This window comes from Melospiza melodia, chromosome 19 (assembly GCF_035770615.1).
Source record: "Melospiza melodia melodia isolate bMelMel2 chromosome 19, bMelMel2.pri, whole genome shotgun sequence".
In the NCBI taxonomy this organism is placed as follows: Eukaryota; Metazoa; Chordata; class Aves; order Passeriformes; family Passerellidae; genus Melospiza; species Melospiza melodia.
In genome coordinates, this window is record NC_086212.1 from 6,890,461 (window position 1) to 6,951,408 (window position 60,948).

The following is a 60,948-nucleotide window of genomic DNA, read 5'->3' on the forward strand; positions in this document are numbered from 1 at the left end:
TGGGGAGGCTCCTCTCTCACAGCCACACTCCTGGTGAGCACCCCAAGGCAGAAAGCAAAGAGCAAATCCCACCTCTTGGCACCCACCCTGCTCTTGCTGTTCATTTATGAAGTGCCTTTCCTTCTGCCTCTGGCCAAATCTGCTGCAGAAGCAAGGGGCATCAGTGGGGCAGCTGAGGCTTCACCCCTAAGCTGTCCCAGCCCACACCAGCCAGGGCAGGAGGTTTGGTTTTGCAGGGCGTGGGGCAGGGGGTTCTTGCAGGCAGCACCACCACGCAGCTGGGTGCCAGTGTGCTCCATGCATGGCTGTCACAGACATCTTCTATGGAAAATCCTTTCCTTGGGATTTTTCCTCCTGAGAAGCTGGGAGGCCTCAGGAACAAAATGTAAACAATGGTTATCTGCTGCTGTGGGATGCAACAGGTGCATCTGGGATTGGCCCATGTCGGATGTTTGTAATTAATGGCCAATCACAGTGAGCACAGAGAGTCCAAGCCACAAACCTTTGTTATCATTCCTTCCTATTCTATTCTTAGCTAGCCTTCTGGTGAAATCCTTTCTTCTATTCTTTTAGTATAGTTTTAATGTAATATATATAATAAAATAATAAATCAGCCTTCTGAAACATGGAGTCAGATCCTCGTCTCTTCCCTCATTCTGGGACCCCTGTGAACACGGTCACACATGGCACTGCACGGTCCTGCCTGCTCCTCACAGTGCTCTGGGCAAAGCCATGGGTCCTGCCAAGCCCCACAGCCTTGGGGCTGTGCATGGGCACCCAGGGGTGCTGCTCAGCCCCTCCATTGGCAGCTCCACTGGTGCCTAATCCCCCCTGGCCTCACGGGGAGGGAGCTGAGTCCAGTCCTTTCCTCCTCAGTGCTGATCTGTGACTGCCTGCCTGCTCTGCACCCCAACTCCTGCAGCAGTGCATGGAAATCAGGGCTGTGCTTTCAAGCCCAGTTGTTTATTTAAGCTGTTTAAAAAGCAACTTTCCTTCCCTAGTGAATCCTAAGAAAACTATGCGTGTGTTTCTTTTGAGAGCAGGATGAAAGGAGACTGCCAGTGCTCTGCCCCCCTCACTGGATCCCCAAAGCCCCCAGCAGTGCTGCAGCGTGGGGCTGACCACAGGGAGCTGTGCCAGCACTGACCCCACCCTAAAGAGGCCATCAAACCCCGGCTCCAGCCTTGGGGACACTGATGGCTCCTGGGACACTGCTGGCCCCTGGGCTTGGTCCTTCCCTGAGTTGCAGGGAGCCCAGAGCTTGACAGGAATTAGCTTGTTTTCAGCTTGCTTTTAGGCAAAATACCCAAAACCACTGACAAAAAGCAAGCCTAATTTTCCACAGGCTTTTTGGCTGCATGGGCAGGGCTGAGTGCCCAGGGCTCTGGGCACAGAAGTGTGGCAGTCTCAGGACTAATAACACCCACTCCTGGCACTGCTGGTGCCACAGGCACCCACGGGTGTCTAACTCTGTCCTTGCTGCTGTTTGGGTTTATTTCAGAGCCTGGCCAGCAGGGCCACACGCCTGAGCAGTTCCTGATGTGCTTGAAGCCTCTTGAGCAGGTAATTGTAATTCCTCAGCAACCCAGCTTGGCTTATTTTGGCCCCAGCATAGTTTTGCATCCTGAGGCCCAGCTGGGTAATTTATAGCTCTGTCATGAAAAAGGATAAAATCAGCACAGGGTTTCTGGGCACTGTGCAGATCTATGGCCCTGTGTGCTGGGGCAGGGAGTGCCCTTGGAGGGATGCTCAGGGACCCCACTGGGGTGTGTGGGCAGTGCTGGGACCAGCCTAGTTAGGAGAGGGATTTTATGCCTTGTGGGGCAGTGACTGGCCCTGTGGGAGGATAGAATGTGAGAAAATAAAGATAGTGCAGAAGGTAATCTCACCCCTGAGGAGCTGCAGCTGTACTGATCACCAAAGATTAGGAACAGGCCTGCCCTTGATAGGCCACAGCTGAGACTAGTAAGGAAGAGTGCTACAAAAGAGTGGGTTAGCTGGTCCAGGAGAGAGTTGGAGTTTTTGGCTGTGAAGAGAGATGGAGTTTGTTGCTTGTGCTGTGAAGAGATTTGGTGTTCGTTGGCTGGATTGTGCAGAAGAAGAAGTCAGTGCTGCAAGGAGATGCCTGTGAGAAATCACTGAGAATGTATGGAACTTTTGAAATACGATGACAACATGGCCCCTTGGTTCAGTCTGGCTGGCTGAGTCCCTTTTGTGCCCTGGGCACCAACACCTGGGGGGCAGCTTTCAATAAGAGGTTTCTCCCTGCTCCCTTCCCCTGGCTGATGGGCAGAGCAGCATTCCCACATCCCCTGCTCCTGAGGGCCAGGAACGCAGATATTTACACTGAGCAGGGTGGGCTGTGGGCCCCTGGCCCTCCTGGAGGCTGTGCCTGGGCTGTGGGGGCTCAGAGCAGGGGAGGCAGGCTGCTCTCAGTGAGTGTCTGCTGCTCATCCTGGTGCACATTCCCTGCTGATGCTGGCCTACACCCTGTGCTTCTCACAGGGGATGGACAGAACCTGGAGAACTGCCACGTTCCTGTCAGGGAGGTGACCAAGTCACGGCACAGCAGAGGGACCTGCCCTGGGGCTGTCCTTGCTGAGGCAAACACCCCTGGTACAGAACAGCCCCACTTTTTACAGCTCCCCCTTCACCCACCCCTTGCACTCAGGGGTTGTAAATCCCCTGCTTTAACAGAGTTTTTCTGGTTTTCCTGCAGGTGTGGTTACAAATTGCCCTACAGGCAATCCAGCCCAGCTGCCACCTCAGTGCCAGGAGCGGTGCCACCAGCTGGGCTGAGTGAGCAGGGAAGGGACAGTGCCCACCCTCCACTGTCCCACAGAGGTGTCCTCACTCATTCCCCTTTCTGAAAAACACCTAACCAACCCATAGGAAAACCTGCTGGGTGATGTGGGGCAAAACGCAGCGCAGGGGCTGTTCAGAAAGCAGCCAAACCCTTTGATTTGGACAGAAGGTGTGCCCCGGAGGTGCCCAGCGTGTGTCCCGGGCTGCCCCGAGCCCCGGGCACGATGGGCAGTCACTGTGATCACCGGGCTGGCTTCACTAGATGGCAGCAGCTTCTTCCAAACAGCTCAGTGACACAGCCCGGGCAGGGAGGGAGGCACCAACACGGGCTGAGCGCTCCTCTGGGATGCTGTGTCACGGCGGGAAAGCCAGGATTTCATTTTCTTCTTGATGTTTTTAAAGGGAATGCTCTGCTCTGGGACCTGAAGTGACTGCTCGATGTGGTGGGGCTGGTGAGAGGAGGGGATCCCCATCGCCTTCGAGCCTCACCATCACTGGAGGTGCTAATGCTACACCACATCCTACAGATGAATTATCCCCTGCATCCCTAAAACATTCGATGCTTTTCCTAAATCCAGCTCTTGGAGCCATATAACGGTGTTTTCATGCCCGATTTTATGTCCAGCCGTGTTTCTGCTGCCTGGCAGAAGCTGCAGATCCCCATCGCCTTCCAGCCTCACCATCACCTGGAGATGCTGGTGCCACACCACATCCTACACATGAATTATCCCGTGCATCCTTCAAGCATTCGATGCTTTTCCTAAACCCAGCTCTTGGAGCCATGTAAAGGTGTTTTCATGCCCGATTTTATGCCCAGCCGTGTTCCTGGCTGCCTGGCAGAGCTCAGAGCAGCGCTGTCAGACGGGCAGCACAGAGCCAGGGCCGGCGGACGGGCCGCGCTCCCTGCTCGGACACACGCTGCGTTATTGTGGGATCCGGCAGAGACATTCCCGAGCGAGAACACGCAACTGCCTGCCTGGCTCCTGTCCTAGACATTTGTGTTAATCAGCGATTATGCAAATAAACAGCTCTGCCACGCTCCCGGCTCCCGGCGCGATGCGAGCATCTGTTCCTGTGGCAGGCGAGTGTCCCCTGCAGGAGCTCCCGGCTCCTCGTCCCCAGCGTGGGACCCGCTGTGAAAAGCAGATTGAAGGCAGGCAGAGGCCGGTGGGGAAGGCAGGAGCCCCGGCAGGCTCCCCCAGCCCGCCCTGCCACCTCTCCCCTTTCCCCATGTGGCTTGAATTACTGCGGCTGTTTGCTCAATCCATCAGGCTGCAAGAATGAGCCACTCAGAGCTTTCTTGGCCTCTCCATCCTGCAAAGTGCTGTAAACATAACAAGGCAGGCTTGTTCCAAGCCCCTGAAGTCAAGAAGCAGCGTTCCTCTTGCCCTTTGGTGCTAAATATAACCCAGGATGCTTTCCATTCATAAAATGTGAATTATGCCCTGGCCTGTGAGGGTGGAGAATGGGCTGAGGAGCTGAGGGCTCTGGATACTCCTGATGCAGGCAACAACCAAAGGCTTCAGCCTATCCTTTCACAGCCCTCCAGCCCTCCACTGAGCAGATGGGGGAGGAAATGCTGTTGGGGGAAATGTGGGGGATCCTCTGGGTTGATTGAAAATACTTGATTAAAGTATTTTCTTGCATTTCACCCTCGGTGCATTAGGGCTGGGGTGGATTTGCTGCGGAGGTGAGTGCAGGGCATGGTAAGTGTGGGCTGATGGGGTGGCCCAGCAGCAGCACAGGCCAGAGCTGTGTAAGATATTTGAGCATTTTTCAGAAATGGGAGCAGTAGAGTCCTGTACCACTGCTCCCAACATCAAATGAGCACATTAGGACTTTGCCTGCTGCTGGAGGAACTTGCTTTTGGATCCCTTGTGGATCTCCATGTGATCACCCTTCTGCTGTCCTCCAGCCTCTTCCTCCACCAGCCCTTGGCTGTTGGCACAGGCTGTAACATTCTCAGTTTTCCACAGCAGCTCCAGATGCAGAGATGTGTCTGCTACAGCTTTTTACCCTCAGTGAGGTTCCTGCTTTGAGGAGGAAGGAATCCCGTCTCCTGGTGGAGTTTAGGAAGGTGCTGCTCCCTGGGTGAGGATGATGGGACCCAAGCTCTTGTGTTCCCATGGGAGCACAGGTACAAGCTGCAGGGGGGGGGAGGCCAAGATCCAGGCATGGCTGAGCATCTCCTGCTGGCTGGTGTGAGGCTGTGAGCCCTCTGCAGCCCCAAACTCAGCACCTGGGGCCACAGTGAGGCATGGGGGGCACACAGCAAGGCTGAGCACGGACTGCACACAGGGCAGTGCTGCATCTGAGACATTCCAGATCACAGAGAACACACAGGTAACCCAGGTGCTGCTCCAGGTGCTGCCCATGTGTGCGTGCTGGGGTGCTGCAGGCCATGGGGGCTGTGCTTCCCCTGCTCCCCTGCCCCCAGGTCAGGGTGGGTTGGCTGCCACTGTAGTCTGGCTGCCGGGCTGTTTCAAACCCCAGCTCAGGACTGCCAAACCAGAAGGTTTCCAGGTACACCATGGGCCTTTGGATGCCACAGAGATCTAAATAAAGCCTTTAACGCCCACTCTGCAAAATGCTCATGTCCAGCTCCAGGAAAGCTGGCTGCTTTTTATGGCATCCAAATCAGCAGTTTGCTGCTGATGCCAGCAGTGTGTCTAATTGTATAAAACAACAGAGCTTGGCAGAGCCACGCCAGCTAGGGAGGAGCTGGGTTTCACACTGAAGTTTTTTCTCTCTTTTTCCCTTTTCCTTCTTAAATAACCCCATTTGGGCCTCCAATAAAAAACCAAAACATCTGGTGCTGGGTATTTGGCTGCTGGGAAGCAGCTCCTGCTGAGCTGAAAAGCACAGCAGCGATGCAGGGATTCCTGGTATGGATCAGTAACACTTAAGGTTGCATTTGGGCATTATCCCTGTCCCTCCTGGACTTTGAATATATGGCCTGGGGACACTGAGGGAGCTGTGGTGCTCGATGCCAGCATGCAGGTAAATCATGCAAGTCAGTAAAAAGGCAATTGAAGCAGTGCAGAGTCCTTCAAGCCTGATTTATTGATGCTCTCATGTGAGATCTTCGCAGCGTGAGATGCTGCTGTGAGAAAGAGATAAATCAGTAAATCACAGGAGCACGGTGTGGGTTCAGTGAGTGGGGAGAGCCCTTTGGCAGGGCCACCCCAAGCCCTGGATGAGCCCCCCAGCATGGCTCAGGGCTGCTCCCCTTCCCTAGGCCAGCAGGGAGGCCAAGACTGTTCCAGCCCAGCCTGCTAGGTCTGCATGAAGAGGTGGAAGTTGGTCCTGGTGAACTCCTGGTGGATGCTGTCCAGTAATTTGTCTGAGTCCTGGGGAACATCAGAGAGGACCTGCTGCCCTGGGATGCAGCTCTGCTCCGGGGTGTAGGTGAATGTGAAGGAGCTGGAGTAGATGAGGCCGTCGTCCCTGATGAGCAGGAGCGGCACTGTGATGGGATAGCGCAGCCACCTCCAGTCGCTGCCGAAGGCAGAGACATCAGGGACCACACACACCAGGGACTTGGGGCTCCTGTCAGGGCAGGAGAGGAAAACGTGCATTAACCAGGGAAGGTCCCCTGCAGGAGCAGCCAGCAGTGGGTGACTGCTCTTCTCCTCCATCCTGGAGCTCAGTGTGAGTCTCCACCCAGCTCCCTCTCTCCTCCCAGTCTTGCATTCCTCTCTGCCAGGGCTGCTTGGTTGTTTGCAGTTCCCTGAAATCCCTGTTGTTCCCCACCCATGGCTATGCCCAGACTGCAGCCAGGGCAGAGAGCAGGCACCAGACTCATTCCTGCCTTTCCTTGCTCCTGCAAGTGTCCTTGTCCCCAGTGTCTGCAGCCACATCCTTCCCAGACCTGCCCCGCACAGCCCACACCTGGCTGCTGTTCCCTGCCTTCAGCTCCCCTATCCACCTTACCTGTACATGGTCTCTGCTTCCACATCTCCGAACCAGACCTTGAGGTGTGCATGGAAATACTCCCCCTGCACCTCCAGCATGGCCACGTCCCCACCACCTGTGAGCTGTGACAGGCAGAGTGTGGCGGGGCTGGGTGGGTTATGAAGCCAGACTGCTTCTCCCACAGGCTGTTCTGCCTCTGCACCTCATTCCCACTCGAGAATGGGAGGTGCCACAGGGGGAGAAGGGCTCAGGAGGAGGAGGCACGAGGCAGGCAGGTGACAGGGAGGGGCAGCCCGGGGCTGTGCCCACCTGCAGGGCAGCGATGAGGGGCACGGGGCTGACGGGCTCGCGGATGCACGCCAGGCTCTCGCTGAAGGTGTACTCCACTGTCTCCGTGCTGATGATGGTCCAGCACGAGCCGTCGTTCAGCAGCTCCCTGTTGGCTTCCTTCGGGCAGGGAGATGCCTGTGGAGAGTGTCAGAGCTCCAAATATGTCAGGTGGTATAGGAGGGCCTTAACTATGAAGGCTAGTAGAAGAGCTAGGCTTGCAGCCAGGCCCAATCAAAGAAGAGTTTAATGTAGGATGTGAGAGTTCGAGTGTTGGGAATTGTAGTGCACTAATTTGATTGTGCAGGTGGAGGATAGCAATTAGTAGTGAGAGTGAACTGGCGAGTGTATAAAATAGGAGGTAAATGCCAGCGTTCAGGTGTTCTGGTTGGTTTCCTCATTATGTGATGAGGATGAGAGTGGGGATGAGGGTGCCTTCGAATGCGATGTAAAAGAGTATTAGTTCTGAGGCTGAGAAGGCTAGGGGGATGAATAGTTGAGCTAGGATTACTGTTGCAGAGGAGGTGGTGGGGAATGGGGATGGGATGCCTGGCTTCTACCCTCAGCATCTTGGTTCCAGCAAGTGACTGCTTTGCTCACGGGGAAATGGGGATTGTGATTCCTTTCCAAGACCTCAGTTCCAGCGTCCCCACTCAAGCTTTGCCATGATTCTGCCCTGAGTTTGGATGCAAGACTCCTCCCAGTGCCATGCTCCCCAGCCTGAAGCAACACAGGAGCTTGGAGAGACGGCAGCAAGCACCCTGCTGCTGCACTGCCATACCTGGAACTGGATCACCTTGTCTGTGGAGAGGCACAGGTACATGCGGTCACTGCCCTGCAGCTGGAAGGCACACTTGTGCAGCTGGGAGATGGGCTCATCCACGTCCAGCATGGCGTACTGCTTCATCACCTTCCGGATGATCTGTGGGCAGCAGCATCGCCGGCATGGATCCATGGTGTGGATCCTGGCATGGATCTCCAGCATGGATCCCTGGTGTGGATCCTGGCATGGATCTCCAGCATGGATCCATGGTGTGGATCCTGGCACGGATCCCTAGTGTGGATCCATGGTGTGGATCCTGGCACGGATCCCTAGTGTGGATCCATGGTGTGGATCCTGGCACGGATCCCTAGTGTGGATCCATGGTGTGGATCCTGGCATGGATCCCTGGTGTGGATCCTGGCACGGATCCCTAGTGTGGATCCATGGTGTGGATCCTGGCATGGATCCCCAGCATGGATCCCTGGTGTGGATCCTGGCATGGATCCCTGGTGTGGATCCATGGTGTGGATCCTAGCACAGATCTCCAGTATGGATCCCTGGTGTGGATCCCAGCACAGATCCCCGGCATGGATTCCTGGTGGGGATCCCTAGCATGGATCCTCAGCGTGGATCCCTGGTGTGGATCTTGGCATGGATCCCCAGCACGGATTCTCAGCATCGATCCTGGCATGGATCCCCAGCATGGATCCCCGGCATGGATCCCTGGTGTGGATCCCCAGCACAGCACAGGCACGGAGCTTACCAGGGGCTCACCAGGGTGTGAGGGGCTCACCAGGGGCTCACCAGGGTGTGAGGGGCTCACCAGGGGCTCACCAAGGTGTGAGGGGCTCACCAGGGTGTGAGGGGCTCACCAGGGGTGGCAGGGTGTGAGGGGCTCACCAGGGGCACCAGAGTGAGGAGTTTACCAGGGGCAGCAGCGTGTGAGGGGCTCACCAGGGGCTCACCAGGGTGTGAGGGGCTCACCAGGGGCTCACCAGGGTGTGAGGGGCTCACCAGGGGCTCACCAGGGGTGGCAGGGTGTGAGGGGCTCACCAGGGGTGGCAGGGTGACGCCGGTGGCCGTGCAGACCAGCTGGACCACGGAGCCGTAGCGGATGTACCCTTCCCGCAGGGGGAACTCGCTGCGGCTGCAGCGCTCGTCGGCTGCCCGGGAGGGAGAGGGAGAGGCAGAGTCAGCCTGGGGAGCTGGTTAACCCAGCCGGGCACAGGTCTGGCCCTGCTCCTGCTGCTGTCTTACCTGGGCTCATAGGGAATGATGCTTGGAGAGAGCATAATTTCCTGGGAGCCCAGCCCGGGAGAGCAGTTGGGCTCTGGCCCATTCCTTGCAAGGCAGGAATATTGTTGGGCTCTGGCCTCTTCCAGGCAATTTCTTGCTTGGATTTGTAAACCTCCAGACCAGTACAGCCCTAGTCACAGCCCCTGTGCCCTCAAAGCCAGTGGGAAATGTCCAGAGACGCACCAGGAATGCCGGGCAGAGGTGAGACTGAGCTGGATTCCTGCATCCCCTGGCTAATTCCCATGCTTTCTGCCCCCAGGAACTGGCTTTGCAGGACCGGAGGGCCAGGGCTGGAGGCATGGTGGCATCATTGTCCCCGAGGGTCCTTACCCAGGTGGAGGGTGAAGGCTGCCCACTGCCGGGCGCTGGCGATGAAGGCTCCTCCCTCCACGGACAGGTACCGGGTGCTGACGGTCTGCGAGCGCAGGCGGTTGAAGAGGGACACTTTGGAGCCTGAGGAGATGCACACTGAGGGCAGAGGTGCCCAGGTTAGTGCTTGCCAGGACTGAATGATGGCTCTGTCAAGCCCTGGTTCCTGGGTATCCAGAAGCCAAAACTCTCCCCTGTTTGTGAGTGGGGTGAGGCCCATGGTGTGGGGACCACGTTGGCATCACGGCATTACACCCCGTGCTGGGTGAACCACTTGGAAATGAGACATCACTGTGCCAGATAAATCCTCTTTTGGGAGTTCTACATCCTCTTTTGGGAGTTCCCATGGGCTGTGGATGTAGCCACGTTTCCCTTCACAGAGAAAAGCAAGGCACAATTCTTCCCAATAATATTTCTGGGATTCACATTCCCTGAACCTCAGAGAAAGAAAACACAATTCTTACCATTTGCTGTGCCTGCGTTTATGCAAAAGTAGAATGCAATATGGAGATTGTTTACCCAAAGTGATGGTGTTTTGTTTCCTTGGCCTGTCAGGGCCAAGTGTGTGTGTGTGTGTGAGGACTGTCAGGTGACAGTCACGAGATTCAGTGCAGTGTGAGCAGTGTTGAGTGCTTGGCAGGTTCAGTTTTAGATGTATAGAACAATATAGTATAATAAAATAATTAATTAGCCTTCTGATATCCATGGAGTCAGCTGCAGCATTCTCTCTCCTCATTGGGACCCTCACAGCACTGCAACATTTGGGTCCAGCCTGGGTCCCTCCAGAGCCAAGCTGTGAGCAGAGAGCATCCCACGCTGGGCTGGCACCCACCATCCTCCCCAGAGAGCCACTCACGGTCTGTGTTCTTCAGGGACTGCTTCTTCTGCGAGGGTTTGGAGATGACCTTGATGAGTTTGCTGTGGAAGGTGCCGATCTCCTGCCCGTTGCTGAAGAAGAGCTTCAGGACCAGGCGGAAATGCTTGCGCTTGTCCGTGTCCGAGATGTACAGGGCCTTGGCACAGCTGAACCCCTGCCAGGGGCACACAGGGGCTGCCAGCAGCTCCAGCCAGCCCCACCAGCCCTCCTCACCCTCCTCACCACCCCACAAGGACATAATAGCTCCCTTCAATGAGCCCCGGGTTCATTTAAAGGGAGAAACGACCAGAGATGTTATTACAGGTGGAATGAAGAGCTGGGGATCAGCAGAGGCTTTATTTACACTGGGGGCAGAGTATTCCTTATGGAAATGAATGTTCATGTGTGATTTATCCCACATAACATGAGAAATCACCCTGGGTTTATGGTTTCCCTCAGCCTGGCCGATATGCTGTGCTTTAGCAGCAAGGCAAGCACTGTGGACAAAGGCTCTTTCTGTGAGCTCCTGGCCTGCCTCAGACCCCGTGCTCTTCAGGGACCCCAGATAATGCTTTTTCTCCTTTTTTCCCCCTCCAATCAAAAGATGCCAGAGCTCTGCTGAAGGATTTGAACTTTGGGATCAACTGGGGCATTTTTAAAAGCTGTTTATCTGCAAATGAAGGACCAGGCTTTCATTTTGTGACAAGCAGGAGAAGGAACCAGGGCTGAGGGAGCTGTGCAGATTTTGACAGCTACAGTCCTGTTGACCTGAAAATATGGTTCCAGAGAAAGACAGGGATCTTTGGGCTGCCTGGATTGCTGCACCTGCACAAGCAGTCTTTCCTGTGTCTTATTGGGTTTTCACAGTCTTTGCACTTGTGTGAATGGTGTGGGGAGTGGGAGTGGGGAGTTATGGCTAGGAAGAAAGAGCTGTGACATCCTGAGGATGGGGAGGGTGTGACATCCCAGGGTGTGGGGTGCTGCTGGTGACAGCCCAGCCCCTGCATGAGGGGGATCCCCACAGCCCCAGGGAGTCACAGGCTTTACCTTTGCATCTGGCTGCTCCTCAAAGCTCAGCTTCTGCGTCTCCATCAGGCTGCTGCCCATGCTGTCCAGCCCCATGTACCCACACACCCGAAATCCAGCCTCTCCCAGGTCCCTGGCTGGAACAGACAAGGAGCAGCACCTTCCATCCCCCTGCACAGGCTCAGCTTCTCCAGGAGCACAGCATCACCAAGCCCCAGCTCTCCCTGGGTCTGGATTTTGGGGGGCTCAGGCTTGAGCAAGAAAGGAGTTTGGAGGGCCAAAACCAACATAAACAGACTCACTGTCCCCTTTGCAGAGGCATGGTGGGGGAAGAGAGGGAGGAGAGGTCCAGGGCTTTGCTCACCTTTTATCTGCTCCTGCTTTAGCTTCCATCCCGGCCCGCTCAGGTAAACACAAGGTGGGGGGCAGAAAAACCTGCAGAGACAAGAGGGCATTTTCTCACTGCCCTCCAGCACCCTGAGAAGGTGCTCAGGAGAGGCTGCATGGCTGTGCTGAGAGCAGAGACCTTCACTGGGGACACTCCTGCACCTGGGAGGCACAGGGAGCTCAGCCAGGGGCTGGGGACCCTCTGACCTGTGCCTGGTTCCAGCCTCAGCAGCTGCCACATCTGGTGCTGCCACTGTGGCCACAATCCCAGCAGTGACAGATGGCCCTGGCATGGGAGGACAGGGAGCCTGGCACCCCCAGCTCCCCCAGAGACAGGGAGCCATCAGCCCCTGCCTGCCTGCCTGCCATGTGGGAGTTTCAGCAGGCTGGGAACAGAGTTTGCATTCACAATCACTTCTGCAGCCCAGTGCAAATAAACCCATAGCCAGGAGTTTGCAAGCCCATTTTCCTGTGTTTTATTTGGGTTTCCACTGTCTTTGCACTTGTGTGAATGGTGTAAATTCATCCTCTATGGACACTGAGTAAAGCACTAGCAGAGAAAACACCAGTGCAGGGGGTTGGATATCTTGGAGCCCTGGAGGTCCAAGTTTATTTCAACAACTCATCCACAGCGCAGGCCCCTGACTCTCATTATTAAGGAAAATGGCAGCAGCACCTTCAAACTCAAACCTGGGAGCTCTGTGCAGGTTTTTCTCTCCCTTTTCAGACCTGGCATGTGATTTTCACCCCTTGCACAGGGTCAGGAGCAGAGGCTGTGATGAGAGGGCTCCCTCCTGGCTGGAAGAGTCAGTCCTGAAATAACTTTTTTACCTGTGGACCAGCAGCCCCTGGCAGGAGAGTGGATGTGGTGAGAGCTTTGTAGGCACAGCCAGCCCATCCCAGAGCTGTCTCCTGGGGTCTGGGTGGTTGCACCTTGGAGGCTGAGCTGGTTCCCTCCCAGCTGCTCCATGCTGGGTAATAACGGAGCAGTATTTATATCCCAAGGATTAATGGAGGATTAATTACATTGCAGTGCTGCAGTCTGACGTCACTGCCAGCGAGTGGCAATTTTGGAGATTCAAGCCAGAACCTCAAGGTGTTCAGTGTGGGGAGGATTTTCAAAAATAGCAGCTTTGGAGACCACTGGCATGGATGGAAACAGCCCAGTCCCTGCTGTGGCCATGCTGATTTTAATGCAAGAGTTAGAGGGCAGTTAAAACATCAGCCTTTCCTTCTTGGGGGCTGAGATTTGAACAGAATCTTGATTCCTTTTACTTTGTCTTTCTTTACTGCTGCATGGAAAGAACCTATCCACTGGGAATGTCTAACTGGGATGGATACAGGTTGGAGCTAATTCTTTCTTGTGTAATTAAATTAATGGAGAATAAATGATGGCTTTGGATGAAAAGATGAGTGAATAGGGGGGTTAAATTTCACCAGCTTAGATCAGTGAAATCCAGCAAGGCCGGAATGAAGCTTTAAGTAGCTGGGTTTAGAAGTGGCTATCAGGGCAGCTGGGACTGTCTCCTGTAGCAGCAGCTCTCTGGCCACAGAGAGGAACACACAAGTTTACAGCTTCATTCTGGGAAAGGCTGTGAGAGGATCAGAGAAAAGAATGAGAAACAATTCTTATCTTCACTTGCTGCACCTGGCATTGTGAACATGTGGAATGAGTTATCTCCATAACAAATTATGGAGAATTGTTCACCAAAGGGTGTTTTTTAATTAGCCCGTGGTGATGGTGTTTTGATTGGAGGACCAGTTAGGTCAACCTGTAGTGCACTAGGATATAAAAGCATGGGTTTGTTAATAAATAACAATCAGCCTTGTGTGATAGATGGAGATTATGTAACTTATTGCCTGGCCCTGACAATCTCCCACCTTTTCTCGTTGCCATAGGACTTCTGAGCCACCTTGGCATGCAGGATGAGCACTGTCTGGTCTGCTGGCAGCTGCAGGTACCTCCTCACGCTGTCCTGGAGCAGGCTGCCTTGGCACGGCTTGGGTCTGCAAGACACAATTTCCCTGTGTGGGGAAAATGGGGGCACCAGAGCAGCTCCTGCCCAGCCCTGCAGGCAGCAAGGAGCTCCCTCCATGCCCAGCCTGATGGGGTGGGGAAGGTGGAAAGGCTTCAGAAGGAACTGCAGAATGGGGCTGGCATTGAAAACCAGAAAGTTTGGATGATGGAGTAACTGCTTCACCAGTTTGCCACCAAACACACAGAGAGCATTTCTAAGACTTCCAGCCCCCCATGCAACCCTAACCGATTATTAATTTGTTTTTCAGCCTGCTGTGCTTGTTGCTGTATGGCTTTTGGGTGAGCTGGGCAGTGATGCTGCTGAGCTGTGAGTGCAGCTGGGAGCTGCATTGCAAGATTGAGCCACTCACTGGCTTCTGCAAGGGATGTTGGGTGAAAACAGCTGCGTTTTTCTCTGAGACCTAAGGAGTAGGTGGTTCTGCTGATTGTTTCTGCTCTATTAACTAGAAGGAGTTTCCATACACCTGGCATTTAACTCTGCTAACTCGGTAGGTTGGGTGTTAACCAGCTGGAGAGAGAGGAGGTGGGTCTGAGATGCCCTGCTCTGCCACCTGGGACTCCTGTGCAAGGGGGGGAGAGCTCTGGGATGGCAGCTGTGGAGGCTTCTGTGGTGCACCACTCACTGAACAGCACAGCTGCTGCCCTGCTGAAAGCCCCTAAACCCCCTGAGTCTGGGACAGGAGCATTCCCTGAGTTTGGGATATTTGGCTGGATAAGATGAAACCAGAGGAGATGCCTGTCTAGGGGTCCCTCCTTGGCACATCTGTCAATGTGGTCACTGGGAACACACAGCTCCTGCTGAGGGGACCCAGCCTGGTCAATGACTCTCCTATCAGAGGCAAAGCAGTGCCCAGAGGAGGCTGTGAAGCTCCAGCCACAGTGGAAAACACAGGGCAGAGTAACTCTGAGAGAGCATCTGGGGGCTGAGGGCACCATTGGGGAAAAGGGGTGACACTAGGGGCATCAGCCATGGCCACCCAAGGAGGAGCTTGCAAGAGATGTGCAGGGGAGCATTCCCTTTAAACACAAGTCTCTCTCTTAAGTGGGCTAGAAGGGGAGAAAGTTGAGAGCATAAATGATCAGATGTGTGAGGAGAGGTAAGTCTGGTCCTGCCATCACCCCAAGGCAGGCTCCTTGTGCTGAGTTCCTCTGGGCTCAGAGGGCAGAGCAGGCTCCAGGGGGAGAAGCTGCACACAGTCACCCCAAGCATCCTGCTAGCAGGGTTTGCCTGCCAGCTCTATTCTCCACAGTGCAGTGCTTTAAAAAGGCTTTGCCCCTTACAGCTTTTAGCACCATGTTGCAATTCACTTTCAACACATTTCAGTTCCAGCTTTCCCACCTTTGGATGGAGCTGATGCTCTGCTGTTGTTGAGGAAGAAAACCACATGTCCCATATAAACAAATCCATGCCCAGTGTCTTCTCTGAGCAGTGCCACGGGGACCTGACACTTTGCACTGCACAGATGTGCTCTGTTAGGTTACCAGAGGGGCAATATAATCTCCTAATCTCCTGCCCTCCTTGTTCCCAGCTCCTTATCCTAGATGTGTTAGCTAGTAAATATAAATCACCAGAGCCCTGCCAGAATCAGATTTACAGCCAGGGCCAGTGTCAGTGTCACCCACGGCATTAACTCTGCTCTGTGCCTGGAAAATGAATGTTTTATGGCCATTGCTGAGTGCAGAGCACAGGCTGCCACCAGGCTCTGCTCCTGTGGCAGCCCCAGAGCTGCTGCCAGCTCAGGGCTCTGGGCTCAGCCCACAGCACTCATGGGACCCCAGATAATGATTTTTCTCCTTTTCTTCCCCTCCAATCAAAAAATGCCAGAGCTCTGCTGAAGGATTTGAACTTTGGGATCAACTGGGGCATTTTTAAAAGCTGTTTATCTGCCAATGAAGGACGAGGCTTTCATTTTGTGACAAGCAGCTCCTTTGCCAAGGCTGTACCTGTTCCCTCCATCCAGGTGCTGGGAGACTCCTGCTCCAGCACTGCAGCACACTGAAACAGAGCTTTATATTTACCAGCATCCCACCAGTGGCTCACTTAGGGTGGGTCACTTAGGCTTGCTGGAGTTTCACTCCTCTTCCTAGCCAATGAATAGTTTATATCTTTGTGCAGCCAAAGAGATCCCATAAGAAAGTCATTTAATCTTTTTCCATAGTGGCAATCTGCAGCTGTTTCACTCCTCTGCTGCCAAGCAATGGTGTGATTTCAGCTTTGATCTGCCTTTGCTATTTTTCCTTTCCTTCATATAAAAGCACTATTTGGGAATCTCTCAGCAAAACTCTGAGTTTGGTTTTGGGTCTTTCTTCTTTTTTTTTTTTTTTTTTTTTTTTTTCCGGTTGGTTGGTTTAGTTGTTGTTTTCTTTTTTCTTTTTTTTTTTTTTCTCAGAACAACTTATTATGATTGGGATAAATATGGAAATGTATCAAGGAAATTGGCCTGACCCTGGATACCCTCTTACACTAATGCAGTGTTAAATTAACTAACAGAGTGTTAAATGAGTACTGAACCTGGCTGGCTCTGTTCAGTAGCATTTCACCCTCAGTTTGTCAGAGACAACAGGCACACAGCAGGGAAGAACCAGGCTGGGTGTGTGAATTTTTTCCTGGTGAGTCTCATGGTTCAGTGTGCTGTGTAAAATTAGGAACACAGCTCTGGGTGCTTGTGTCTCAGCTGCAGAGCCACATGCTCCATCCCTGTTAGTGTCACCAATGCAGTCACCACTGCCCATCCACGCAGCTTGATGTCTCCCTGTGGGGCTCCTCTGCTATTAACCCCTTGGCAAAGTGTGGAACAGCCTGGCACAGAGACCAGGGAGTGTTCAGGAGTGAATTGCCAAAAGCTGTGGATTGAGACGTGTGCTGGCAGCGTGGGCAGCAGCAATGCCTGCTCTGCAGAGCCTCCCACAGCCCTGGCTCAGGGCAGGGCCAGGCTTGTGCAGGTATCACTGCTCCCTGCCATCCCTGCAGAATTCCAGAGGCACGTGGGTCACTGCCTGGAGATGATTAAAGAACCTTCTGGAACAATTATCCTCGTGCTACTCACTGCTTGAAGGGGGAATGTGCATGCCAAAGGCAGGTAAACAGATGGGAACTCTTCAGATTTGATGTCCAGCTGGAGGAACAGCTACCTAGAAACTTGGCTTTCTTTTCTTTGTCCATTTTCTGCAGCTCTTGCCTTCCAAATTTTGGGGCTAAATTGTGTGAGTGACGCACTCCTGAGCAGTGTTTGCCATTCTGCCCACAGAGGCGACCACCCAGCATCCATCATCTGCTATAAATTTCTCTTCAGAGAGTCAAAGGGCTCTTGCTAAAGCAGCTCAGTATGCCCACTTGGCTCCTTCTGGCACCTCCAGCCTCCTCAGGGTTACAGAGAATTATTCACTCCTTCTGACATTTATTATATTAAATTATTAAAATGCTTAGGCTGTAGTGCAGTGTTAGTTCAGTGTCATGTTAGCAGCCCCACACGGGCTGGGCTCTCACAGCTCTCACTAAAAGCTGCCTTTTCAGAGCCTGAGGTCTTGGCTGGGGCTCTGCTGCTCTCCACACAGTTGGGCATTATGTAGAAAAAGGAGGGGGAGCAAGGGGGGATCCACCACCTTTCTCCTACACTGATTTCTGTAAGCCTTTCCCCTTCCCTGCTCAGCCTGGCACCACTCACCAAGGCTTTTCCCTTGCTTTAGGTCAGGCTGTGCCTCAGGAGAGGGTGTGAGAGCATTTGTGGTGCATCTCCAGGGTGGCTCTGCCCTGCTGCTTGAGCTGGGGGACACCCAGGGTACCCCGGGGGATTTGTAAACCCTGTCTGGGTTCCTGTGCCCTCTCCCATGGGAAATGAGGCAGAAAAGGAGGAGTGCTCTGTGTGCTTTCCACAGGAGACACACAGCTGGACCACCTCGCACGGGGCTGTTTCATGTGGGCACACCGAGGCGCCGGGAGGCTTTGGGAGGGCTGGACCCCACAGCCCCGTGGCTGATTTTAGGAGAGGTGATGTTTAACACCACAGCTGAAAATTATCCCTCTCCCTCCCTGCATCAAGTGCTCAGGGGCATCACTCAGTGCTTTGTGCTGCCTGCAGCTGGGGAATGCTGCTCCCTGTGTGGGACATGCCCTGCTCCACACATCACCTCTGTGTGATGCCCACATCCTGGGGCAACCGCAGCAGAAGGAAAAAGCGCTTTACAGGCACTGGGAGAAGCAAACTGCCCTCTGCCCTGCTGCTTTTCAGTTCAGTGAGCTCCACCAGCTCAGTTCAGTGAGCTCCACCAGCTCAGGAAGGGATCTGATGTATTTGGTCCCCTGGGAATGAAAGTACACAACTCTGGAGACCAAAATGCAATCCCAGCAGCTATTGTTTAAAAACCGGGTCTTCAAATCACCTCTTTAGACAAGAACTGTTACTCACAGTAACAGTGTCCCCAAGTGCAGTTAGCACTCTGAATTGAAGTGCAGAGACATAATTTTCTGCTTTTCTCCCCCCCAAAAAAGGAGCTGTGGTTGCCTTGCTCAGGACACAGCTGCCCTGAAGCTTGGTGGGGATTTGCTGCCACAGAGGGCAACTGTTCTTCCCTCAGTTTGGGGAAACCAAACATCCTAATAAAAAATATCCATTTTAGAGGTCTGGGTTATATTTTGTGCAGATCAGGGGAGAAAACGCCTGCAGTGCTCTTGGGTATGGAGTCAAGGCAATGTTTATGCAAAAGGAAAAGCCATTAGAAATCACAGAAATGAGAAGCCTGCAGTTTCTGGCTTCCCTCATTTTTCAATACCTCCTTTAATCCAGACCAACCCAACCCACAGCCCTTGTATATGCATGGGTATTTATAAATCCTGTATTTTCCTCACTGCACACACAAGTGAAATTCAGCCTTTTCTAGGCCTGGGGGATTTATTGACCACACCAAGGGCAAGCAGCGGCTGAGAGCAGGAAAAGCCTGTGGCAGTGAGCTCTGCAGGGAGCAGGGGCCAGCTGGGCTGGGCACCCCAGCAGCACCAACACCCCCAAAATGCCCAAGTTTGATAAAACAGCACTGGTACATCTGCTAGAAAATTCAGACAGTGGAGGTGATTTACTGGAGTCCCCTTTCTCTGTTCCTCGTGTGCAAAGAGGAAGGGAAATGCTGTTAAAGCACCACAACACAGTCCTGAAAAGCACTAAAGGTGGTTCCTGCCACCACCAGACTGATCTAGGAGAGGTGGGAGAACTGGGAAGAGGTGGGAGAGGTGGGGAACTGGGAAGATCTATTCCAGAGTTTTCAAGAAGCCTCTGCTGAAGATCTCCAATGCACATCAGTTGACCTTCTTGATGGAAAATTAACCTGAGGCTCTACAGCCATCCAAGCTCTGCTCTGCAGTCTCCTGGCTCAAACCCACCTCCCCACACTGCACCACTACCTGCTGATGCTCCTAAACTCCAAGGACACTGCAGGTCAAATGGGTATTAAGCTTAGACTCTCCTTTTCCCATGAACTTTTGAGTTTATGGGGCTACCACATGCATTACCCCAGTAGGGGAAGAGACGACAAAAGGGTAAAAAAAACCCAAAAAACCAGGGAGAAAAGGAGAAAATAATAAAAATATATATAAAAAGAAAAAAGCGAAAGGAGAAGAAATAGATAAAATAAAGAAAAATAAAGCAAGATAAAAAAGAACAATAAATAAATTAGAGAAAACAATAAATAAATAAATAAAATAGAGAAAATAAAGAAAAAATTTTAAAAAATTAAGAAAGTGAAATAAAGGGATAAAAAAGTAAAAACAGAGAAAAATAAAGAAAAAATGAAGCTAAACCGCTAAAAGCAGCGGGGCCCTCCCCGCCGGTGAGCCCCGGCCGTCCCGTCCCGGCGCCCTCCGGTGCCGGCTCCACCTGCGCGCAGCTCCCGCGGGGCCGCGCTCGGCGGGGCGGGGGCACGGGGAGCCCCGGTTCCCCCCGGTTCCCCCCGGTTCCCCCCGGATCCCCCCGGTTCCCCCCGGTTCCCCCCGTTCCCCCCCGCTCCCGGCGCAGCCCCGGGGCCGGGCCGTGCCCGCCCCAATGCCGCCCCCCCGCCCGCTCCCCCGCCCCGTTAAAGCCGGCGGGCCCCGGCGCTGCCGCACCGCCCGCAGCGCGTACCTGAGCCAGCAGCGCGGCGGGGAGCGGCTCCGAGCCCGGCACGGCTGAGGCGGCGGCTCCGCGGGCACCGCCGCTCCTGCGGGGAGCACAGCACACGAGCAGGGTCAGGAGGGCGCGGGTGAGTCCGGTCCCGGTCCGGGTCCCGGTCCCCATCCCGATCTCGATCCGTGTCCCGCTCCCGGAACCGATCCCCATTCCCATCTCGATCCCCATCCCGGTCCCGGTCCGGGTCCCGGTCCCCATCCCGATCTCGATCCGTGTCCCGCTCCCGGAACCGATCCCCATTCCCATCTCGATCCCCATCCCGGTCCCGGTCCCTGTCCCGATCCGTGTCCCTGTCCCGGTCCCGGTCTCGATCCTCATGCAGATCCTGATCCCAGTCCCCGTCCCGATCCCTATCCCGATCCCGATTTCTGTCCCGATTCCGATCCCGGTCCCGGTGCCGGTCCCAGCCCGGTCCAGCGGGGCTGTGCGCCGTGCCGAGCGGACATTGGCACCCTCCGAGGGGGCTTTTCCTCGGAGCGGGGCTGGCAGGAAGGGGAGCGGCGATCCTGGGCGCCAGGAGCAGAAAGCAAAGCCGGGAGGAGGGGAAGAGCGCATCCTTCGCCCCAAAGGGTTTTTCCTCCCGTCTGGGGGCTGGAGCCCTCCCGGTCCCCGCCGCACGGTGCCGGGGCACGGAACCCGTGCTCGGTTCCTCGGTGCTGTGGCAGCGATGTGAGCGAGCTCTTCCCGCTGCCTGCCCTGCTCGCCTTTTGCCTACCTGTCGGGCAGGTCCCTGCTTATACAGCCGAGGATCTCATAGCAGAGAATAATAATGTCTGGTACACCTGGGCAAGGCGTGCTGAGCAGCAGGAAATGGAGATCCTGCAGAAAGATAAGCTCAGAAGTGTACCCTAAGTTTGTTTCTGCACGACTGGAAAATTGGGTCTGTGCATACTCGTTTGCACAAGCAATCACCCACCTTCGGCTTATCATTCCAACTGTTTCACAGGATAAAATGAGCTTTGGGCATTTCTGTTCCAAGCAATTGCATGGGAAAACTTGTTTGGAAAATCAGATTATTCTGCACTCATGGTGTTTGTGTGGACATGCACTCGAGTGAGCTGAGCAGATCCATGCTGTGGTGGTGGTATGTGCTCTGCTGGGGTTCTGCAGGGACAGCCTTTGCTGTGGAGCAGAGAGCTGCTGAATCCTTCAGCAGGCAGGCTGCAGAGTGAGTAAGGAGGCTGGCAGGGAAACGGGACAGTTCTGTGTCGATAGAAGCCACCATGGGTGCAGTGGGACTGAGGGGAGCAGGGGTCCAAGAGAGGGGCCTGTTCTCAGTCCAACTCTGAGACAAAGCATGGGGCTTTGCCTCTTTTGCTTAATCACACTGGATTTTTGCTTCACTTAAACCTGGATTATTTATAAAGTTATTATGAAGTTCTCCCTGTGGGACCTCTCCCTGTGGGACACTCTGTAGCATCTCTTGATAGTAAAGATTTTTATTTTTTCAAGGACAGGAGCAGTTAATCCCAGGCAGTGAGTGTGCAGGCTCTCAATAACAAGTAGAAACTGCATTTCACAAGCAGATTCTTGCAATCTCTGCAGGAATTCATTAGATTGCTGTTGATATCAGCAAAAAGCTGTGTGTGAGGAAATCTCTCAGATCTCAGCCCTGATCTTGGCCACCAGGATATGGATAAATTCAGCCTCATCCAAAATGCAAACTTCCCTCTGGAAACCAGGCGACAGATCTTGGTGTCTGCAGTAAAACAGCACTTTTCATCAAAGCAGGCAGGGCATTGCTGCATCCAATGGGAAAGAGCTGTTGTTGATTTTTGTGGAAGTTGTAACTTTCATTTTTTGTTGAAGAATTAAAGAAACTGTATGTGCTCAGAACAAGATGGGCTCGGGGGCTGCCCTGGCTGGTGGCTGGAGCAAACAGAGGAGCTGTGGCCAACAAGGCAGCCTGTTGTAGAAAATCTGTGGTCACAGAAGATGTTTGTGCTCCCATTGCTCATAACATAGCGTTTCCCTTGAGGTTGGCATGAGGGGTTAAAGGTTTTCAAGAGAAGTCTTTGTTTAAACATCTTTAAAGTTTCCAATAGGGGCCCCTTTGTTCGCTCTGGAGCAGCGTGCCTGCCCTGTTAAAAACTCAGCACTCATAAAATGCCATTTACAAATGCCTGATGAATAGGGCTGAAACATGGAGGGGAGATAAATAGAGTTTGTACCTACACACACACACAGGACTTACAGACAGGCCCTACTGTGAGTGAATAAGTGGGATCTAGAAAAAACACAGAAAAAAAAAAATAAAATAGATGGGAGTGGTGCTTATAAAGAAACTTATAAAAGTCAGCTACTCCCCCTGCACCACTTGGGCCCTTTCATGCCAGATGTCTCCTCCAGCCAAGCCAGGAGGCTGAGTGGCTCCTGACACTTGTCATTAGCTCTCGGTAATTCTGTTTGTGGGCTCACACAGTAGCAAATTGAGCACTTGGGCACCTTCAGCAGCTCATGCAGCTGCCACAAGGGCTGCACTGATCTGCTGGCCCTGGGGACCCTGACCCAGTGCTCTCCATTACTGCTGAGGCTGGTGAGCATCACCCCCTGTCGGCACTCACAGCACAGATGTACCTTTGGGTGCCAGGTAATGTTTTCAAGTCTTAGAAGGCTTTGGTTTTCTCCTGCCTTGGCTAAATAGAAAGGGTTTTAAACCAGCTCTGTTAAAGCAGGAGAGGGTAGAGGTGTGTGCCCAGTAGACTCCAGAGGCTGGTTCACAGCAATGGCAGCATTTCCATGTGGGATGCTTCAGACTGAGTCTTATCCTGTGCCTGAATCTTTCTTGGTTCTCACACAGCTTGTCCTTCCTGGCGTTTTTTACTGGAGTCAGAATCCATCTTCCCCACCAATATTCTGTTTTTGCCTGTCTATCTGCAAACTTCTGATCCTCTCACCTTGAAGGCTCTGCTTGCCCACGAGTCCATCCCCAGCCTGGTCCCTCTGGTGCCCCTCAGGGACATCCACAGGGCTCAGCTGCTGTCCCTTGCAGAGAGGTGGCAGTACCTTGCTTTCTCTCCAGACTTCAGCTTTCCTGTCTCTGGGCTGTGTTGTGCTTTGCCAGTGTGTAAGTTCAGGAATCTTTGCAGTCTGTGGATCCATATGAGGGCAGGCTCTGTGGCAGCAGCCAGTGGGAGCAGATCTGTTGGCAGCAGAGATAACCCCCTGTACAAGAGTCTCTGTCTGGGCTGCAAAATCAGGCAAGCTCCACATGTGGAAAAACGCTGCCTTTGGGAGTTCATACAGCTCAAACACTGCCTTTGGGCATTCACAGCTCACACACCTGCAGCTGGGCTTGGATGGCTTTCCCAGAATGTCACCTGCTCTCCAGTGTGGGCAGAAGGGAGGCCACAGCCACTGTGCTGCTGGTGAAGCTCTCCTTTGATGCATCTCCTAAGGGGTGACAGCATCCCAGTCCCAGGACAGATCTCCTGATGCCAGAGGGATGATGTGGAAGCTGTGAATTTGGGTGTGAGACATTTCCTGTGCTACCTTTGAGGTTCTCCCTGTGAAAAGTATCTACACAAATTTGCTTTTCTGTTCTGAGGAGGGACAAAAAGTCCCCGCGTGCCTTTCCGCAGCAGCCAGACGTTCCTCACTTTCTGCTATTTCAATTAAACACATAGCAGGATGGGTAGGATAAAGGGGAGGGGCACAAGAATAATTCTCCTGGCGTGTTTTCTTATGCCAACACATTGAGTCACATCTCTAGAGTGAGAAATATGATATAAAGGCTTTGAGAAGGAGGTCAGGCAATGAATCTGTGATTGCTGGGCTGGAATAGCAGGCGGGCTCTGTGGTTGTCTGTGCCATGCAAACTTCCTGAGGTCAGCTGGGGATTGTGGTCCTAGCAGATCTGGGAGGCAGCTGTCCTGCTGGGAACTCTCAATCTCATACCAGCACTGCTGCATCAGGAGCTTAGCTGACAAACTCTGCACCAGCCCAGTGGCTGGTCTGGGCCATGACTTTTCCTTTGTGGTTGAACATGCATATTTCTGGGGGAAAAAAAATGCTAACACCTTCCTCCCAAAACAAAAACTTGGGCAATGGATTGCTGCGTCAGCTTCTGGATGGCCAGGGCATCCTTCTCTCCAAGGTTTGAAGTCTCTTGGCCCAGCTCAGCTGTCCTCCAAGGACCTGTTTGCAGAAGAGCATTTTCTTTTTAAACAGAGTGGATCTGTCCCCTGTTGATCACTCTTCATCAAGATCAGAGTACTCCGGTTTTGTTGAAAATAGCAGTTAGGAGGTGGGCTGAGTTGTGCAGCTCAGGGAACAAGTGTGGCCTAAAGGTCTTGGGTGGGACAGAGAGAACAGAGCAATGGCACCAGCAGTCCTGAAACAGGAGCCATCTCTGACACGATTAGCTGAACAAGGAGATTTGGCAGATGTGTTTTCCTCTTGGCTAGATCTTTAACATTTTAATTTGCAAGTGAATGTGGCTTTTATCTGTGGCAGCTGTTGCTGAAGCAGCCCAGGTACAGCTTGTTTCAGTGCAGGGCTGTCTGGGCAGGAGGCTTTCCTGCCAGGTGAGTGGCAGAGCCCTGGGAGGTCTTTTAGAGAGAGATTGAGGCAGAGAAAAACCCCGTGTGCTGTTGTGGAGAACATCTAGGAGGGGATGCTCTGTCCATTGCTACACCCACCATTTCCTTCCCAAGGGGATTTCAAATGTCATGTCACACTATAAACCTGCCAGGACTTGAGCCCGTGAGCTGTGAGTCAAAGACATCTCTTACTGCTAAAGGACCTGGTCAAGAAATATATTCCTCTTGTGAATAAACAGGAGTGAGTCCCATAAAATGGGGAAAAGGCTTTTGTGGGGAGCAAGCAGAGCAAAAGAGGAGTTCCTTCTGCATCCAGCAAGGCTTTCCTGTTACAGCCCTCCTGCTGGTTTGCTCCTGTTGGGTTTGGAGCCTCGATGTGCTGTTGGAGAAATACAGCCTTGTTTTTCAAACAACGTGTCCTTCCAGGTGGCACTTGGCCCAGTCAAGCTGCCGTGGAGTTGTAACCAGAGAGCTCTGTCATGTCCTGGAAAGAGTCTGCTCTGCTTCTCCCACATGTGTTTGGGAAAAACCAAGGACACATCACTCCTTAAATCGGGGGAGAAACCCCTTTGGGGCTGGAAATTCTTGCCATTTCCATGGTCTGGATGTGCTTGTGGTCCCAGAGTCTTCCTTGCTCTAAAATCTGCATTGCTGTCCTCTCTGATTTGCCTTTTGTCACCCAGCTGCTGTGGGGGATGAGCACTGAGATTTTGGAGCTGTGATTGAGTGTAAGGTCAGTGCTGCCTGTAAAATGGTCCTGAGGGTGGATTCAGAGCTTGTGAGCAGCACAGGTAGCACTGAGAGCTGGGCATCTGCAAGCAGAGGGCGCCTTGAGACTGGGGATTATACTGGGAGCAACCAACCTTTGGGCAACTCTCCAGGGGAGGGTGGATCCTGCTCCAGGCTGTCCTAGGCCTCATTCTTTCACACCGCTTGCAGGTCTTGTGCCAGCAATTCATCCATGTTTCTACAGCAAATTTTGGCATCGAGAGGTGCCTCCAGGATGATGTAAATTGTCTGCATCTCTCCAGGTAGCTCTGGTTGCTTCATTGTCCCCTGGGGCAAGGCACACTTCAGTCCTCCTCCCTTGGTTCCACATGCATTTTTGGGCAGCCTTTCTCTCAGGCATGGACCAGAAGGATGATGACTCATTGTCCTGCTGAGGACATCACAGTTTTTCTCCCCATCCTCCAGCTTGAGGGTGCTCTTGTGTTGTCCTGGCAGAACTCAGGTGTCTTAAGTGAAAGGACTCAGGGCTGGCACTCCTGATCATATTTTGATTGGGTTTTTTGACACTTTCATCAAATAAAACTGGATGAATTTCTCAAATCTGCCTGGTTGGGTCTCCACAAAGAAAAGCTCTGAAGAGCAGAGGAGGGTCATGGAGAGGCAGATGAGGAGGGTGAATTTCAGCAACATCTTGTCTAGGGCTGCTCTGCCATTGCCCAAGGCTTCCAGCACAGAAATAGGTGCTGTTAGCACGTGTGGCATCAGTGCCCTGCACCCTGCCAGGTGTGCCTGGACCTGCTGTGTGTGCCTCCTCCTTGCACAGCCCTGCTGCACGGGACAGCCCTCTGGCTTGGCTGGTGCTTCTCACAGGCTCCCAGCTCTTCCCCACTCCTTGCAGCTCATGGTGAGCCCTTGTCCTGGCTTCTTGCAGGGTCTGGAGCCAGCATGGTGCCAAAGCCTTGGTCCACAACCTGCTTTCCTCCCTGTGACACTACAGTCAGGGCTTTTCCTGGGCTGTGAATGCACTGCCACCTCTCCTTTCCCATCTGCTCATCCCCTCTGCAGCTCAGTACAGAGCCCCCATCCCTGTAGCAGAGGGAGGGCAGGGAGCTGGCAGCACTCCTCACCCTGCTCCCTGCCATGCCCTGTCCTGTGGCCTTGCACCCAGGCCCCACCTGCCACCATCTGGATGAAGCAGAAGGGGAATATTCAGAGTATTTCTGCTAACCTGTAGCCAGGAGAGAGCTGCCAAGGAGGCCAGGCTGAAACCTGAGGCGGCTGTTTTTGCTGAGACTCAGCATTTGGCAGGGAGAGCAGACGGACAAGTGGTGGAGCAGGGAGGGATGCAATCGCCCTGGGGAGCAGCATTGCCAGGGGAGGTGCCCAGGGAAGGTGTGCTGGCTTACCTGTGTGTCTCTGGGGATCCATCTCCATGTCCTCCTTGGCTGAGATCATGTGTAGGGTGAAGAGGAGGTGACCCTGCTGTCCTCACATGTGGCTCTCCCCTGGGTCACCCTCCTTGCATCACACACTGACCATCTCCTTCAGCAGGGAAGAGCAATAACTGTTTCTCCCTCTGAGTTGCTCAGAATTGTCAGAAATGGTCCCAATGCCCTCCCAGCTCGTCTGCAGGGTTCGGCTGAGCCAGCCCAGGCAGCAGCACTCGCCTTGCCTGGATCCTTTTGCCTTTATAGCTCCGTGTTATCTCAAGGTCTCTGGCGGTGCAGGTGGTGTTTGCCTTGCCCTGCAGCACCTGCCTGCCAGCCGCTGCCTTCCCACCACGGCCTCCCACTGCTGCAGGGCATGGAGGGAGTGCTCTGCACCCTCAGTGCCTCTGCAGGGACGCAGGTCAGCCCAGGGAAGGGAGGGTGGAGGGAAGCTGCCAGGGATGGTGGGAGAGACATCATTGGGTGGCTTTTGCCCCGAGATCTTTGGTTCCCCATCCCTTTGCTGCTCGGACAGGACTGGGCATTAAATTGAATCAGGAGCCAGGACTCTGTCCCAGCCTGGTCTCTGCTGCCAGGACAGAATATGACTGAGCTGCTATGCTTTGCCCTGTCCAGGAAGCATCAGCCCTTGCAGCTGTGGGGAGAGCAAAGGCTTCATCCAAAAGCTGAGATGATGTTAAAAATAGATCAGTCGTGAACTGGTTTCCTCCTTCTTGGTTCCTGGCCCGACAGCTCGTTCCTCCCCCTGGGCTGTCTTTGAACCTCTCTGGATGCTGTGAGACACAGGCTCCGCAGCAGCCTGCCACTGCAGGGAGGTGTGCAGAGAAGGGAGCTGCAGAAATGTTCTAGGTGGCACAGCTGTCCCAAAAATATTTAGTGGTTTGTAAATGCTTTCTCCCAGGAAAGAAGCAGTGCTGGAAAAAGAATCTGCTAAATGAATGGGGAAACAAAGCTGAAGGAGGAGAACTGTTTGCCTCTCTGCTTGCATGTGGCGAGGGGGCACAGCTGTCTGAGCAATCCTGGCCACAAAGATCACCTCTGCTGCCTAGGAAAGACCTGCCAGGCTGCTGTCCCTGCTCATCCCCTCAGCCAGAGCAATCCCTCTGGTCCTGCAGGGCTCTGCAGGAGCTCCTGGCACTGCTGCAGGGTCACCGTGTCCAGGGCTGCTCGCCAGCTGGTGGGCTCTCCCCTCCAGGGAAAGGCCACGTCTCTCACTTTGAGATGGGTGTTCTGGACCCCAGTATCCTCCAGTACCCCTTTTCTGCCCTCCTAATTCTCTAATACAGTTTTCCAGGTGTGAACACTGAGCCTCGAGACAGTTTTAAGATGCAGCTGTGAAACCTATTATCAGTGTCCCTGCTATCAAAGACGTGGTGTTCAGGGCTGCACGTAACCACTGAGCAATTAAACAGCAACCCTGGTGATGAATTACAGCTGAGACCTCCTGGGGCTAAATAAATACTGCCTGATAACTACCGATAAAATGAATTTTGGTGTGTTTTTTTTTCTTAAAAGCACCCTTCCAGTACCTGAGCCCAGTCCTGGCACTGCACGTGTCCTGGGGAGAGTCACATTATCTGTGGTATTTCCACCCCTAGCACCTTCCATCCCTAGCATTTTTATTCCAAACAGAGCTGGAATAAAACGGAACTAAATAAATCCATGTCCCTGCAGGAGCCAGGAAAGGCAAGGCACGACAACACAGAGGTGGGCAGGGAGGGAGAGAAGTGAGAAGCTGAGGTTTTGGATAACAAGTTTAAATATCTTTCCCCACACTGATCCCACCCTAAAGACATGAAAAAACTGTTGAGGTGCAGAGAATCCCTTGGAAAAACCTTTAGGACAGGGAGAGGTGCGGAGTGGTGGGGACTCTAAAGGCACCCTTGCACCCTCTGCCTGCAGAGGCTTCTGCTCTCCCAAGGGAGTTTGGAGACAGGCAGAGAATGGAACTTCTTGGAAAAATGATCTTTGTCAGTGACTTTGAGAGACTTCTGAGCAGGTGCTGTCTGTGCTGGTGTTTCATCTGGGGGCTTCTCTCCCCGTTCAGGAGTATCAGGAGGGCTCTGCATCCCTGCGTGCAGCTTTTCCACTCTCCACTGGCTGCAGAGAACAGCCACACAGGCAAAAAGCATTTGGCTGAACATCCCATCTGCCTGGTTTGCAAGTGAAAATAAGGCTTGTAATGGCCAGCTCCACCCAGAGCAGAAAATCAGACCCTTTGGCAGAGTGCTGCTACTGTAATGAAATTGAGCTGTGCTGAGACTGCCAGTCCTTGGAACAGGAAACATTCCATGTGGATTCAGAGAAGTTTGGGGATGGATCTGTCAAAACTGCTGCTGTTGAGGGTTTTTGGCACTTCCTAAGGACACCCATCACAGGAGAATGTTGCCCTGTGGCTGAGCAGTGATTGCACCTTGTCTTCTCCCTGCAGCACATCCTTCCAGCACTGGAACTGTGTGCTCTCCCAGAGCCATCATGAAGCTCCTGCCTGCTGCCCCTCTCCTCCTGCTCCTCCTGACAACACTGGAAGCCAGACCAAAACCTGCAGGTGAGCCCTGGCTGGTGGGGAGTGCATGGAGGGGAGAGAAGTGAGGACCTGGGGCAGTGGAGCCCTCAGAGGACAGTTTGCTGTGTGACATGGGGGGACATGATGCCTCTTCCTTGGGAGCATCCCCAGGAGGATGGAGGATCCTCCCAGCAGTGGGACACAAACTTCCTGGCCCCAGCACGGTGGCTTTGGTGCTGCTTGCTCTGGGCACCTCCTCAGCTATGACACAGCCTTGCTTGTCACCCTCCAGGCCATGGGCTGTGACCTTGGCAAGAGGCACAGCGGTAAGGGAAAGTCTCCTCCTTGCTTGACTCTCCAGGTGCAGGAGACAAAGCAAACCCAGAGGTTCCAGCCTCTCTCCTCCCAGGACAGAGAGATCTAAATCAATTTTAGTTTAAAAACAGTGAAGGCACCAAATGGAGAAAGGAGCAGGTATGTCTCAGAGATCTTTAGAGCAGCTGAGATTGGCATAATCTCAAAGGCACTGAAAGCATTTCCTTGTGATTAAGGCCCAATTCTACCAGCAGAAATGTTCACTGGCATTTCACTTGCTGAACACTCTCCCAGTTTGCACTGGAGGTATCATCCTTACGCTCAAGAGAAGCTCTTTGGCTCAATCTCCACCAAGTGTGTGCCCTTAGCTCTGCTTTTTAATGTCTCATTCCCTGCCCTTAAAAAACCACAGCCACAAGAACCCACAGCCAGGAGATGTCTCCCCAGCCTGTTGGCCCTGCTTCGCTCTCTGCCACCACTTTCTGTGGTGGTGTTTGCAGGGGTCCCAGGATGAGGGAAGAGACGAGAATGTTGACTCCATGTTTCAGAAGGCTTGATTTATTATTTTATGATATCTATTATATTAAAACTATACTAAAAGAATAGAAGAAAGGATTTCATCCGAAGGATAGCTAAGAATAGAAAAAGAATGATAACAAAGGCTTGTGACTGACCAGATGGTCTGAGCCAGCTGGACTGTGATGGGCCATTAATTAGAAACAACCACATGAGACCAATCACAGATGCACCTGTTGCATTCCACAGCAGCAGATAACCATTGTTTACATTTAATTTCTGAGGCCTCTCAGCTTCTCAGGAGAAGAGGATCCTAATGAAAGGATTTTTCATAAAACATGTCTGTGACAACCTTCTGTGGTTTCACTGGGCAGTGGAAGGTGCCGGTCTGTGGGGGCTGCTCTCTCCATCCCCCATGAGCAACCCCCAGCCAGCAGGCAGAGCTCTCTGTGCTCCCTGCAGACAGCCACAGGACTGAGCCTTCTCCTTGCCTTCTCCTCAGCCCTGAAGTGCAGGACGGGTCCCCTGGACATCGTGTTTGTGATCGACAGCTCGCGCAGCGTGCGCCCCTTCGAGTTCGAGACCATGCGGCGCTTCATGATGGACATCATCAGCAACCTGGACGTGGGCCCCAACGCCACACGGGTGGGTGAGCTGTTCTTCTGGGGGATCCCTGGGGGCCCCCTAAGCTGTGTGTTCGCTGCTAGCAGCAGGCAGGCAAGGAGACTCCACACAGCTTCTGAGGGTGCTCATTGCATGAGGGTTTATTGGGGGTCCCACCCTGGGAGCAGCATGGATTCTGAGTGTGAAAAACGCCAGTCACTTGTTTTTAAAATTTTAAAAGTTTAATAGTGCTAAAATGGTTATAAAAATAGTAATACAATTAGAGTAATAATAATTTGGACAATTTGAATTAGGACAATATGAGATAATAGAAACAAAGAGTTATGGGTGTCTGGGTACCTTTTTCTGGGCAGCACAAGCCCGAAAAAGGACCCACATTAATGGAGGATTAACCCTTAAAAACAACCGCCTGTTGCATATTCATACACCTCAATACATGATGCATAAATTCCATTCAAATACAGGATTCTGTCTGGTCATCGTCAACTTCTTCCTCATAATCCTGCCCGAGCAAGGTGGGAAGAAGTTCGTTTCTCCTGATAATTCAGCAATAAATTCTCTTTCTCTGAAAGATTTAGGTGTCCTGTGGCTGCTATCTCAGTGCGAGTCCTCTCTTTAGAAAAAAAATATCCTACATAGCATAGTTTCTATTTCAACATTTTATTATAACCTAAAACTGTATTTAACACACTACTTAAGAGAATTAATACAACATCACTTTCTAACACAACACATATAATATTCATTTTAATATTTGCAAAAAGCCAATCATAAAATACACATTTTTCACATGGGGGAGAAGGGGGGAAGGGGAAGGGAGGGGAGAGAGGAAGCGCCTAGGGAGCCAAGGGGCCAAGAGAGAGGAAAGGGCTAAGAGGCTTTTGTGTCTGTCACACAGCTTAACAGGGAGATTCAAAGTGGGTGCAGAATAAGACTTGGGCCACTGGGATTATAGATCTGTGATACTTCGAGGGAGGATCACAGGCTTGGAATAAACCCTACATTTTCAAGGGTTGAGACAGAACATGTCATTTAATTAAATGTGATGCCACACAACAGGTGGGGGTGATCCAGTACTCCAGCCAGGTGCAGAACATCTTCTCCCTCAAGACCTTCTTCACGCGGGCGGACATGGAGAGGGCCATCAACAGCATCGTGCCGCTGGCCCAGGGCACCATGACGGGGCTGGCCATCCAGTACGCCATGAACGTGGCCTTCAGCACGCAGGAGGGCGCGCGGCCCCCGCACAAGGGCATCCCCCGCATCGCCATCATCGTCACCGACGGGCGGCCCCAGGACCGCGTCACCGAGGTGGCCACGCAGGCCCGCAACGCCGGCATCGAGATCTACGCCGTGGGCATCCAGCGGGCAGACATGAACTCCCTGCGGGCCATGGCCTCCCCGCCGCTGGAGGAGCACGTCTTCCTGGTGGAGTCCTTCGAGCTCATCCAGCAGTTCGCCAAGCAGTTCCAGGACAAGCTTTGTGGTGGGTGAGGGCTGCTGCTGGTGCTGAGTGGCAAGGGGGGTCCTGGTGTCTGCTCCTCACCGAAGTCTTTTGTCCTTGGGTTGTGGCAGCCTTCTTGACATCTTTGGTGTCATGCTTTTTATAAGCTACAAGAACATAAAGTTTGGTGGGTGCTTAGTCGATGATTTATCATCATGGTTTGTATTTTTGTTTGGTTTTTGGGATGGGGCCAGTTTTGGGGTTAGTTCTCTGTTTGTGTGGGGATGGTTGTGGAGTGATGATGATGGTTGATCGTTATTTTTGGTAGTAGGAAATATAGAGGAAGGTTAATTGAAAGTGTATTGACGACAAGTGGTTTGGATAATGTAGGGATATACGGTTTAATTATTTGACAAAAAAAAAAAAGGCCAGACCTTCAGAGGGGTGTTTGGGGTGGCTGCCCCTGCCAGAAGCAGTGTGGATGGGGAAGCAACCTCCCCAGTGAGGTGCAAGGACAGGGCACTGCACAGTGTCTGTGTGCTGGAAATCAGTGGCTGAGCACTGGGGCTGTGTGGGGCTGTGTCACACTGGTTTCTGCTGCAGGGACAGGGCATATGCCAGAGTCAGGGTGCCCATGTGTCTGGCATGCCTGTGGGCCACTCTGATGCCCATTCTGTCTTGCAGGGGTGGACATGTGCGTGGAGAGGGAGCACGGCTGCCAGCACAGCTGCATCAGCACCCCTGGCTCCTTCTACTGCGAGTGCAACCCAGGCTACAGGCTCAATGGGGATGGAAAGACCTGTTCCCGTAAAAACCCTTTTTGTTTTCTGAACTTTCATGGGGAGCTTGTAGTTATGGGTCCCACGGAGGGAAGCTGGCACGCAGCAGAGGATTCAGGGAGGCCAGCAGCAGCCTGGGTGCTCTGTTCACTGGGCCCACTGCCTCCCGGGTCTGTAATGCCTGCAGACACTCAGCATTGCTAAGTCCTGTCCACCTCTCTGAGATGGGACACTCGTGACTTATGTGGGCACAACCTGTCAGCTGAGGGGGTCCAGGCAGTGAGTTCCAGAGGATTCACACCCCGAGTGCACAGTGCTTTTCCCCTGGATTTTAGTGCAAAGCTGTGTTAGTTGGTCTGACCACCACACCAAGACTTCTCATTCTTTCACGGTGCTGGGAGCTGCTTCGAAGCCCTGGAGCAGCCCTGACCTGCTGTGTCATGGAGGCTGGGACAGGAGGGTGATGGGTGTCCCATAGGAGGGTGATGGATGTCCCAGGGAGGGTGATGGGTGTCCCAGGGAGGCTGGCTCAGGAGGGTGATGGGTGTCCTGTTGGAGGCTGGCTTAGGAGGGTAATGGGTGTCCTGTTGGAGGCTGGCTGAGGACAGTGATGGGTGTCCCAGGAAGGCTGTGTCAGGAGCGTGATGGGTGTCCCATAGGAGGGTGATGGGTGTCCCAGCGAGGCTGTGTCAGGAGGGTGATGGGTGTCCCATTTTCCCCCAGCCATCGATGCCTGTGCTGATGGGAGGCACGGCTGCCAGCACCACTGTGTCAGCCTGCGGGGCTCCTACTCCTGCCGCTGCCGGCCAGGTTACTACCTCAGCCACAACAAGAGGAGCTGCACGAGTAAGTGGCTGTCTCCCTCCCTGTCCCTTCTTGTTTGCTTCCCATTCTCTTTATCTTCTTGTCTTTTCCCTTCTGCCATCGCTCTCCTTGTGTCCACAGTGATTGATTACTGCAGCTTTGGGAACCACAGCTGCCAGCACGAGTGTGTGAGCATCCCCAACGGGCACTACTGCCGCTGCCGCAGCGGCTTCACGCTCCAGCCCGACGGCAAGTCCTGCAGGGGTAGGTCCCAGCGTGCTGCACAGCACAGGCTGTGTGTATAGCACGTGCCTTTATGTCCTGCCCAGCCTCCAGGGAAGGGCTGTTCCCAAACCACCCTGAACGGGGATAACCCCATGCCCTCGGCTTGTCTTCCAGCCACCGACCTCTGCAACGGGGTGGATCACGGCTGTGAGTTCAAGTGTGTGAGCACAGAGGGCTCCTACCACTGCGTGTGCCCTGAGGGCCAGCGGCTCCAGGCTGATGGCAAGACATGCAGCAGTGAGTACTGGAACACAGCCCTTGACATTCCTCTTATCTGGGCTCTGTGCTCCTGGAGAGAGCTCACCTGAAACTGGGCTGGGGGGTTCTGTCACCACTTGGGACTCTAAGCTAGGCTGGAAGAGGGTGGTGAGCTGGCTCTGGTTGGGGGAACACCCTGGCTGCTGTGGGGATGGATGCCTCTGTCCTCAGAGACATGGCCCAGAAGATGCAACAGCTTTAAGGAAAACTTTGGGAAAAGAGAAACCTAGGAAAGACTTTCATGGGGTGTTGGGATATCAGTGGAGGTTTTTGGGCTGAGTCCCTTGGGCATAGTCTGCTCTCCTTTGTAGCTGCAGTTCCAGGATGTTCCCATAGTGCCACAAAGCTGAGCCCCAGCCCTTCACTGTGACAGTGGCCAGGCTGCTCCTGTCACCTTCCCCTGTCCCTGCAGAGTGTGGAGCTGGGCACGTTGACCTGGTGATGGTGATCGACGGTTCCAAGAGCGTGCGGCCCCAGAACTTTGAGCTGGTGAAGCAGTTTGTGAACCGTGTTGTGGACCTGCTGGAGGTGTCCCCGCAGGGCACGCGGGTGGGGCTGGTGCAGTACTCCAGCCGCGTGCGCACCGAGTTCCCCCTCAACAAGTACCACAGTGCTGATGAGATCAAGAAGGCCGTGATGGATGTGGAGTACATGGAGAAGGGCACCATGACGGGCCTGGCCCTCAAGCACATGGTGGAGCACAGCTTCTCTGAGCAGGAAGGTGCCAGGCCTCTCTCCCACAACATCCCCAGAATCGGGCTGGTCTTCACAGATGGACGCTCCCAGGATGACATCTCCGAATGGGCCAGGAGAGCAAAGGAATCAGGTGCAGGGGGGGTTGGCAACCCCAAATTTCAGTGTTTTGGGCATCCCTGGATGGTTCCTTGGGGTGGCTGTCTGAGTGAAAAGCTGCAGCATCCAGCCTTGGGGAGCAGCATCCCATGGCAGACATGCTCTGTAGTGGCCACAGGGTACTCTGAGCAGCATCCTTCATGCAGCAGCTGCCACCACCACAGCGCTGCCACGCTCCTGCCTGTCCTTCCCAAATTCCTGCTGTGTATTTGGGGAGCCCAGAGAAAATCCTGCCTCCTTGCCTTTGCTCCCTCTGGGCTTGCTGCAGGGTGGCCAGGGCAGTGCTCAGGATCTGTCCTTGCCACGCAGGGATTGTCATGTTTGCTGTGGGTGTTGGGAAAGCTGTGGAAGAAGAGCTGAGAGCGATCGCCTCCGAGCCAGTGGAGCAGCACTTCTCCTATTCTGCAGACTTCACCACCATGACCCACCTTGTGGAGAACTTCTCCCTGAACATCTGCCCAGGTGGGTGCTCCTGGCCACACCAGGGGACTTGAACCCAAGCCAGGGAAACCTTTCTGTCCCCACAGAGCCAGCGGGGTGGTTTGTGTGTCTGTCACCCTGTGTCAAGCACCCCAAGGCTGAGCTGGGCTGGTATGAGCCTAGGCTGTCACAGGATCTCTCCAGGCTGTTGTGTGTGTAGATGTGGGTCTCTGGAGGGCATTTGGAAGAGAAGATGAAGCTGGGGGTATTAATTAAAAAGCAGGAGGGGTTAATACAAAAGTATTAATGTGATCAACCACCCCAGTGCCATTGCATGGGCAGAATTTGGGAGTGGCACCCTGCCTTGTAGGATGCTCTGAAGGTGGCCTGTGCACCTTGTTCAGACCTGTGCCCCTGCTGCAGCTGGGTTCATGTGAGGGTCTCCCTGCCCTGGGACAGGCTGGGGCTCCCCAGTGCCCTTGAGACCCCCACAGGGCTGCAGAAACAGAGCCAACGTGCCCCTTGCCACCCCAGCTTGAAGGCAAAGTGTAGCTCAGCACTGGCTGTCCTTGGCATACAGTGCCCTCAGAGCTGTGTGACAGCTCTGTCGGATGTCTGGCAGAGAGATTGCTGGATCAGCAGGGCAGCCTGACAGAGAGCAGAGAGGCTGAAAGAAGGGGGCAAAACCATGGGGAGAGCCCCAGAGGGTGGCTGCAGGGACAAGGGATCTGTCTGGGAGCAAGGGAGAGTGGGCTCTGTGGGGCCATGGTGTGACAGCAGCCAAACCCCCTGTGACAGAGGAGGGCAAAGGGGAGACGGAGATCCGCAGCCCGTGCGAGTGCGAGGCGCTGGTGCAGTTCCAGACCAACACCGTGGCCATCCTGCAGAGCCTGACCGAGAAAAATATCCTTTGGGGTGAGGCTGGGCTTGCCAGGGGGCTGGGACAGAGCACATGTGGGGGAGGGAGGGGTGGGTAAATGGGAGAGAGGAAATTTTAAGCCCTTTGCCCAGCAGACCATGACTCATGCTGTTTCCTTAGCACATTCACTTGCTCAGATGACAGCCAGACTTGAAGATCTGGAAAAGCAGATTGCCAACAAGAAGTGATCCTGGCAGAGGGCTGCAGTGGTCAGCAGGGCACAGGATGGATGTACAGTAGCTACATGACATTGTTATTGGCTAGGTTATTGTAAAGCATCAGTGTTTGTTCTTGTATTGCAAAATCCCCAGGATTTTTTGTATTTAAAAAACCCAAAAATCCTAAAAACACACAAAAAGGAACTTGAACAAAGCCCCTGCCACAAAGCTGAGGGGTTCAGTTGTCGTTCCTTGGCATGTCTGGGATGAGGGGGAGCAATGATGTGGGCAGGCTGGTCATTGGACAGACATGACACGTGGTGTCCCCCAGAGTGACTGGGATGGCACAGTCCCCCTGGACCCTGACAGACAGCTTTGCAAGAGAAAAAACCTGCAGTGGTGTCACCCTGAGAGCTTCTGGTATCTCAGCATCTGCTGCCAAGTGGTGGGGCAAGGGCAGCTGGGTGGTGCAGCAGCACAGGGGATGCCTGATGCCCAGCTGGCACCCAGTGTGGTGCCCAGGAGGGATCCCATGGGAAGATGGGCGGAAGGAATTCTTAGATCCCCTTGCCCCTGTTTGGCAGAATAGTTTGGAAATTGGTATTAATCTTGTTTGGTTTTGTAATCACATAGCAAAATGGTAATTATTCTTTCTATCAGTATCTATGTGTGTGTGTATGTATATATATATGTATATTTAATTCTGAGAGCAGGGTAGTGCTATTTTTAAACTCTTGTTTTATATAAAGGAATTTCTATCTTGACAATAAACACCCTGAAGATTTGTATGACGTGTCCCTCTCCTTTCAGCTGGGCTGCAGGATGACAGAGGAACCTCTATGTCAGAAGTGGAGTCTCTGGCTTTTGCAGCAGCTCCTGTCCCCAGGATCCAGAAATCCTTTGGGGAAATCTTTGTTCTGTGGCACCCCAGGGTGCTGCAGGCTCAGCCCCAGCTGGAGGGAGCCAGTGTGGCAGGGACACTGCGTCCCCATGGGCAGGGCTTGCTCTGGAGCCTCTGCTTGTAGGAGCACAGGGAGCTGCGAGCTGAGCTGGGCATGGAGCCACAGCCTGACCATTGAGCTGCTCTGGGGTGGGGGCTGAGGCAAAGGGACACGCAGGATCTGCTCCTGATGGATCCCTGCACAAAGAAAGAACCAACCCTGACAGCAGGACTCTGCTTGGGGCAGGTTCCATTCTCTTGATTTTATCCTCTTTAGTGCATTTAGTTCCTTTCAGGGGATAACACAAAATTCCCCTCTGCTCCCCATGAAGCTGCAGCACCACCCCCCCCTCCCTACCCTTCCCAGACCCATCCCTGCCTCCACATGCTGGTTTAGGGCAAATTTGGGAGAGAATCTCCAAAGGGGCCCCTCCCCCCCAACTGGTTTGGGAAGGATTCCTCAGAGATAGGTGGAAAGAACTTGTTTATTTAACAGACACAGCACCCGCAGCACACAGAATGAACAATACCGGATGACCTCACACTTGAAAAAAGATGACAAAATCAAAAAGTGTCTCTTGGGTGTGGTTGCTCTGTTCTCAGTCCCTCGAGGGCTGGAGGAGCTGCTGCAAGGTGCAAATTCTGGTGTTTCCAGGTCCCAGTGGAGCAGGTTCAAGTAGGTCCAAAAAAAAAAAGAAAGGAGAAACAGTCCAGGAAGAAATTTGGACTGTTTAGCTAAACTAACTAATGAGCAGGAGCAAGAGCGAGAGCAAAGCAAAAAGCATAGCAGCACCATGTACTGCCCCATCTGTGTGTCCCACCAGCCGTAGGGGAGGAGGCTGATAAGAAACCCAAACAAAACATTCACTCTTCAGAGCCAGTCTTGAAGGCACAGAACATAATATCCAGCATTAACAGAATCCAGGAATGGGGATACAAGCATCATAACATCACCCTAGGACACTCCAGCTCTGGGGTCCTGAGCACAGGAAGGACGTGGAGCTGTTGGAGTGGGTGCAGAGGAGGCCATGGGGGTGCTGAAAGGTCTGGAGCCCCTCTGCTGTGAGGAAAGGCTGAAGGAGTTGGGGATGCTCAGCCTGGAGAAGAGAGGGCCATGGAGGGGCCTCACTGCAACTGTACAGGACTTGAAGAGTCCCACAGGAAAGATGGGGACAGAGTGTTCAACAGGGTCTGTGGTGGGATGAGAGCAGGGAATAACTTTCTACTCCAGTAGGTTGATTTGTGTTAAAATGAAGGTTGCATCTTTACATGGTTAGGTGGTGAGTCACAGGATCTGGGCGGCACAGAGGTGGATGCCCATCCAAGTAAGATGAGAAGCTTCTATTAAAATTTCTGTTAAGGACACTTGCACCTGCGTGATTGGTGGCAAAAATCAACCATGGGATACAGTGTCACCACATCCACACCCTTCCCTGAGACCATAGTTTTAATGAGCTCATTACAGAACATTGTCAACAGTCCTGAACAGTGCCTGCAGGATGCCCACTTTTATCACAGTGAAGGTACAATGCCATTCCATAGAGGTGGACACCTCTGAACTGCCTGGGTGGGCTGGAGCTCTGTGGGGTTGGTGTGGGACAGGGACCCCACTCTGAGGTTCTGCTCCCTATGCAGGCTGTCACTGACACTGAGGAGGAGATGGAAATCGATATGATGGTTGATAGAGAAGAGAGTATGGCTATAGATGTTGAATGGAGATGAAGAAATGGAGGTGGATGTGGAGGAGGAGATGGAGGAAGAGATGGAGATGGAAATGGAGGATTATGTTGAAGACATGGAAGTGGATGAGAAAGGTGAGGAGAAGGACATGGTCTTGGGATGAAGGTGGAGCCCAGCAGCAGGACAGGCAGGCACTGGCCATGCTCTGTCCATGGGCAGGGTGGGTCCCCTGCTGCCAGGCTGGGCTGGGCTGGGTGGTCTCGCTCAGGGACACGGTGCCCAGGGGGCTCCCTGGGTTCTGGAGGCACAAGCACAGCCCCAGGCTGCCCTGTGCTTGCTTTGGGGCATGACTCATTCCTGGTCCCCAGATCCCTCTGACTGGGGCCCTGACTCAGCCCTCATCTCAGCCCTGGCCTCAGGCCCAGAGTACAGAGTATTTTTCTCTTTTGTAAATATATTTCCATACATAATCGTTATATAGGTTCTTAGATAAATATATTTTTAATTTGGTATTTTTATAATTTAAATACATATGTCACATGTGAAACTTTTGGTTTGCATTGGTCACTGGTCACTGTCCTAGGTCGACCTCTCATTCTCCTTTTTTCAGTCGGCCTTTTTTTTTTTTTTTTTTTTTTTTAGTCTGCATGAAACTCAAATCTCCTCAAGTGGGAAAAGTGGGAATGACCTCTCATCCTCTCATTCTCCTTTTTCCTTTTTTTTTCAGTCGGCCTTTTTTTTTTTTAGTCTGCATGAAACTCAAATCTCCTCAAGTGGGAAAAGTGGGAATGACCTCTCATCCTCTCATTCTCCTTTTTCAGTCGTTTCCAGCAGCGGAGGGACTGACAAGAAACTGAGCGAGCTGAGCTGCAGCCCAGGGATTTTCTGAGTTTGCCATCTCTTTTGGAGCAGCAAAAGGGTTTTTACTGATTAACATTGTTTAAGTTCTATTGTTCAATAAACAGTTTTTCCCCACTTTTCTCCAAGGAGGTATTTTCTCCCAGACTGGTTGGGGGAGGCGCCCATTGAATCTGCTTTCTGAGAGGAGCCCTTTGGGGGTTCTCTCCCAAATTTGCCCTGAACCGGGACAGTAACACAGGAAACCACAAAGTTTATGGTTTCCACTTGCTCCATGTTCCCTGCGCTGGAGGTGTGTGGTTGAGCTGGGTTGGGGGTACCTGGGGTGCACAGAGCAGGTCCCGCTTAGAGGTCTGTGCACACTTTGTATGTGTAGAGGCAGCTCCCACAGGGATCCCGTGGGAATCCATCTGAGAGCTGGGACGAGCCTTTGTGGCACCAGACTGCCATCCTTGCCACGTTTCAGTAGCTGTCACCACACACCAGCGCTGGGAGGGTGACGCTGTGCTGAGGACACCCAGAGCTGGCCCGGGGCTGAGGGGAGCTCCCTGAGCCAGGCAGGGATGGAGGGATGGAGGGGTGGATGGATGGATGGATGGATGATGGATGGATGGATGGATGGATGGATGGATGGATGGATGGATGGATGGATGGATGGATGCATGGATGGATGGATGCGTGGATGGATGGATGGATGGATGGAGCTCATCATCAGGCTGAAAGCTTTGCATCACCTGGTGGGGCACAAGCTGTTCCTGGGGTGCTTATCCCCAGGGTAGGGCTGGGGGATCAGGGGCTCCTGGTCTCCCTCCTTTCCCTCCCCAGGGAATACAGACTGCAGAGCCTTGCTCTGGCTGGACAAAGCAGCATCTGCCACAACACTCTCAGGCACTGCACAACTGGGACCTTGCAGCTTTGGAAGGAGGGAAACAAAGTGGTTTTCATGGAGAAGAGCATGAGCCATGTGGGATGGGGACTGCTCTGAGGGTGCTGGGGCAATGGGTGCTGCACAGGTATTCTGCTCCTGATGGATCCCTGCACAAAGAAAGAACCACCCCTGACAGCAGGACTCTGCTTGGGGCAGGCTACATTCTCTTGATTTTATCCTCATTAGTGCATTTAGTTCCTTTCAGGGGATAACACAAAATTCCCCTCTGCTCCCCATGAAGCTGCAGCACCCCCAGGATCCATCCCTGCCTCCAGCTCTGGGGTCGTGAGCACAGGAAGGACGTGGAGCTGTTGGAGTGGGTGCAGAGGAGGCCATGGGGGTGCTGCATGGAGCCCCTCTGCTGTGAGGAAAGGCTGAAGGAGTTTGGGATGCTCAGCCTGGAGAAGAGAGGGCCATGGAGGGGCCACACTGCATCCATGAAGGGCTTGAAGGGTCCCATAGGAAAGATGGGAACAGAGTGTTCAACAGGGTCTGTGGTGGGAGGAGAAGGGGGGATGGCTTTCAACTGCAGGAGGTTGATTTGGGTTAAAATGAAGATGGTTATTTTACACTGAGGATGGGAAGTCACAGGCCCAGGCTGTGCACAGAAGCTGTGGATGCTCCATCCCTGGGAACATCCATGGCCAGGGGGAGAGGACTCTGTCTGGTCTGGTGGGAGGTAGCTCAGGTTGGAATAAGATGATCTTCTGGATCCATTCCAGGGCAAAACAGTCAGGATTGTTCCCATTCACTCACAGCGGAGTGAAAAATTCCTGGTCATGTACGATGCAAAAGGAAATGTTGGGCGGAGCTTTCGGCTTCCTGCTGAATTGACTAGGAGACAATATCGCATTTGGCCGCGGCATCCTCCACGCGCCGTCACCAGCTCCCCGGCATCCCTGTCACCCTCCTTGCCACCAAGCCCCTGACACTGTCATCGGTCCTGAATGGTCCCTGCTGGCTGGATCTTGCCACCCATCTCTGCAGGATGTCCACTTTTGTCCCAGTGAAGGTACAGTGCCATTCCATTGAGGTGGAAACCCCTGAAACTGGGTGGGTGGGCTGGAGCTCTGTGGGGTTGGTGTGGGACAGGGACCCCACTCTGAGGTTCTGCTCCCTATGCAGGCTGTCACTGACACTGAGGAGGAGATGGAAATTGATATGAAGGTTGATAGAGAAGAGAGTATGGATGTTGAAGAGAATGGAGATGAAGAAATGGAGGTGGATGTGGAGGTGGATGTGGAGGAGGAGATGGAGGTGGAAATGGAGGATTATGTTGAAGACATGGAAGTGGATGAGAAAGGTGAGGAGAAGGACATGGTCTTGAGATGAAGGTGGAGCCCAGCAGCAGGACAGGCAGGCACTGGCCATGCTCTGTCCATGGGCAGGGTGGGTCCCCTGCCGCCAGGCTGGGCTGGGCTGGGCTGGGCTGGGCTGGGTGGTCTCGCTCAGGGACACGGTGCCCAGGGGGCTCCCTGGGTTCTGGAGGCACAAGCACAGCCCCAGGCTGCCCTGTGCTTGCTTTGGGGCATGACTCATTCCTGGTCCCCAGATCCCTCTAACTGGGGCCCTTAGTCAGCCCTCATCTCAGCCCTGGCCTCAGGCCCAGAGTACAGAGTATTTTTCTCTTTTGTAAATATATTTCCATACATAATCGTTATATAGGTTCTTAGATAAATATATTTTTAATTTTGTATTTTTATAATTTAAATACATATGTCATATGTGAAACTTGTGGCTCTTCTAGGACAAAAAACTCTAATTTTTTCACATCCCTGTGCTCTCTTTTGGTTTGCATTGGTCACTGTCCTAGGTTGACTATATGATGCTTTTATCCCCAGTCATCTTGTTCTGTTTATGCTGAATAATAAGTTTTGCCCCTTTAAGCCTTGTTTCAGAGAGTGAAGTGGGGAGAGAAGAAGCAACAGTTTGTTTTAGACACTGCACTCATTCCTCCACATTCCTGCTCCTGACCTGTGTTGTCTGCAGATGAACAGACAGCGGACAGAGCTCTGCTTTACTTTTAATTTGTTTTAGCTAACTGTGGCAAAAAAAGTTCCCTGGAGTGTGGTTTTTTTTCTCTTTTCTCCTTTTCTTTGGAGCTGGTTGAACCTGCGCTGGACTGATGCCTGGCTGGTGCCTGCTGCTCCCTGTCCCGCTCATGGGATCATTTCCTGCCTTGGAGACTGAGTGAGCTGAGCTGCAGTCCAGGGATGGATTTTCTGAGTTTGTCATCTCTTTTGGAGCAGCAAAAGGGTTTTTACTTAACATTGTTTAAATTCTATTGTCTATTGTTTAATAAACAGTTTTTCCCCACTTTTCTTCAAGGAGGTATTTTCTTCCAGACTGGTTTGGGGAAGCGCCCATTGAATCTGCTTTCAGAGAGGAGCCCTTTGGGGGTTCTCTCCAAAATTTGCCCTGAACCAGGACAGTACCACAGGAAACCACAAAGTTTATGGTTTCCACTTGCTCCATGTTCCCTGCGCTGGAGGTGTCTGGTTGATCTGGGTTGGGGGTACCTGGGGTGCCCAGAGCAGGTCCCGCTTAGAGGTCTGTGCACACTTTGTATGTGTAGAGGCAGCTCCCACAGGGATCCCGTGGGAATCCATCTGAGAGCTGGGACGAGCCTTTGTGGCACCAGACTGCCATCCTTGCCACGTTTCAGTAGCTGTCACCACACACCAGCGCTGGGAGGGTGACGCTGTGCTGAGGACACCCAGAGCTGGCCCGGGGCTGAGGGGAGCTCCCTGAGCCAGGGAGGGATGGAGGGATGGATGGATGGATAGATGGATGGATGGATGGATGGATGGATGGATGGATGGATGGATGGATGGATGGATGGATGGATGGATGGATGGATGGATGGATGGATGGATGGATGCGTGGATGGATGGATGGATGGATGGATGGATGGATGGATGGATGGATGGATGGATGGATGGATGGATGGATGGATGGAGCTCATCATCAGGCTGAAAGCTTTGCATCACTGGTGGGGCACAAGCTGTTCCTGGGGTGCTTATCCCCAGGGTAGGGCTGGGGGATCAGGGGCTCCTGGTCTCCCTCCTTTCCCTCCCCAGGGAATACAGACTGCAGAGCCTTGCTCTGGCTGGAGAAAGCAGCATCTGCCACAACACTCTCAGGCACTGCACAACTGGGACCTTGCAGTTTTGGAAGGAGGGAAACAAAGTGGTTTTCATGGAGAAGAGCATGAGCCATGTGGGATGGGGACTGCTCTGAGGGTGCTGGGGCAATGGGTGCTGCACAGGTATTCTGCTCCTGATGGATCCCTGCACAAAGAAAGAACCACCCCTGACAGCAGGACTCTGCTTGGGGCAGGCTCCATTCCCTTGATTTTATCCTCATTAGTGCATTTAGTTCCTTTCAGGGGATAACACAAAATTCCCCTCTGCTCCCCATGAAGCTGCAGCCCCCCCAGGATCCATCCCTGCCTCCAGGTCTGGGGTCCTGAGCACAGGAAGGACGTGGAGCTGTTGGAGTGGGTGCAGAGGAGGCCATGGGGGTGCTGCAAGGGCTGGAGCCCCTCTGCTGTGAGGAAAGAGCCCCTAGCCCCTCTAGCCCCTCTGCTAGAGAAGAGAGGGCCATGGAGAGTCCTCACTGCATCCATGAAGGGTTTGAAGGGTCCCATAGGAAAGATGGGGACAGAGTGTTCAACAGGGTCTGTGGTGGGAGGAGAAGGGGGGATGGCTTTCAGCTGCAGGAGGTTGATGTGAGTTAAAATGATGGTGGGGGTTAAAATGAAGGTGGTTATTTTACACTGAGGATGGGAAGTCACAGGCCCAGGCTGTGCACAGAAGCTGTGGATGCTCCATCCCTGGGAACATCCATGGCCAGGGGGAGAGGACTCTGTCTGGTCTGGTGGGAGGTAGCTCAGTTTGGAATAAGATGATGTTCGGTCCATTCCAAGGCAAAGCGATCAGGATGGTTGCCATTCACTCACACAGCAGAGCGAGGAATTCGTATACACAGGAGAATGCAGAGGGGAATTGGCAGAACTTAAATTGCCACAGCAGTCCAGAGAACTGGACTCAACCAGAGCATTATCTTGGTGTTGGCCCGCCCTCCTGGCACAGTTGGCTCCACTGGCATCAAGTCGCCCTGCCAAACCCGCCCTCGCAGAACAGTAATCACCCCCAGGCACTCCCCGTTGCCCTGTTACCACCAAGCCCGCCCTCCCTGCACAGTGGTCAGTTCCCCAGCATCCCTGTCACCCTCCTTGCCACCAAGCCCCTTACACTGTCATCGGTCCTGAATGGTCTCTGCTGACTGGATCTTGCCATCCATCTCTGCAGGATGCTCACTTTTGTCCCAGTGAAGGTACAGTGCCATTTCATGGAGGTGGAAACCCCTGAAACTGGATGGGTGGGCTGGAGCTCTGTGGGGATGGTGTGGGACAGGGACCCCTCTCTGAGGTTCTGCTCCCTATGCAGGCTGTCACTGACACTGAGGAGGAGATGGAAATCGATATGAAGGTTGATAGAGAAGAGAGTATGGCTATAGATGTTGAAAAGAATGAAGAAATGGAGGTGGATGTGGAGGTGGATGTGGAGGAGGAGATGGAGGTAGATGTGGAGGATTATGTTGAAGACATGGAAGTGGATGAGAAAGGTGAGGAGAAGGAGATGGTCTTGGGATGAAGGTGGAGCCCAGCAGCAGGACAGGCAGGCACTGGCCATGCTCTGGCCATGGGCAGGGTGGGTCCCCTGCCGCCAGGCTGGGCTGGGCTGGGTGGTCTCGCTCAGGGACACGGTGCCCAGGGGGGCTCCCTGGGTTCTGGAGGCACAAGCACAGCCCCAGGCTGCCCTGTGCTTGCTTTGGGGCATGATTTGGGTCCCTCTGCCTGGGGCCCTGACTCAGCCCCGACCTCAGCCCCAGCCAGACTCCTGCTGGCAGCAGTCCTGCTCTGGCAGCATGTCCCACTCTGGGGACAAAGGGAACAGCCCTGTGTGCCTGGCTGGGGTGACCCTGTCCCTTGCTTTTCTTCCAGGACTGCTGGAGATGTCGGGCAGGGATGCCATCCTTCTGGACATGTACAGAGTGCTCTTTATCAATCTTCTGTATATATGCTTTAGAGAGTGTTGTTCTCTTTTGTAAGTATGTTTCCATACATAATTGTTATATGGGTTCTTATGTAAATATATTTTATAATTTGGTATTTTTATAATTTAAAAATATATGTCACATGTGCAACTTGTGGCTCTTCTAAGACTAAAAAAATCCCATTTTTTCACATCCCTGTGCTCTCTATTGGTTTGTGTTGGTCACTGTCCTAGGTTGACTATATGATGCTTTTATCCCCAATCGTCTTGTTCTGTATATGCTGAATAATAAATTTTACACCTTTAAGCCTTGTTACAGAGAGTGAAGGAGGGAGAGAAAAAGCTGCAGTTTGTTTTAGACACTGCACTCACTCTTCCACATTTTTCCCCATTAGTCTGCAGATGAAAACAGCGGGAAAGACCTCTCAGCTCTCCACTCCTTTAAGGATCTTAGATCTTAGCTGGATGAAATACTCCTTATCTAGCCTCATTTGCAGCAGAAGTCATTTCCCTGGACTGCTTGTTTTGTTTTGGATTTTTTTTTTTTTTTACTTTAGTTGATTTTTAACCAGCTCGGGACAGATGGAACGCCTAGCGGAACGCGGGCACTTCAGATTTGTAGCGCACTGGGCGCAGCCTGGCGTTTCCAGCAGCGGAGGGACTGACAAGAAACTGAGCGAGCTGAGCTGCAGCCCAGGTATGGACTTTCTGAGTTTGTCATCTCTTTTGGAGCAGCAAGGGTTTTTACTGATTAACATTGTTTAAGTTCTATTGTTTAATGAACATTTTTTCCACTTTTCTCCAAGGAGGTATTTTCTCCCGGACTGGTTTGGGGAAGCACCCATTGAATCTGCTTTCCTAGAGGAGCCCTTTGGGGGTTCTCTCCAAAATTTGCCCTGAACCAGGACAGTACCACAGGACACCACAAAGTTTATGGTTTCCACTTGCTCCATGTTCCCTGCGCTGGGGGTGTCTGGTTGAGCTGGGTTGGGGGTACCTGGGGTGCCCAGAGCAGGTCCCGCTTAGAGGTCTGTGCACACTTTGTATGTGTAGAGGCAGCTCCCACAGGGATCCCGTGGGAATCCATCTGAGAGCTGGGACGAGCCTTTGTGGCACCAGACTGCCATCCTTGCCACGTTTCAGTAGCTGTCACCACACACCAGCGCTGGGAGGGTGACGCTGTGCTGAGGACACCTAGAGCTGGCCCGGGGCTGAGGGGAGCTCCCTGAGCCAGGCAGGGATGGAGGGATGGATGGATGGATGGATGGATGGATGGATGGATGGATGGATGGATGGATGGATGGATGGATGGAGCTCATCATCAGGCTGGAAGCTTTGCATCACTGGTAGGGCACAAGCTGTTCCTGGGGTGCTTATCCCCAGGGTAGGGCTGGGGGATCAGGGGCTCCTGGTCTCCCTCCTTTCCCTCCCCAGGGAATACAGACTGCAGAGCCTTGCTCTGGCTGGAGAAAGCAGCATCTGCCACAACATTCTCAGGCACTGCACAACTGGGACCTTGCAGTTTTGGAAGGAGGGAAACAAAGTGGTTTTCATGGAGAAGAGCATGAGCCATGTGGGATGGGGACTGCTCTGAGGGTGCTGGGGCAATGGGTGCTGCACAGGTATTCTGCTCCTGATGGATCCCTGCACAAAGAAAGAACCACCCCTGACAGCAGGACTCTGCTTGAGGCAGGCTACATTCTCTTGATTTTATCCTCTTTAGTGCATTTAGTTCCTTTCAGGGGATAGCACAAAATTCCCCTCTGCTCCCCATGAAGCTGCAGCACCCCCAGGATCCATCCCTGCCTCCAGGTCTGGGGTCCTGAGCACAGGAAGGACGTGGAGCTGTTGGAGTGGGTGCAGAGGAGGCCATGGGGGTGCTGCAAGGGCTGGAGCCCCTCTGCTGTGAGGAAAGGCTGAAGGAGTTTGGGATGCTCAGCCTGGAGAAGAGAGGGCCATGGAGGGGCCACACTGCATCCATGAAGGGTTTGAAGGGTCCCATAGGAAAGATGGGGACAGAGTGTTCAACAGGGTCTGTGGTGGGAGGAGAAGGGGGGATGGCTTTCAACTGCAGGAGGTTGATTTGGGTTAAAATGAAGGTGGTTATTTTATACTGAGGATGGGAAGTCACAGGCTCAGGCTGTGCACAGAAGCTGTGCATGTTCCATCCCTGGGAACAGCCATGGCCAGTACTGTGGTGGGAAGTAGCTCAGGTTGTGTACGGAATGCACTTCAAGGTCCATTTCAGGGCAAACCATCAGGATGGTTTCTGATTCCTCAGATCACAGTCAGTTTTGGGGTGGTTACACAAAAAATTGCATGAAGGAAGAAAGTTAAGCAGGTTTGAAACCAGTGAGGTTCATCATTGGTCTTTTAACTAGAAACCGTGCATAGCCAATTACCGTCTTCGGTCCTGGCCCCACCTCACCCTCCCTGCCCTGCCGTCCACTCCCCCACGTCCTTGTCATTTGGCTTCGGTGCAGTTCAGTCCTGTCTGCACTGTCATCGGTCCTGAACGGTCTCTGCTGCCTGGATCTTGCCACCCATCTCTGCACGATGCTCACTTTTGTCCCAGTGAAGGTACAGTGCCATTCCATTGAGGTGGAAACCCCTGAACTGCCTGGGTGGGCTGGAGCTCTGTGGGGTTGGTGTGGGACAGGGACCCCTCTCTGAGGTTCTGCTCCCTATGCAGGCTGTCACTGACACTGAGGAGGAGATGGAAATCGATATGAAGGTTGATGGAGAAGAGAGTATGGATGTTGAAGAGAATGGAGATGAAGAAATGGAGGTGGATGTGGAGGAGGAGATGGGGGAAGAGATGGAGGTGGATGTGGAGGATTATGTTGAAGACATGGAAGTGGATGAGAAAGGTGAGGAGAAGGACATGGTCTTGGGATGAAGGTGGAGCCCAGCAGCAGGGCAGGCAGGCACTGGCCATGCTCTGGCCATGGGCAGGGTGGGTCCCCTGCCGCCAGGCTGGGCTGGGCTGGGTGGTCTCGCTCAGGGACACGGTGCCCAGGGGGGCTCCCTGGGTTCTGGAGGCACAAGCACAGCCCCAGGCTGCCCTGTGCTTGCTTTGGGGCATGATTTGGGTCCCTCTGCCTGGGACCCTGACTCAGCCCTGACCTCAGCTCCAACCTCAGCCCCAACCTCAGCCCCAGCCAGGCTCAGTGCAGGCAGCAGTCCTGCTCTGGCAGCAGCAGAGTCTGTGTTCCCAGCCTGGGGCACAGGGAACAGCCCTGTGTGCCTGGCTGGGGTGACCCTGTCCCTTGCTTTTCTTCCAGGACTGCTGGAGATGCCGGGCAGGGATGCCATCCTTCTGGACATGTACAGAGTGCTCTTTATCAGTCTTCTGTATATATGCTTTAGAGAGTGTTGTTCTCTTTTGCAAATATATTTCCAAACATAATTGTTATATAGGTTCTTATGTAAATATATTTTATAATTTGGTATTTTTATAATTTAAAAATATATGTCACATGTGTAACTTGTGGCTCTTCTAGGACAAAAAAATCTCAGTTTTTCACATCCCTGTGCTCTCTTTTGGTTTGCATTGGTCACTGTCCTAGGTTGACTATATGATGCTTTTATCCCCAATCGTCTTGTTCTATTTATGCTGAATAATAAGTTTTGCACCTTTAAGACTTGTTGCAGAGAGTGAAGCAGGGAGACAAGAAGCAGCAGTTTGTTTTCAGACACTGCACTCATTCCTCCCCATTCCTGCTCCTGGACTGTGATGTCTGCAGATGAACAAACAGTGGGACAGAGCTCTCCTTTGCTTTTAGTTAGTTTTAGTTATCTGAGGCAAAAAAGTTCCCTGGACTGTGTTTTGTTTTTTTTTTTTCTTTTCCTCTTTTCTTTGGAGCTTTTTACACCTGACTGCCTGGCTGCTCCTGGCTGCTCGTGGCAGGCTGCTGCTCCCCGCTGCCAGTCCTCCCGGGCACGAACGGAGCCAGCCCCACCACTTCCACCGACTGGAGACCGAGTGAGCTGAGTTGCAGTTCGGAAAGGGACTTTCTCAATTAGTAATCTATTTTGGAGCAGCAAGGGCGTTTGCTGTTTAATACTGTTTAGGTTATATTGTTTGATAAACTTGTTTTTTTCACTTTTCTCCAAGGAGGTATTTTCTCCTGGACTGGTTGGGGGAGGCGCCCATTGAATCTGCTTTCAGAGAGGAGCCCTTTGGGGGTTCTCTCCCAAATTTGCCCTGAACCAGGACAGTACCACAGGACACCACAAAGTTTATGGTTTCCACTTCCTCCATGTTGCCTGCACTGGAGGTGTCTGGTTGAGCTGGGTTGGGGGTACCTGGGGTGCACAGAGCAGGTCCCGCTTAGAGGTCTGTGCACACTTTGTATGTGTAGAGGCAGCTCCCACAGGGATCCCGTGGGAATCCATCTGAGAGCTGGGACGAGCCTTTGTGGCACCAGACTGCCATCCTTGCCACGTTTCAGTAGCTGTCACCACACACCAGCGCTGGGAGGGTGACGCTGTGCTGAGGACACCCAGAGCTGGCTTGGGGCTGAGGGGAGCTCCCTGAGCTGGGCAGGGATGGAGGGATGGATGGATGGATGGATGGATGGATGGATGGATGGATGGATGGATGGATGGATGGATGGATGGATGGATGGATGGATGCATGGATGGATGCATGGATGGATGGATGCGTGGATGGATGGATGGATGGAGCTCATCATCAGGCTGAAAGCTTTGCATCACTGGTGGGGCACAAGCTGTTCCTGGGTTGCTTATCCCCAGGGTAGGGCTGGGGGATCAGGGGCTCCGGGTCTCCCTCCTTTCCCTCCCCAGGGAATACAGACTGCAGAGCCTTGCTCTGGCTGGAGAAAGCAGCATCTGCCACAACACTCTCAGGCACTGCACAACTGGGACCTTGCAGCTTTGGAAGGAGGGAAACAAACCGGTTTTCAGGGAGAAGAGCATGAGTCATGTGGGATGGGGACTGCTCTGAGGGTGCTGGGGCAATGACTGCTGCACAGGTATTCTGCTCCTGATGGATCCCTGCACAAAGAAAGAACCACCCCTGACAGCAGGACTCTGCTTGGGGCAGGCTCCATTCCCTTGATTTTATCCTCATTAGTGCATTTAGTTCCTTTCAGGGGATAACACAAAATTCCCCTCTGCTCCCCATGAAGCTGCAGCCCCCCCAGGATCCATCCCTGCCTCCAGGTCTGGGGTCCTGAGCACAGGAAGGACGTGGAGCTGTTGGAGTGGGTGCAGAGGAGGCCATGGGGGTGCTGAAAGGGCTGGAGCCCCTCTGCTGTGAGGAAAGGCTGAAGGAGTTTGGGAATGCTCAGCCTGGAAGGCCATGGAGAGTCCTCACTGCATCCATGAAGGGCTTGAAGGGTCTCACAGGAAAGATGGGGACAGAGTGTTCAACAGGGTCTGTGGTGGGATGAGAGCAGGGAATAACTTTCTACTCCAGCAGGTTGATTTGTGTTAAAATGAAGGTTGCATCTTTACATGGTTAGGTGGTGAGTCACAGGATCTGGGCGGCACAGAGGTGGATGCCCATCCAAGTAAGATGAGAAGCTTCTATTAAAATTTCTGTTAAGGACACTTGCACCTGCGTGATTGGTGGCAAAAATCAACCATGGGATACAGTGTCACCACATCCACACCCTTCCCAGAGACCATAGTTTTAATGAGCTCATTACAGAACATTGTCATCAGTCCTGAACAGTGCCTGCAGGATGCCCACTTTTATCACAGTGAAGGTACAATGCCATTCCATAGAGGTGGACACCTCTGAACTGCCTGGGTGGCCTGGAGCTCTGTGGGGTTGGTGTGGGACAGGGACCCCACTCTGAGGTTCTGCTCCCTATGCAGGCTGTCACTGACACTGAGGAGGAGATGGAAATCGATATGAAGGTTGATAGAGAAGAGAGTATGGCTATAGATGTTGAAGAGAATGAAGAAATGGAGGTGGATGTGGAGGTGGATGTGGAGGAGGAGATGGAGGTGGAAATGGAGGATTATGTTGAAGACATGGAAGTGGATGAGAAAGGTGAGGAGAAGGACGTGGTCTTGGGATGAAGGTGGAGCCCAGCAGCAGGACAGGCAGGCACTGGCCATGCTCTGTCCATGGGCAGGGTGGGTCCCCTGCCGCCAGGCTGGGCTGGGCTGGGTGGTCTCGCTCAGGGACACGGTGCCCAGGGGGGCTCCCTGGGTTCTGGAGGCACAAGCACAGCCCCAGGCTGCCCTGTGCTTGCTTTGGGGCATGATTTGGGTCCCTCTGCCTGGGACCCTGACTCAGCCCCGACCTCAGCTCCAACCTCAGCCCCAACCTCAGCCCCAGCCAGGCTCAGTGCAGGCAGCAGTCCTGCTCTGGCAGCAGCAGAGTCTGTGTTCCCAGCCTGGGGCACAGGGAACAGCCCTGTGTGCCTGGCTGGGGTGACCCTGTCCCTTGCTTTTCTTCCAGAACTGCTGGAGATGCCAGGCAGGGATGCCATCCTTCTGGATATGTACAGAGTGCTCTTTATCAGTCTTCTGTATATATGCTTTAGAGAGTGTTGTTCTCTTTTGCAAATATATTTCCAAACATAATTGTTATATAGGTTCTTATGGAAATATATTTTATAATTTGGTATTTTTATAATTTAAAAATATATGTCACATGTGTAACTTGTGGAGCTTCTAGGACTAAAAATAATCTAAATTTTTCACATCCCTGTGCTCTCTATTGGTTTGCATTGATCACTGTCCTAGGCTGACTGTATGATGCTTTTATCCCCAATCATCTTGTTCTGTTTATGCTGAATAATAAGTTTTGCACCTTTAAGGCTTGTTCCAGAGAGTGAAGGGGGGAGAGAAGAAGCTGCAGTTTGTCTTAGACACTGCACTCACTCTTCCACATTTTTTCCCCATTAGTCTCCAGATTAAAACAGCGGGAAAGACCTCTCAGCTCTCCTCTCCTTTAAGAATTTTAGCTGGATGAAATCTTTTTTTTTGCCAGATGAGGAGAGGAAGTTCAGTTCCCCGGACTGTTTTTGTTTTTTTTTTTTTTTTCTTTAGTTCACTTTTAAACCGGCTCAGGACTGAACACCCAGCGAAGCACGGGCACTTCAGATTTGTAGCGCACTGGGCGCAGCCTGGCGTTTCCAGCAGCGGAGGGACTGACAAGAAACTGAGCGAGCTGAGCTGCAGCCCAGGGATGGACTTTCTGAGTTTGTCATCTCTTTTGGAGCAGCAAGGGTTTTTACTGATTAACATTGTTTAAGTTCTATTGTTTAATAAACAGTTTTTTCCCGCTTTTCTCCAAGGAGGTATTTTTCTCCCAGACTGGTTGGGGGAGGCACCGATTGAATCTGCTTTCCGAGAGGAGCCCTTTGGGTGTTCTCTCCCAAATTTACCCTGAACCGGGACAGTACCACAGGACACCACAATGTTTATGGTTTCCACTTGCTCCATGTTCCCTGTGCTGGGGGTGTCTGGTTGAGCTGGGTTGGGGGTACCTGGGGTGCCCAGAGCAGGTCCCGCTTAGAGGTCTGTGCACACTTTGTATGTGTAGAGGCAGCTCCCACAGGGATCCCGTGGGAATCCATCTGAGAGCTGGGACGAGCCTTTGTGGCACCAGACTGCCATCCTTGCCACGTTTCAGTAGCTGTCACCACACACCAGCGCTGGGAGGGTGACGCTGTGCTGAGGACACCCAGAGCTGGCCCGGGGCTGAGGGGAGCTCCCTGAGCCAGGCAGGGATGGAGGGATGGATGGATGGATGGATGGATGGATGGATGGATGGATGGATGGATGGATGGATGGATGGATGGATGGATGGATGGATGGAAGATGGATGATGATGGATGGATGGATGTATCCATGATAGATAGAGGGATGGATCCATGGATCCATGGATGGATGGGTGAATGGAGCTTATCATCAGGCTGGAAGCTTTGCATCACCTGGGGGCTGGGGGATCAGGGGCTCCTGGTCTCCCTCCTTTCCCTCCCCAGGGAATACAGACTGCAGAGCCTTGCTCTGGCTGGAGAAAGCAGCATCTGCCACAACATTCTCAGGCACTGCACAACTGGGACCTTGCAGCTTTGGAAGGAGGGAAACAAACCGGTTTTCAGGGAGAAGAGCATGAGTCATGTGGGATGGGGACTGCTCTGAGGGTGCTGGGGCAATGACTGCTGCACAGGTATTCTGCTCCTGATGGATCCCTGCACAAAGAAAGAACCACCCCTGACAGCAGGACTCTGCTTGGGGCAGGCTCCATTCTCTTGATTTTATCCTCATTAGTGCATTTAGTTCCTTTCAGGGGATAGCACAAAATTCCCCTCTGCTCCCCATGAAGCTGCAGCCCCCCCAGGATCCATCCCTGCCTCCAGGTCTGGGGTCCTGAGCACAGGAAGGACGTGGAGCTGTTGGAGTGGGTGCAGAGGAGGCCATGGGGGTGCTGCAAGGCCTGGAGCCCCTCTGCTGTGAGGAAAGGCTGAAGGAGTTTGGGATGCTCAGCCTGGAGAAGAGAGGGCCATGGAGGGGCCACACTGCATCCATGAAGGGTTTGAAGGGTCCCATAGGAAAGATGGGGACAGAGTGTTCAACAGGGTCTGTGGTGGGAGGAGAAGGGTGGATGGCTTTCAGCTGCAGGAGGTTGATTTGGGTTAAAATGAAGGTGGTTATTTTATACTGAGGATGGGAAGTCACAGGCTCAGGCTGTGCACAGAAGCTGTGCATGTTCCATCCCTGGGAACAGCCATGGCCAGTACTGTGGTGGGAAGTAGCTCAGGTTGTGTACGGAATGCACTTCAAGGTCCATTTCAGGGCAAACCATCAGGATGGTTTCTGATTCCTCAGATCACAGTCAGTTTTGGGGTAGTTACACAAAAAATTGCATGAAGGAAGAAAGTTAAGCAGGTTTGAAACCAGTGAGGTTCATCATTGGTCTTTTAACTAGAAACCGTGCATAGCCAATTACCGTCTTCGTTCCTGGCCCCACCTCACCCTCCCTGCCCTGCCGTCCACTCCCCCACGTCCTTGTCATTTGGCTTCGGTGCAGTTCAGTCCTGTCTGCACTGTCATCGGTCCTGAACGGTCTCTGCTGCCTGGATCTTGCCACCCATCTCTGCAGGATGCTCACTTTTGTCCCAGTGAAGGTACAGTGCCATTCCATTGAGGTGGAAACCCCTGAACTGCCTGGGTGGGCTGGAGCTCTGTGGGGTTGGTGTGGGACAGGGACCCCTCTCTGAGGTTCTGCTCCCTATGCAGGCTGTCACTGACACTGAGGAGGAGATGGAAATCGATATGAAGGTTGATGGAGAAGAGAGTATGGATGTTGAAGAGAATGGAGATGAAGAAATGGAGGTGGATGTGGAGGAGGAGATGGGGGAAGAGATGGAGGTGGATGTGGAGGATTATGTTGAAGACATGGAAGTGGATGAGAAAGGTGAGGAGAAGGACATGGTCTTGGGATGAAGGTGGAGCCCAGCAGCAGGGCAGGCAGGCACTGGCCATGCTCTGGCCATGGGCAGGGTGGGTCCCCTGCCGCCAGGCTGGGCTGGGCTGGGTGGTCTCGCTCAGGGACACGGTGCCCAGGGGGGCTCCCTGGGTTCTGGAGGCACAAGCACAGCCCCAGGCTGCCCTGTGCTTGCTTTGGGGCATGATTTGGGTCCCTCTGCCTGGGACCCTGACTCAGCCCCGACCTCAGCTCCAACCTCAGCCCCAACCTCAGCCCCAGCCAGGCTCAGTGCAGGCAGCAGTCCTGCTCTGGCAGCAGCAGAGTCTGTGTTCCCAGCCTGGGGCACAGGGAACAGCCCTGTGTGCCTGGCTGGGGTGACCCTGTCCCTTGCTTTTCTTCCAGGACTGCTGGAGATGCCGGGCAGGGATGCCATCCTTCTGGATATGTACAGAGTGCTCTTTATCAGTCTTCTGTATATATGCTTTAGAGAGTGTTGTTCTCTTTTGCAAATATATTTCCAAACATAATTGTTATATAGGTTCTTATGTAAATATATTTTATAATTTGGTATTTTTATAATTTAAAAATATATGTCACATGTGTAATTTGTGGCTCTTCTAGGACAAAAAAATCTCAGTTTTTCACATCCCTGTGCTCTCTTTTGGTTTGCATTGGTCACTGTCCTAGGTTGACTATATGATGCTTTTATCCCCAATCGTCTTGTTCTGTTTATGCTGAATAATAAGTTTTGCACCTTTAAGGCTTGTTGCAGAGAGTGAACTGGGGAGAGAAGAAGCAGCAGTTTGTTTTCAGACACTGCACTCATTCCTCCCCATTCCTGCTCCTGGACTGTGATGTCTGCAGATGAACAAACAGTGGGACAGAGCTCTCCTTTGCTTTTAGTTAGTTTTAGTTATCTGAGGCAAAAAAGTTCCCTGGACTGTGTTTTGTTTTTTTTTTTTCTTTTCCTCTTTTCTTTGGAGCTTTTTACACCTGACTGCCTGGCTGCTCCTGGCTGCTCGTTGCAGGCTGCTGCTCCCCGCTGCCAGTCCTCCCGGGCACGAACGGAGCCAGCCCCACCACTTCCACCGACTGGAGACCGAGTGAGCTGAGTTGCAGTTCGGAAAGGGACTTTCTCAATTAGTAATCTATTTTGGAGCAGCAAGGGCGTTTGCTGTCTAATACTGTTTAGGTTATATTGTTTGATAAACTTGTTTTTTTCACTTTTCTCCAAGGAGGTATTTTCTCCTGGACTGGTTGGGGGAGGCGCCCATTGAATCTGCTTTACAAGAGGAGCACTTTGGGGGTTCTCTCCCAAATTTGCCCTGAACCAGGACAGTACCACAGGACACCACAAAGTTTATGGTTTCCACTTCCTCCATGTTGCCTGCACTGGAGGTGTCTGGTTGAGCTGGGTTGGGGGTACCTGGGGTGCACAGAGCAGGTCCCGCTTAGAGGTCTGTGCACACTTTGTATGTGTAGAGGCAGCTCCCACAGGGATCCCGTGGGAATCCATCTGAGAGCTGGGACGAGCCTTTGTGGCACCAGACTGCCATCCTTGCCACGTTTCAGTAGCTGTCACCACACACCAGCGCTGGGAGGGTGACGCTGTGCTGAGGACACCCAGAGCTGGCCCGGGGCTGAGGGGAGCTCCCTGAGCCAGGCAGGGATGGAGGGATGGATGGATGGATGGATGGATGGATGGATGGATGGATGGATGGATGGATGGATGGATGGATGGATGGATGGATGGATGGATGGAGCTCATCATCAGGCTGAAAGCTTTGCATCACTGGTGGGGCACAAGCTGTTCCTGGGTTGCTTATCCCCAGGGTAGGGCTGGGGGATCAGGGGCTCCTGGTCTCCCTCCTTTCCCTCCCCAGGGAATACAGACTGCAGAGCCTTGCTCTGGCTGGAGAAAGCAGCATCTGCCACAACACTCTCAGGCACTGCACAACTGGGACCTTGCAGCTTTGGAAGGAGGGAAACAAAGTGGTTTTCATGGAGAAGAGCATGAGCCATGTGGGATGGGGACTGCTCTGAGGGTGCTGGGGCAATGGGTGCTGCGCAGGTAACAGAGTGCAACATGAGCACTGCAGGCAATTCTGTGCTCAGAAATGCTGGGTCCTGATTATTTCCTGTGAGTTTGTAACAGGAAGAGTTCACACTTCCCCCTGCTGTGAATAAAGCACTTCAGAATGTTCTTCAGGTGAATTTGTTTCCCTCCCTTGTCCTTTCCATCTTCTCTGCAGCTTAATCCAAGCCTTGGTCCTTGTTATTTTCTCCTGTCTTGGAGACATAGGTCCAAGAACAACCTGATTCTGGCACGAGCTGTGAGCAGCCATGCCCTCTCTAGCCTCAATAGCAGCTGAGTGGCAATGGATTTTTAAAAAATTATTCCAGTGCTTGTATTTCTCATTAAAAGTGCTACATTGCTGGTGCACAGGGCAGAAAAACTTTTTGGGTTGGTGATAACATCTGCACGTTGTTTAATAAATGACTTCAGAAAAAGCTGCAGCCACAGTGTCATTAGGAAAATAGGACAGCAGTTAACAGATAACAGGTTGGGTGTGGCCAAGTTAACGGGGCCAGCTGTGACTCAGGAATGGTAAGTCTGAGCAGGAAAGGTTACAGTGAGACACCCATCATGCCCTGGATGGACAGTGGCAGCTCCAGGGGCTGGATCAGTGCTGTTCTGGGGGGCTCAGGGGCTGCACAGAGCAGCAGAGGTGATACTGGGCTTTAGCTGCTCTTTGTCCCTGCCTGGTTGTGAGATCAGGGCTGCCCTTTGCGGGGCTGGGGGAGCCTTTCCCTACCCAGCCATTCCCAGAGCATGTTTCCAGGACAGCTTGGGCTCCTGCCAGCCACAGAAGTCCTACAGAAATATTTGAGGAACCCCTTACACAAGCTGAGTGGGACATTGACCAATTGGTGGGAAATGGAGTAACTTCCCATTTTAGTGCCCATTGCCCAAGGGCGCCTAAAGAAAACAGATTTACCTAGAGGCCAGGGCAGGGTTACAATTTCCTTGGGAGGGAGGAATGGGTGGTGGGATCTTTGCCATCCAAACAAGGAATACAGCCCCTAATCCCTACAGCCATAAGGAGTCAGGGCTCAGTCAAGCTGTCCTTGTGCTGCATCGTGGCTGATGACAGGTCTGTGAGGAGTGGATTATCCTACCCCAGAGGGATCAGCCACCTTCTTCCAGCACCAACCTGCTCCCATATGGCAGAAGCCACCAGAGAAGGTACTGGGGTACAGGTGACCTTCCACAGAGCTTGAGAAAGACTCACCTTGGGCTGAGTCAAAGCTGCTTTCCCCACACCAACTCATACTCCCAGTGGGGCAGGAGTAAGGAGGATTTGGGGCTGGGACAAGGTACCTCTGAGAAAAATCTTGAAGGATCATTCCTGGGAAGGCACTGGCAGTCTCATGCTGATTTGGATCATGCTGTAAGGTTTGGTTTGCAAGGAAAGTACAGAGGGAAACCCATTTAACAGAACCCCAGAGGAGAACACAGGCACCACAAGGGTTTCTCCTGAAAAAGGATATCTGGAGAAGATACCTGCCTAGGGGAAGGCAGCTCCACTGCCTGTCAGGGTGGACAATGCCCTGGCACATCTCCCTTGGCTTGTCCCTCAGCCCCAGGTGTGAATTGTGCAATACAAAAGCTGCTTTTTGAGCAATCAAACAATCACATCCGAACCTTGCGCAAGAGGCTTTTCTGGAAACCACAATGCAAGAGGCAGAGGAAAGAGGCACAAACACCGGCCCGTTCCCCACCCTGCCCAAGGGTTTAAATGCGGATGTCCCGCACCGCCCACGCTCGCACCTGGCAGCATGAAGGCGGCAGCCGCCCTGCTCCTGGTGGGGATGCTCATCCTCTGGGCAGAGCTGCCAACAGGTAGGACACGTCCGAGGGCGAGGCAGGGGAGGAAAAGCTGGGGGGCTGGGAAGGAGCCGTGTTTACACGGATCCCACGGGAGGGGAAGGGGTGTTGTTTGCCGGGCAGCATCTCCCCGGTGCCCCTCGCTGCCCCGGAGCCCAGCGGTGCCGTGTCCCGCAGGCAGCGCCTGGTCCTGCCCGCCGGTCCGCTTCATCTGCGCCCTGCACAACCCCCCCAACCAGTGCTTCGTGGACCGGCAATGCCCCCGCGGCAAGAAGTGCTGCCGCACCTTCTGCGGGAGGAAATGCATCTCCAAGCCGCCTGCCATCCCCGTCACCTACGGTAGGAGCTCCGGAGCCCCGGCTGCTCCCGGGGCAGAGCGGGGTGTGATGCTCGGGGGCTGTGCCCAGCTGCCAGAGCACCCGGCCGGCCCCTGGTGGGCAAACGTGGGCTGGGGTGAACGCCAACATCTTCCTTTCTCTCCCTTGGCCAGTGTGAGCTCCGGCTTCCAGGATAGACTGAGGGTCACCTCAGCATTGCCACCCCAGCTCAGCTCCAGGATCACCCTGTGACAGCTGCTGCACTGTGCTCTGTGCCACCCCTTCCCCTCTCCCTGTGCTCCCCATGGCTCTTTCCACAAATAAAAGCGGCTTTTCTCAAGGGTGTTTTGTTGTGTGACTCCTTTCCTCACCTCCTTTCTCCACCCTGGCACACAGTCCCCCTGCTGCTTTCACCCCAGAATTTCTTCTGCTGGGGAAAGAGGATGAAAACAGCCTGGCTTCACACCTGCAGTGTGGTTAGGGGCTGGCCTGGGGGAGAAAACCCATCCAGAGGCACACAGCCTCCAGGAGGAGAGAGCAATGGGAAGGGACTGGAGCAAAACATGCCAGGCTGCTTTAGGCAGGCTGCAAGGGGCCCTGGAGAGCAGTGTGTCCTCCAGGCCCTCCCAGCTGCACAGGGCTGTGGGAGGGCACTGACCCTGCCTGCCCAGGGGGCACAGAAGGCAGAGGCTCCCTATGGATACCCCACTTGGGAATCACCTGGAGAGCACAGGGGGGGTTACACACACCCAAACCCCAAACGGTGCTGAGCCTGAGCTGGTGGGGAAAATTCAGCTGAAGAATCTTGCCTGGGAAAGCCTCAAGCCAGGGCAATACAACCATAGCTCCAAGGGGTTCCTGTAATTTTTGTACAGCTGAGTGCTGGGGACAAAACTTCAGGAACTGCCAAGAAACATCAGCAGAAAAGAGTGTGCACAGCCTGAGGAGCTGCTGGCCTCTGTGCATGGCAGAACCAGGCACTGCCACCACCCACTGCAGGGCAGAGCATCACACAGCCCAAAGCGGGCTGCCAGCCCTGCCCAGCCCCTGCTGGCTGAGAATGCCCCATTCTGCACCAGCCTGGAGGAGGAGGAGGTTGGTCTGTGTGCACACACCGAGGGAGCAGAGAGGAGCTGCTGCTGTGTGAGAGCTGGGCTAAGGATCCCCATGGCCAGGCTCGAGCAAAGCAATCTGGAGAGCAGCACCACTGGCCGGATCTTAAACTATCCACAAACAGCAGGGTGAAGGCTCTGGCTGTGGGAATGACACCTTGCATGGTCCATGTGAGATGCTGGGAGCTTCCTGGCCGAGACTGGGCACAGC

The 60,948-nt window shown here is 53.2% G+C and overlaps 3 protein-coding genes across 3 annotated transcripts; 2 read left to right on the plus strand and 1 right to left on the minus strand.

The window, feature by feature from the left end:
- Positions 1-6,080: 6,080 nt before the first annotated feature.
- On the minus strand, positions 6,081-20,195 carry RBPJL (recombination signal binding protein for immunoglobulin kappa J region like). The gene is made up of 12 exons (XM_063172723.1): positions 20,078-20,195; positions 19,893-19,968; positions 13,626-13,751; positions 11,722-11,792; positions 11,379-11,494; positions 10,332-10,506; positions 9,437-9,574; positions 8,864-8,973; positions 7,829-7,969; positions 7,030-7,185; positions 6,739-6,842; positions 6,081-6,354 (listed from the first exon to the last, which is right to left on the minus strand). The coding sequence occupies exons 1-12, from the start codon at positions 20,193-20,195 to the stop codon at positions 6,081-6,083; spliced, it is 1,605 nt and encodes a 534-aa protein (XP_063028793.1).
- Positions 19,956-37,323, plus strand: MATN4 (matrilin 4). The gene is made up of 12 exons (XM_063171983.1): positions 19,956-20,010; positions 29,087-29,203; positions 30,495-30,637; positions 31,676-32,102; positions 32,745-32,867; positions 33,563-33,685; positions 33,785-33,907; positions 34,043-34,165; positions 34,599-35,012; positions 35,348-35,500; positions 36,257-36,361; positions 36,507-37,323. Exons 2-12 carry the CDS (start codon positions 29,131-29,133, stop codon positions 36,563-36,565), a joined length of 1,866 nt encoding a protein of 621 aa, XP_063028053.1. The 5' UTR covers positions 19,956-20,010; positions 29,087-29,130; the 3' UTR covers positions 36,566-37,323.
- A 21,891-nt stretch (positions 37,324-59,214) lies between these two features.
- On the plus strand, positions 59,215-59,965 carry LOC134426746 (caltrin-like protein 2). The gene is made up of 3 exons (XM_063171984.1): positions 59,215-59,323; positions 59,486-59,647; positions 59,799-59,965. Exons 1-3 carry the CDS (start codon positions 59,260-59,262, stop codon positions 59,801-59,803), a joined length of 231 nt encoding a protein of 76 aa, XP_063028054.1. The 5' UTR covers positions 59,215-59,259; the 3' UTR covers positions 59,804-59,965.
- Positions 59,966-60,948: the final 983 nt, after the last annotated feature.

Excerpts from the sequence above, each read along its gene's own strand:
- RBPJL (XM_063172723.1), bottom strand. The coding sequence starts at position 20,195 with ATGGGGATCGAGATGGGAATGGGGATCGGTTCCGGGAGCGGGACACGG. Across the intron at positions 11,793-13,625 it reads TCCTATGGCAACGAGAAAAG|GTTTTTCTGCCCCCCACCTT; the intron begins GTGGGAGATTGT and ends TTGTCTCTGCAG. Across the intron at positions 11,495-11,721 it reads AAAGCAGGAGCAGATAAAAG|CCAGGGACCTGGGAGAGGCT; the intron begins GTGAGCAAAGCC and ends TGTCTGTTCCAG.
- MATN4 (XM_063171983.1), top strand. The coding sequence starts at position 29,131 with ATGAAGCTCCTGCCTGCTGCCCCTCTCCTCCTGCTCCTCCTGACAACA. Across the intron at positions 33,908-34,042 it reads CGACGGCAAGTCCTGCAGGG|CCACCGACCTCTGCAACGGG; the intron begins GTAGGTCCCAGC and ends CTTGTCTTCCAG. Across the intron at positions 35,013-35,347 it reads CAGGAGAGCAAAGGAATCAG|GGATTGTCATGTTTGCTGTG; the intron begins GTGCAGGGGGGG and ends CTTGCCACGCAG.
- LOC134426746 (XM_063171984.1), top strand. The coding sequence starts at position 59,260 with ATGAAGGCGGCAGCCGCCCTGCTCCTGGTGGGGATGCTCATCCTCTGG. Across the intron at positions 59,324-59,485 it reads CTGGGCAGAGCTGCCAACAG|GCAGCGCCTGGTCCTGCCCG; the intron begins GTAGGACACGTC and ends CGTGTCCCGCAG.